This window comes from Nerophis lumbriciformis, linkage group LG19 (genome assembly GCF_033978685.3).
Source record: "Nerophis lumbriciformis linkage group LG19, RoL_Nlum_v2.1, whole genome shotgun sequence".
Classification (NCBI taxonomy): Eukaryota; Metazoa; Chordata; class Actinopteri; order Syngnathiformes; family Syngnathidae; genus Nerophis; species Nerophis lumbriciformis.
Window position 1 is genome coordinate 7,226,781 of NC_084566.2, and position 63,186 is coordinate 7,289,966.

The 63,186-nt window shown below is 40.0% G+C and overlaps 1 protein-coding gene across 1 annotated transcript; it reads left to right on the top strand.

Moving 5' to 3' along the window:
* Positions 1-14,827: 14,827 nt before the first annotated feature.
* On the top strand, positions 14,828-53,702 carry gfra3 (GDNF family receptor alpha 3). Its single transcript, XM_061979610.2, has 8 exons — positions 14,828-14,980; positions 24,187-24,483; positions 27,495-27,566; positions 30,257-30,611; positions 34,853-34,959; positions 36,815-36,949; positions 40,759-40,895; positions 53,138-53,702. The coding sequence occupies exons 1-8, from the start codon at positions 14,941-14,943 to the stop codon at positions 53,336-53,338; spliced, it is 1,344 nt and encodes a 447-aa protein (XP_061835594.2). The 5' UTR covers positions 14,828-14,940; the 3' UTR covers positions 53,339-53,702.
* The last annotated feature ends 9,484 nt before the right edge of the window (positions 53,703-63,186 follow it).

Sequence of the window (63,186 nt, forward strand, 5' to 3'; positions counted from 1 at the left end):
GAAAAGAAACGGCAGATCAACTGGTCTAAAAAAGGGGGGCTATTTAAAGGCTAGAGTATACAAATGAGTTTTAAGATGGGACTTAAATGCTTCTCCTGAGGTAGCATCTCTAACTGTTACCGGGAGGGCATTCCATAGTACTGGAGCCCGAATAGAAAACGCCCTATAGCCCACATACATTTTTTGGGCTCTGGGAATCACTAATAAGCTGGAGTTCTTTGAACGCAGATTTCTTGCCGGGACATATGATACAATACAATCGGCAAGATAGGCTGGAGCTAGACCGTGTAGTATTTTATACGTAAGTAGTAAAACCTTAAAGTCGCATCTTAAGTGCACAGGAAGCCAGTGCAGAAGAGCCAGTATAGGCGAAATAAGATCAAACTTTCTTGTTCTTGTCAAAAGTCTAGCAGCCGCATTTTGTACCAACTGTAATCTTTTAATGCTAGACATAGGGAGACCCGAAAATAATACGTTACAGTTACGAACGCATGAATAATGATCTCAGCGTCGCTAGTGGATAAAATAGAACGAATTGTAGCGATATTACGGAGATGAAAGAAGGTCGTTTTAGTAACACTCTTAATGTGTGACTCAAACAAGAGAGTTGGGTCGAAGATAATACCCAGATTTTTTACAGAGTCGCCTTGTGTAATTGTTTGGTTGTCAAATGTTAAGGTGGTCTTATTAAATGAGCGTTGCTTGCTCATTCAAAACGTGTATTCAACTTCTCCCAAAAAAAATCCTCGATTTAAGAAACCTTTTCATTTTGTCTCATGAGCTCTTTTATCTGTGGTATCATTCCTTTTATTTTGTTCACTAACCTTTTTGCCCCTTTTCAGAGCACAAAGTTGCATTTGTTTGGCTCACTTTAATTCAGTCTAACCAGAGAATTAGTTGCATCAACTATTCAACTCAATCCACATTGTGTGATGAAAATATTGTTTCACTTCAACAAAGCGATATCATCCCCTGCATTGAAACTCCAAAGCATTGCAGTCTCTTATACCACAATAGCAGCTTTCAAACGTATTAACGAGCCCACGTGTTGCGAACAGCTGATGTTAATCACCATGTGCACGCACCGAAACAGCTGTCAGCCAACACACAACGCTTCGACTTCCTCACACGACCAACGCTTGTCAGAAAGTTCCACAGAAAGACCGTCCAGGAATAAAGCACACCTCAAATTCCTCATCCACAAGCAAACATAAACAAGCGTCCAATCTGCTCTCTGGGGTGGTGTTTGAGTAGTGGCTTTCCTTCAACACCTTTTTTGTTGACAAAATGCAGCGACTCCGAATCGGCCTGTCGCTTGAAAGAGAAAAAAGCTGGGTTTAGTTCTTGTCTGACCCGCTTGCTGTTTTGCCAGTAAAGAACACACACAATTCAGGGACGCAATGTCGTGAATGATTTAATGAAGTAGCAGAATGCACAAAAGGAAACCTGCTTAGTTCGTCTTCAGACAGCATGTCCAAGTTTTCTATAAATCGTGCAATATAGCGTGTAGCAGCGGTCAACAAAAGTGATGGTCACTCAGCTCTACTTTCTCCTCTCGCCACGCCAAATGCAAGTAACGCCCCTTTTCTAGAGCCCGCCCCTAATATCATACTTGCCAACCCTCCCGAATTTTTCGGGAGACTCCCGAAATTCAGCGCCTCTCCCGAAAACCTCCCGGGACAAATATTCTCCCGAAAATCTCCCGATTTTCAGCCGGAGCTGGAGGCCACGCCCCCTCCAGCTCCATGCGGACCTGAGTGAGGACAGCCTTTTTTCAGACGGGAAGACAACAGGGTGACAAGAACTAAATCATCCATACTAGAGATAAATTGTTTTATTATGTTTATCTTACCTAAAAATAAATATATTTACTAATTTAAAAAAAACAACGAAATACATTTTTACTATATTTTGCTAAAAACATCAAAATTAATTGTATTTTTATTTGTATTTTTTCTGACTCCTTATTACATCCAGCCATAGAATTATACATTAAAATAAACATATTTGAAATAATTCATTTTAAATGATCATAATTCATTTAAAATGACCATATTTAATTATTAAAATAATTGCTTGTTTATCAACAACTTTAGCATTTTATTCATTACATTTTGAAGCTCTCAGAAGCCAAGTTATGTTATATTCCTTAAGATTTATTTATGCAAGTTTGAAGTATGAATGATCTAAACACAGTTTTGTTTGCATATTTTCAGGATATATAAATTGTTGCATTTGGACCAGTTGTTCCTCCCAGGGAATTCAAGCGGCTGGTCGCTCCCAAGCTCTTTATGACAGTACAGCTGAGAAGAAGAACCACCAGAGACAGAATAGGTATTTTGTAATTTTATCTCCAAAGCTTTGGAAATATAATGAGACCAGTCCAGCATAGAACATTCAATCGCGCAGCTAAGATGGTCTGATCTAAAATATGGAAACCTTCTCTTCTATAAAGTGTCTCTCCCTCCCACCCTCGTTGTCTTGTCTCTCTTTCTCGCCCAAACACATGCCCATTGTCCTCCTCAACTGGACACAGGAACAGATAAGGAAAAGGAGTCTCTCTCCTTCTTACATTCCAAAGTCAAGGTTAGCACACAGTATTTGCAGACAACCAAAAGACCACAATTGGAAGAAGAACACTAGCTGTTTTGTAATATGATTATGAAAATAAAGAAGTAACACTTAAATACGGATATATGTAATTATCTGCCTCCGACAATATATATATATATATATATATATATATATATATATATATATATATATATATATATATATATGTATATATATATATATGTATGTGTGGGAAAAAAAATCACAAGACTATTTCATCTCTACAGGCCTGTTTCATGAGGGGGGGTTCCCTCAATCATCAGGAGATTTTAATGGGAGCATTCACATACCATGGTTTATATAGGGCACAGAGTGGGTGGGTACAGGCTGGCGTAAGGGCGTGGTGATTGGCTCATGTGTTACCTAGGAGGTGTTTCCGTCTGTGGCGGCATGCTGTTACAATTTCGCTGCGCTTGTTGAGGGATGACAGGTCTGGACGGTAAATAATAAACAGTTTCTCTTTCAAGCATAGGTTGCATCTTTTATTACCACTATTGTAAGGTGTGCTGGATGCAAGAATTTGCCATGTTATTGAATATTCAACATTATTGTCTTTGAGGTCCCAAATGTGTTTGCTGAGTTCTGTGGTATTCCGCAGGTTTTGGTTCCTGAAAGAAGCCTTGTGATTGTTCCATCTGGTTTTGAACTCCCCCTCGGTTAATCCTACATATGTGTTGGATGTGTTAATGTCCTTGCGTGTTACCTTAGATTGGTAGACAACTGATGTTTGTAAGCACCCCCCGTTGAGAGGGCAATCAGGTTTATTTCGACAGTTGCAGTCTTTGTTGGTTTTGGAGTCGCTCTGTCTGGGGGCCGACGGCTCATTTGCAATTGTTTTGTTGTGGTTTGAGATAATTTGTCGTATATTGTTCATACAGCTGTAGCTCAATTTAATGTTGTTCTTGTTGAATACTTTTCTTAGGGTGTTGTCTTTGGGAAAGTGTTTGTCAATCAGATTGAGGAATTTGTGTCCAATGTTAGTTGAGACGTTTTTGCTGTATGGGGGGTTGTACCAGATGATGTCGTTTCGTTTTCTGTTCTTTTTTGGCTGGTTTCCTGGCGTGGGTTCATAGGTGAGGGTGAAATTGTATCCGCTTTCATCAAGGGCTTTTTGGTACGGGGGGGTTGCTTGGTCAAATTCAGCTTTGCTAGATGACAGCATCGATAGCCTTTTATTAATTCCGGTAGGTATTCTTTTCGTGGTGGTGGGTGGGTGGTTGCTGTCATGGTGCACGTATTGGAGTGTTGTGTTGGGTTTCGTGAATGATTGGTAGCTGTTATTTCTCAGGCTCGCTAGCCTCAATCTGAACCTTGGTATTTACCGTGATGACAGACTGGCAGTGTGTCGCGCCTCGCCAAGGAGCAGCGAGAATACCAAGAAGCGCATATGCCAAATTTTCAAAGAGAACGGCCTACGGATCACGATTGAAGCCAACAAGCAAACCGTCAACTTCCTTGACGTCACTTTCAACCTGAGAAATAACAGCTACCAACCATTCACGAAACCCAACACAACACTCCAATACATGCACCATGACAGCAACCACCCACCCACCACGAAAAGAATACCTACCGGAATTAATAAAAGGCTATCGATGCTGTCATCTAGCAAAGCTGAATTTGACCAAGCAACCCCCCCGTACCAAAAAGCCCTTGATGAAAGCGGATACAATTTCACCCTCACCTATGAACCCACGCCAGGAAACCAGCCAAAAAAGAACAGAAAACGAAACGACATCATCTGGTACAACCCCCCATACAGCAAAAACGTCTCAACTAACATTGGACACAAATTCCTCAATCTGATTGACAAACACTTTCCCAAAGACAACACCCTAAGAAAAGTATTCAACAAGAACAACATTAAATTGAGCTACAGCTGTATGAACAATATACGACAAATCATCTCAAACCACAACAAAACAATTGCAAATGAGCCGTCGGCCCCCGGACAGAGCGACTCCAAAACCAACAAAGGCTGTAACTGTCGAAAGAAACCTGATTGCCCTCTCAACGGGGGGTGCTTACAAACATCAGTTGTCTACCAATCTAAGGTAATACGCAAGGACATTAACACATCCGACACATATGTAGGATTAACCGAGGGAGAATTCAAAACCAGATGGAACAATCACAAGGCTTCTTTCAGGAACCAAAACCTGCGGAATACCACAGAACTCAGCAAACACATTTGGTACCTCAAAGACAATAATGTTGAATATTCAATAACATGGCAAATTCTTGCATCCAGCACACCTTACAATAGTGGTAATAAAAGATGCAACCTATGCTTGAAAGAGAAACTGTTTATTATTTACCGTCCAGACCTGTCATCCCTCAACAAGCGCAGCGAAATTGTAACAGCATGCCGCCACAGACGGAAACACCTCCTAGGTAACACATGAGCCAATTACCACGCCCCTACGCCAGCCTGTACCCACCCACTCTGTGCCCTATATAAACCATAGTATGTGAATGCTCCCATTAAAATCTCCTGATGATTAAGGGAACCCCCCCTCATGAAACAGGCCTGTAGAGATGAAATAGTCTTGTGATTTTTTTCCCCACACATACATATATTGCGCTCTACTACGGTATCGAGCACTATTTTTTGGATAACCTTATTAAGACATATACTCCGCTCCAAATTGACATTTGTTGAGCACTGTACGACGATCAGAAATGGAAAAATTCAACATCGACTACTCCACGAAGAACATTCCCATACCCGCGCAGAATGACTACAAGCTAAGGCTCATAGAAAAGACGGAACACTTCCTAAGAAGGATGCGGTGGAAAGCACATTTTTTCCTCCACCCTGAAACAAAAGGAACGCAAAAGAAAACTTACGGATTCAAATCTACCAAGAACCCACCCACAGTTCAGGAACTAAAGGATTTTGAGAACGACATGCTCAAAATGATACAATCAGTCAAATTCAAGCCAATCCGCAACCCACTCCTCACCAAGCTGAAAAATGACAAGGAGCGCATCAAGAAAGTAAACAACCTCATCATAGCTGCCGATAAAACCACAAACTTCTACAGAATGGACATACCAGAACATCACACCTTACTGGACAAAAGCATCACCAATCATACAAAAAAGCACAACCCAACACCTTACAGAACATCCACCTGGAAAATAAAAGGATCGCGGCTGAACTGGACATTGAGGACAGGGTGGACGCCACAGCCAACAAGGAAGCCTTCATCACATTGAAGGACCACAAACCCAACTTCGCAAATAACCCAACATGCCGACTAATAAACCCAACTAAATCTGAAATAGGAAAAATCAGCAAAATAATCCTGGACAGAGTCAAAAACAAAAATCAAGGACAAAACACCACTCAATCAATGGAGAAATACAGCAGCAGTAATCAAATGGTTCAACAACATCCAAGACAAACAACAGCACAACTTTATCTCCTTTGATATCGAAGAATTTTACCCTTCCATCACGCAAGACCTACTGACTCAAGCACTAGACTTCGCCTCAGACTACGACTCAATCACAGGCAACGAAAGAAACATCATCATCCACGCAAAAAACTCCATTCTCATCCACAACAGTACACCATGGCAAAAAAAGAACAATGCAACATTTGACGTCACTATGGGAAGTTTTGACGGAGCAGAAACGTGTGAACTCGTTGGGAGTTTCCTCCTCTCCCAGCTCGCTAGCCTCAATCTGAACCTTGGTATTTACCGTGATGACGGACTGGCAGTGTGTCGCGCCTCGCCAAGGAGCAGCGAGAATACCAAGAAGCGCATATGCCAAATTTTCAAAGAGAACGGCCTACGAATCACGATTGAAGCCAACAAGCAAACCGTCAACTTCCTTGACGTCACTTTCAACCTGAGAAATAACAGCTACCAACCATTCACGAAACCCAACACAACACTCCAATACGTGCACCATGACAGCAACCACCCACCCACCACCACAAAAAGAATACCTACCGGAATTAATAAAAGGCTATCGATGCTGTCATCTAGCAAAGCTGAATTTGACCAAGAAACCCCCCCGTACCAAAAAGCCCTTGATGAAAGCGGATACAATTTCACCCTCACCTATGAACCCACGCCAGGAAACCAGCCAAAAAAGAACAGAAAACGAAACGACATCATCTGGTACAACCCTACTCAGTGGCCTAGTGGACCTACTCAGTGGCCTAGTGGTTAGAGTGTCCGCCCTGAGATCGGTAGGTTGTGAGTTCAAACCCCGGCCGAGTCATACCAAAGACTATAAAAATGGGACCCATTACCTCCCTGCTTGGCACTCAGCATCAAGGGTTGGAATTGGGGGTTAAATCACCAAAATGATTCCCGGGCGCGGCCACCGCTGCTGCCCACTGCTCCCCTCACCTCCCAGGGGGTGATCAAGGGTGATGGGTCAAATGCAGAGAATAATCTCGCCACACCTAGTGTGTGTGTGACAATCATTGGTACTTTAACTTTAACTTTTTAACCCCCCATACAGCAAAAACGTCTCAACTAACATTGGACACAAATTCCTCAATCTGATTGACAAACACTTTCCCAAAGACAACACCCTAAGAAAAGTATTCAACAAGAACAACATTAAATTGAGCTACAGCTGTATGAACAATATACGACAAATTATCTCAAACCACAACAAAACAATTGCAAATGAGCCGTCGGCCCCCAGACAGAGCGACTCCAAAACCAACAAAGACTGCAACTGTCGAAATAAACCTGATTGCCCTCTCAACGGGGGGTGCTTACAAACATCAGTTGTCTACCAATCTAAGGTAACACGCAAGGACATTAACACATCCGACACATATGTAGGATTAACCGAGGGGGAGTTCAAAACCAGATGGAACAATCACAAGGCTTCTTTCAGGAACCAAAACCTGCGGAATACCACAGAACTCAGCAAACACATTTGGGACCTCAAAGACAATAATGTTGAATATTCAATAACATGGCAAATTCTTGCATCCAGCACACCTTACAATAGTGGTAATAAAAGATGCAACCTATGCTTGAAAGAGAAACTGTTTATTATTTACCGTCCAGACCTGTCATCCCTCAACAAGCGCAGCGAAATTGTAACAGCATGCCGCCACAGACGGAAACACCTCCTAGGTAACACATGAGCCAATCACCACGCCCCTACGCCAGCCTGTACCCACCCACTCTGTGCCCTATATAAACCATGGTATGTGAATGCTCCCATTAAAATCTCCTGATGATTGAGGGAACCCCCCCTCATGAAACAGGCCTGTAGAGATGAAATAGTCTTGTGATTTTTTTCCCACACATACATATATTGCGCTCTACTACGGTATCGAGCACTATTTTTTGGATAACCTTATTAAGACATATATATATATATATATATATATATATATGTATATATATATATATATATATATATATATATATATATATATATATATATATATATATATATATATATATATATTTATGTATGAAATACTTGACTTGGTGAATTCTCGCTGTCAATATACTCCTCCCCTCTTAACCACGCCCCCAACCACGCCCCGCCCACCCCTGACCACGCCCCCCACCCCCCACCTCCCGAAATCGGAGGTCTCAAGGTTGGCAAGTATGCCTAATGTCATACTTCCCAATCTGTGATTACACACCCACAAACACACCATGTGACCTTGTATACACATGGCTCCTACAGTGGTCATTTAGCAACTATGTAATGTAGTGGTTGATGGGTGGTACACAATACCAAATACTGTAGTAACTGATTTTTATAATATACTTGGTGTAGAGCAGGGTTTTTCAACCTTTTTTGAGCCAAGGCACATTTTTTGCGTAGAAAAAATGCGGAGGCACACCACCAGCAGAAATCATTAAAAAACGAAACTCAGTTGACAATAAAAAGTCGTTGTCACAATTGTTGGATATGACTTTAAACCATAACCAACCATGCACCAATATAGCTCTTGTCTCAAAGTAGGTGTACTGTCACCACCTGTCACATCACACCGTGACTTATTTTGAGTTTTTTGCTGTTTTCCTGTGTGTAGTGTCTTAGTCCGTGTCTTGCGCTCCTATTTTGGTGGCTTTTTCTCTTTTTTTGGTATTTTCCTGTAGCAGTTTCATGTCTCCCTTTGAGCGATATTTCCCGCATCTACTTTGTTTTAGCAATCAAGAATATTTCAGTTGTTTTCATCCTTCTTTGTGGGGACATTGTTGATTGTCAAGTCGTGTTCGGATGTACATTGTGGACGCCGTCTTTGCTCCACAGTAAGTCTTTGCTGTCGTCCAGCATTCTGTTTTTGTTTACTTTGTAGCCAGTTCAGTTTTAGTTTTGTTCTGCATAGCCATCCCTAAGCTTCAATGCCTTTTCTTAGGGGCACTCACCTTTTGTTTATTTTTGGTTAAAGCATTAGACACCTTTTTACCTGCACGCTGCCTCCCGCTGTTTCCAACATATACAAAGCAATTAGCACCGGCTGCCACCTACTGATATGGAAGAGTATTACACAATTACTCTGCCGATCTCTAGACAACACCGACACTCAACAACAACACATCATTTGCAGATTATAATTACTGGTTTGCAAAAAATATTTTTAACCCAAATAGGTGAAATTAGACAATCTCCCACGGCACACCAGACTGTATCTCACGGCACACTAGTGTGCCGCGGCACAGTGGTTGAAAAACACTGGTGTAGAGCACAGACAGTTTATAAAGTACACATCATGTACAGTGTAAAAAGTACACCAAGAGCCTCGGAGGCTCAATAAAGATGTCCTTTGTGCAGATGTGATTGCCCTGCTGCTTATCTACTGCTCCGATATATACCAGACAGTAATTGACTTCATTGCAGATACTTCAGATAGATTCTTCTTCTGGGAACAACAACAACCAGACGGACTGGCAGGAAGACTAAAAAGGTTGCTAACATGTTTCCAATGTCTAAAAACATGTTTTTATGATGTTATTTTATAAATCATATGTTAAGTATAGTATTATTTTTGACCTTTTGACCTGGCAGGCAATGTTGTGCTAAAAGCCTATAACTGCATCAAAACATCAACCCGTCGATACAGGTACAGCAGCAAAAACGGGACAAACAACGAGAGAAAACACATGCTAACAGGAAAATATGCTAATAAAAATAATAACAGGAAGATAGTCAAAATGCTATCAGGAACCTAATAAAAATGCTAACAGGATGCTGATAACCATGCTAACAGGAATATAATCAAAATGATAACAGGAATATATTAACAATGCTAACAGGAAGAAAAATAAAAATACTAACAGGAAGCTAATAAAGATGCTAACAAGAAAATAATAAAAAGGCTAACAGGAAGATAATACAATTGCTCGTGGGAAGAGAATAACAATTCTAATAAGAAATAGTAAAAAGGCTAACAGGAAGATGATGAAAATCCTAACAGGAAGATAATAAAAGTGCTAACAGGATGATAAAAAAAGTGATAACAGGAATGTATATTAAAAAATGCTAACAGGGAGGTAATAAAATGCTTGGTGCTAACTGGAAGATAAACATGGAGGATAGTAAACATGCTATCAGGAAGATAATAAACATCCTAACTGGAAGATAATAAACATGAAGCATAGTAAACATGCTATCAGGAACAGTGTTGGGACTAACGCGTTATTTTTTTATATTCAGTAACTCAGTTACCGTTACTACATGATGCGTAACTGCGTTATTTTACGTAATTTTTTATGTAGTATCGGCTAGAAACAGAAGATTTGAGTGTGTTTTATTGGAGAGTTGCAGTGTCGTCCTTCTGAATCTTCTTGTGTCAGAACGGGGAGAAGAGAAGAGGCACGCTCTGTGTGTGTCTGGGTGTGGGTGTGGGTGTGGGGAAGGGGGGAGGGGGGCGTGTCTGTGTTTACTAACAAAACATCATGGCGGAGCCGCAGTCGAGTTTCTTAACATGGAGATACCATACTATACCATATCAACTTTATTTATAAAGCCCTTTAAATATTCTCACTATTTTTCTTTTGTCGAGCACAAAGAAAATAACATTTTAGTTAAATGTAAGTTGTGTCTTGGATCAAAGATCCCATCCACTGCCCAAAACAGCAATTCAAATCTGCTGAAACAGCTACAAAAGCAACATGCTTCAACAAAGCTAGTAAAGAGAGACACAGACTCCGATGCCACTTCACCTCCATCACCACCTAAGGATTTTAATGGAGGAACTGCTAGCCAGGACAACATTGATAGAGCCATTGCAGCGTATGTGCTAGAAGACATGCAGGCTATTTCTACAGTGGAGTCACCCGCTTTCAGGCAGCTAATTAGCATGATAGCGGGCGTCAAACGGCAAATGGCACGAAAACATTTTCCAAGTTCCTGGACACAGTGGACAGTGAATACATAAAAATGGAAAGCAAGCTAAAGAAGACACTCCAAACTCTGCCTCTGCTCATCATTCAGCACTGTAGGTACACACTCTGTCAATTCTCTTATATACGCTCAGTGTTGGGTGAAAACCAGTAACTAGTTACAGTTACTTTATTTAAAAAGTAACTCAGTTACTTACACCAAAAAGTAATGCGTTACTGTGAAAAGTAACTATTTAGTTACTTTATTTTTATTTTTATTTTTTAAGGCTCCCATTAATGCTCTTTTAGCCTTCATTGCAGTACTGTTATTGCACTGGAGAATAATACAATCTGTTGATTAACTTGACATGCATTTGCACGACTGAACTCTGCTAAGCAATGTGGTCTACATACAACACACAAAGACAAAGATATGTTTCAAAGGGCCAATTTATTTTGGACCATAACAAATTGACAAAACTATTTTAAATAGCTGCAACATAACATAGCTTAGTTTTAAATAATGTTGATTAAATTGTTATCCATCCACTATGCTTCAAATGTCATATGAGACGTGTGAACATTTCTTGCACTTTTTTAACAATAAGTTTGCTACTGTCTGAGCCAACGTATCGCTTCCCCTTTTGATCTTGCTACATCAACAAAATGTTTTAATTTTTCAATAAGTTTTAACCTGTGTCACTGAATTAGTTAGCAAACTGAAATATATGTGTCCTCCCCATGACCCAGTCCCGCCTCTTTTTTTTAAAGAGGTATGGACGAGTATTGTGACGATTACAGTCAACAGCAGTCTAACTTTTGGTGTTGTGCCACCATCTACACATGAATGGAAAAAACAACTTTGCAAGTCATCATCGTGAAGCTCGCCAACAAGAAAACAAAAAGGGCACTGCTGAAACAGGGGAAGAAGTTGGAGGGTACAAATGTTTACATCAACAGCATAAACGCAATGCTGACATCGCCAAGAAAGCGCACAACTTGAGGAGGCAGAGAAAAATTCAGGGAGCTTGGAGCGCCAACTGCAAAATCTACTGTACAGCAAGCTGAATAGAAGTACAGAAGCACAAGGACTTGTCAAAGACATCAAAGATATGTCCAAATGTTAAAGGTCATCGCGCTCCAACAACAAGGCATTGTCTTTCTGCTTGTTTTTAAATAATTTTAGAAATGTGTTAGTTTTTACCTTGTTTTTAAAGCATCAAAGCTTCACGGCACTTGGCGCGGCACTTGCGGCGTGGAGCTGTGACTGGGGGCACTTGGCATCGTGGAGATGGTACTGGTACTTGTCGTGGTGCAGGTACTGGTACTTGTCGTGGTGCAGGTACTGCTACTTGTCATGGTGCAGGTACTGCTACTTGTCGTGGCGCAGGTACTGGAGCCTGCCGTGGTGCAGGTACTGGTGCTTGTCGTGGAACTTGGCGTGGTGGAGCTTGGCATTGTGGAGCTTGGCGTGGTGCTAGCCTTGGAGCTGGTGCTAGCCTTGGAGCAGGTGCTAGCCTTGGAGCAGGTGCTAGCCTTGGCTTTGGCGGCGGTGGCCTAACTGGGGGTTGTGGCTTGGCAAGACGAAAAACTGGTGGTGGTGGCCAGACCGGAAGTTGCTGCCTGGCTGGGTGTTGCGGCTTGGCATGCCGAAAAACTGGTGGTGGTGGCCGGGCCGGAGGTTGCTGCCTGGCTGGGTGTTGCGGCTTGGCATGCCGAAAAACTGGTGGTGGTGGCCGGGCCGGAGGTTGCTGCCTGGCTGGGTGTTGCGGCTTGGCATGCCAAAAAACTGGTGGTGGTGGCCGGGCCGGAGGTTGCTGCCTGGCTGGGTGTTGCGGCTTGGCATGCCGAAAAACTGGTGGTGGTGGCCGGGCCGGAGGTTGCTGCCTGGCTGGGTGTTGCGGCTTGGCATGCCGAAAAACTGGTGGTGGTGGCCGGCCCGGAGGTTGCTGCCTGGTTGGGTGCAGCTAAGTCACCCCCCCCCCCACCCCCCCCCACCCCCCCCCACACACACACGGTCCCTGCGGCCTGGAACTCTCTTTAGGGGTGGGTGGAGGGACGTCAGGAGGGGGGCAGAATCCTCCCCTCTAAATTGTCCAAACTGTCTTTCTTTATCCCCCACCTGGGGTTGTGTGGGCGGAAAAAAGAAACATTTTGTGATGTGGGCGGGGCTTGAGTCTTGGGGGGCGGAGCATGAAACTTAGGACGTGGCTGGGACTGACTAGACCTGATTTTTAGAAACATGTCTTGGTATTGTTTAATCATGGACATGGAGTCTTTTGTTGGGGGCGGCTGACAAAAAATAGAGTTCAGGAAAAAAAAAATCTTGGTCAGAGACGTCATCCACAGGCGGCGGCGTGACGTCATCCTGGAGCAGCCTGTTTTCCCCCGGAGGGGGAGGAGCTTGCGCGTCCTGTCCGCTCGGAGGAGCCCTTCCTGACTGCCTCTGTCTTCGCCGACGCTTCCGGCACTCGGGCGACGGGACATATACATATACATATACTGTCACTAAGTTTGAGCAATTCAATGGCATTTAAAAAACATTCCTGTATGACATTCTGACTACCAAATTGCATTTGTATCGAACCATTGGGGTATTTTCTTGAGCAAAATGAATTCATGCAAGGAAATAATAACCAAATATGCGTGAAAACACTCCTACAGACATTACACATGGGACGTTTTAAGTATGAATAGTTTTCGTTAAGCTGTAAAACTTTCAAACGTTGCCTGGACTGAAGAATGAAGAATCCATACGAGTAGAATGGACGACTAGAAAACTAAACGGCATGTCTACTTTTGGTTGAAAGCACTAAATCAGGGGTCCCCAAACTACGGCCCCCCAGCATCCAAAATCCGGCCCACAGGAAGTCCCAAGATTTTTTTTTATTTTATTTATTTATTTTTTGTTTTTTTTTTTGTTTATCTTTCCTTTCTAATCCATTTTCTACCGCTTGTTACTCTCAGTGTCTCCTAGCCGCTCAGGGAAATCATATTGTCTAAAAATTAATTCTCCCATCGATTACGTGACAATGTTAAATGTTGATGAACATCAATGTTAATTGATGTTAAATGACAAATCGGAGTAACTCGCTGGAATATAAAGACAATGTACATATATATATATATATATATATATATATATATATATATATATATATATATATATATATATATATATATATATATATTATATATACAGCCCGGCCCCCGGCCAAATTTTTTTAACCCAATGCGGCCCCCGAGTCAAAAAGTTTGGGGACCCCTGCAATAAATGGAAGAACACTGCAGCACCTGCAGTAAAACACCTTTTCAGTGTATTTGCTTTTTTTCTCTTTTTTTTTCTATTTGTATTATGGCCGTCAGCGGAGAAAAGTCCATACATTAGCACATAAGCCGCAGGGTTCAACGTGAGGAAAAAAGTAGCGACTTATAGTCTGGAATTTATGGTACCTCAAATGGCCCCTGTGCCGCATTTTGGACACACCCTGTAAATGTGATGGATTTGTATATTTGATGTATACTTTTAAAATATACTTTTAGATATTGTATATACTTTTGAATATTTTATGTACTTTTACAGTTATGTACTTTCAATGATTTGATGTACTTTTTTTAAACATGTGTTCTTATAAAGCAAGTATGGTTTAATTAATAGTAATAAGAATATAAATAATAAGAGTGATTCATGGTTTAAAGATAAACAGAAGGTGAGATGAAGATTGAGGACGATGACGATGATGATGATGAAGCTGAGAGGTGAAGATCATCTGCAGCATCAAGTCGTGTTTTTCTTAGCTGAATATTTTTCACTCTCAATATTTCAAATATTTCTGCGTCTTTTCTCGCGGATTCAGAAGACTTAACATTTTCAAAGAAGAACAAAGAGGAGATCGATCAAAAAGGTTGATTCAGTCCGCGGCGCACCAAGTCCTGCTCCAACTGATCCACTTGGTTCCGATCCCGAGCTGTCATCGGACTCCACATTTCAACAAATATGCTTTTATTTGTAGAAGTTCTGGTTCTTTTCTCCTCGGGTAAGTTCAACAATTATTGATCTTTTCTTAGTTTGGATGTATGTAATTTCGTAATTACCATACAGAATAAACAATCGTTATTATATCGATGATCTTTTTAATATAATGTCAACGAAGTACCATCCATCCATCCATTTTTCTACCGCTTGTCCCGTTCGGGGTCGCGGGGGTGCTGGAGCCTATCTCAGAATATTAAAATATATCTTTGTCAAATCTAAAATGATAAAAGTTAGTAACAATGATCCTTTATTAAAATACATTCATCATTTATCCACAGCTGGCTATAGTGAATTTAATACAAAATCAAATATAAAATATGTTTAATTAAGCGCTTCTGGCTGTAAACATTAAAAAAAATATGTATCTACCTCAGGTAACATTGCTGACAAATCATAATAAATAAATATGAACTTTTTTTTTTTTTTATCATTTAAAGCATGCAGTGACGTCATATATACATTGGCTCGAAAAAGAGCATCATAACAATAATCATATTAATAATAATAATGCCAATGATAGTGATAATAGTGATGATAATAATAATAATAACAAAAGCAGAAACATAGTGTATAATAATTATCATCATAGAATTGCATAATTGCAGAAACGTATTTCAATAATAATAATAATACATTTGACGCAGAAAAATAATAATTATAATTGTATTATTGTCATTATGATGATGATGACGATAATGATGATGATTATTTTGTTTATAAAGCAGTTCGCTGGAGATGCATGCATGGAAGTCAACACATTAAGTTTTCAGCATATTTAATGAGTGCTGACTAGATACATTTGACTGATTGGTAATGGCTGTGGTCAGACGCAAATCTGCTGACTAAGCATTCCATATATTTGGTGGTACATGACTTAGCAACACAACTTGATTTCATGTTCATACATTATACATTATACATATAGAATGGTACAAAGCATAATCGTGCTCATATAAGCTTCATTGTATGTCAGGATCATTAAGGTCAAAGTGCGACCTGAGGGTCATTTGTAGCCTCAAATAAAGTTTTTGTATTGAAATATAAAACTTCTTAGCATATTTTGCTTTTAATCTGATACAAAGTGCACATATCAAAAATGGACTCTACCTAAAAGTTGCACGGCCCCAATTACACAAATACTACATACATACTATGTTAGCTTTATGTTGAGGTCAGCAGTATTACATATTTGCAAGGAGAAGTAAAGGATGATGATAATTAGAGATGATAAATGCGTTAAAATGTAATATCGGAAATTATTGGTATCGTTTTTTTTATTATGGGTATCGTTTTCTTTTTTTTTTTTATTAAATCAACAAAAAAAAAAACACAAGATACACTTACAATTAGTGCACCAACCCAAAAAACCTCCCTTCCCTATTCACACTCATTCACACTCATTCACACAAAAGGGTTGTTTCTTTCTGTTTTTAATATTCTGGTTCCTACATTATATATCAATAAATATCAATACAGTCTGCAGGGATACAGTCCGTAAGCACACATGATTGTGCGTGCTGCTGGTCCACTAATAGTACTAACCTTTAACAGTTAATTTGACTAATTTTCATTAATTACTAGTTTCAATCTAACTGTTTTTATATTGTTTTACTTTCTTTTTTATTCAAAAAAATGTTTTTAATTTATTTATCTTATTAAATTTTTTTTAAAGTACCTTATGTTCACCATACATGGTTGTCCAAATTAGGCATAATAATGTGTTAATTCCACGACTGTATATATCGGTTGATATCGGTATTGGTTGATATCGGTATCGGTAATTAAAGAGTTGGACAATATCGGAATATCGGATATCGGCAAAAAGCCATTATCGGACATCCCTGATAATAATGATGATCCAGGCGTGGCGCAGTGGAAGAGTGGCCGTGCGCAACCCGAGGGTCCCTGGTTCAATCCCCACCTAGTACCAACCTCGTCATGTCCGTTGTGTCCTGAGCAAGACACTTCACCCTTTCTCCTGATGGGTGCTGGTTAGCGCCTTGCATGGCAGCTCCCTCCATCAGTGTGTGAATGGGTAAATGTAGAAGTAGTGTCAAAGCGCTTTGAGTACCTTGAAGGTAGAAAAGCGCTATACAAGTACAACCCATTTATTTATCATTTATCCATCCATCCATTTTCTACCGCTTATCCCCTTCGGGGTCGCGGGGATAATGATGATGTTGACGGATAATGATGATGATGACATCACATCCAAACACGGTGGGGAAAAAGCAAAGAACACAAAACATGATGAAATGTTCCTTGTCGAAGGCATGAGGGAGGCAGGAAACCATAAATAGTGCATGGAAACAAAAGAATCATCAGTATAAGTGAACAGGGGGGAATGGCATCGTGGGCCAAATGAGTGAATGATGAATAATCTGTCAACTGAGTCGAGCAGACATGCTAATTAGAGAACAGCTGCAGGTGTTGCTCATCAACACGCTGGAAGAAGCCATGTAGGAAGGAACAAGCTAAGGCAACAACCTGAAAAGCACAACAATAAAACTAGGTTGTGACAAAAATAACAGTTGCGTCAAAAAGACGTCTGAGATAAAAGAAGGAGACGGAAGGGTAAAACGTGCTAATCACAAAAAGTGTAGAAGCACTAAACATGAAGGAGAAAACTTTGATGATTTCCATGCACTAAATTTGTCTGATTTGATTGATTGATTTTTTTCTTCTGTTTTTACACCTACATGTGAAGTCCCAGTTTCCATGCTCTATCTCTAATATGACAGTGTGCCTCTCGCACACGATTGTGGTCATCAGCTTGTTTAGCTATGTGGAAATACAAGTAAAAGAAGATAATGCTCCATGCAATGAAATAGATTAAACAGACAACTACAACTCTCCACTGCTATTTAGTGTTGTTGGTCATGTTTAAATACGTTTAAACCACATCAATCAATCAATCAATCAATGTTTATTTATATAGCCCTAAATCACAAGTGTCTCAAAGGGCTGCACAAGCCACAACGACATCCTCGGTACAGAGCCCACATAAGGGCAAGGAAAAACTCACCCCAGTAGGACGTCAATGTGAATGACTATGAGAAACCTTGGAGAGGACCGCACATGTGGGTAACACCCCCCACATGGGGGAGGGGTGTTACTCTAGGGGGGTTGTTAAGGTTATTATAACCATAAGAGATAAAGGGGGAAAAAAACATTATTTTGGTGAACTGCTCTATTTACTGTAAACACAAACTACGCAGTGAAGTCTTTTAATTGCTGGTGTACATGTCGATGATGTAGTGTGAATTGTTGTGTGCAGACTTGGGTTGTACAGTATACCGGTATTAGTATAGTACCGCGATACTAATGAATCATATTTGGTACTATACCTAAAAAGTACCGGTTATGTTTATAAACTCAGGAAATATGTCCCTGGACACATAAGGACTTTGATTATGACCAATGTATTATCATGTAAAGACTTGGTATCGGGTTGATACCCAAGTTTGTGGTATCATCCAAAACTAATGTAAAGCAACAGAAGAATAAGTGATTATTACATTTTAACAGAAGTGTAGATAGAACATATTGAAAGAGAAAGTAAGCAGATATTAACAATAAATGAACAAGTAGATTAATAATTAATTGTCTACCACTTGTCCTTAATAATTTTTATAAAATAATAGAATGGAAAATGACAACAATATGTTACTGCATATGTCAGCAGACTAATTAGGAGCCTTTGTTTGCTTACTTACTACTAAAAGACAAGTTGTGTTGTATGTTCACTATTTTATTTAAGGGCAAACTTGCTATAAGAAACATGTGTTTAATGTACCGTCGGATTTTTTGTTAAAATAAAGCCAATAATGCAATTTTTTTTAGAAAAGTATCGAAAAGTACTGAAAAGTATCGAAAAGTATTGAAAAGTATCGAAATACATTTTGGTACCGGACTTTTTGCCATAAGAATATATTTTTGCGTACCACTATAACAGACACAGTAAGGAAGTGCTTTCTACAATACTGCCTAAAAGAAACATGTGAATATTAATCAGAAGTGGTCCAAGCATGGAACAATGTGGGGTGCCATGACGAATATTTCTGCACTGAATTTTTATTCAAAGAATGATAAAAACCTGTATTTTAACAAACTGAATTCGTAAATACATAATTGTCAGCATAATTTGATGTAAAAAATTTCAAATTTTCAAAATTCAAATACAAACATTTCCGTTGCATGAATTCAGTGTCTAAAAAAAGCTTTCGTAATACAGACACAAATTAACCCCCATACGTTCTAACCAATAATTATCAAATCAATACTGTGTATTATTACTTTTTTTATAAGCTTTTTCTATTTTTTATTTTAATATTTGTATTATATGATTTTCAGGCGTCAGGAACACAGGCAAGACCTGAAAAGACCCCAGCAGGCGTGCTCGTTAAATAAAACTAATAAGTTAAAAAGCTGCAGCTCACCACCTCCTGCTGTTCTTTCTCACTTTCCTTTACACCCTTTAACTCTCCATAGCAACCAACACACCCCCACTTTACGAGCTGCCCTGATGATGACCCCCAAGTCCCCCCATCAGTACTACAGCACCTCACATAACACTCATCACACACACACACACACACACACACACACACACACACACACACACACACACACACACACACACACACAAATCATTCTTGACTCTTTAAAGTTTGAATTTTTATATCAGACTGGAAATCAGATATACCTTTTTTTAATGATCCTTCAATCATCAGAGTGGTCTTTCTACGCACAGTGAGACCCTCATTCAGAATGAAATATAAAAGTATCTTGCATGCCTCACTGAATACAAGCAGTCTGAAAGCATCAACAAGCTTATCAACAACATGAAATAATTAACGCGGTTTGTCCCACTTCACCATTTGATAGTTAATAGGTTCACACATGTAATATTTAATAGGTTCAGAGTCAGACAAACTGATATTTATTAGGTGCACACATAATGATATTTGATATGTTCACACGTGTGATATTTGATAGGTTCACATATGTGATATTTGACAGGTTCACCTATGTGATATTTGATAGGTTCAGACATACTGATATTTATTAGGTGCACACATTATGACATTCGATAGGTTCGCACATATTTTATAGATGCATATATGATATTTGATAGACTCAAACATTTGATCTGTTCAAACAACGATATTTGATAGGTTCACACGTGATATTTAATAGACTCAAAACTTATGATTCTTGATCGGTTCAAACATTGTATTTGTTAGGTTCATACATAACTACATTTGATAAGAGCATGATGATTTGCAGTTAAAACAAGGATAATATCTGCATAGACATTAAAATGGACATAAGCTTTGACACAAAACAAACCATGACATGACAAAGTACTCACCTGCAACCTGGCATCAGGGTTAGGAAAATACAATAAAACAAAGTAAGAAAAATCTGTCCAATATACCGTATATATAACTTATTTAAAAGAATAGCTGCGGCTGGAACATATCTGTTTTGTTCCAGCTGCAGCTATTCTTTAAATGTTCTGCACTTTGGGACTGTAAGCCGCTGACCGGATGGGAGGAACAGGAACTTACCATAAAGTGGGTTGTTCTTATTGTAATGGAGTTGGCAATCTACTGTACCTGCCTGGTGTACAGGACTCCATACGCCAGTGGTGTGCCGTCAGGGCCAGCAAGGCCTTTCTTTGCTGGCCTAACATAACCAGAAATCATGATCATAATTAAAGACAAAAGTCATTTTTAATTTACTTTCCCTAAATATCTAAAATTATTCATATTCTCTTCATGTCATATTATGCTCTTTCCAGTGCTGTTGTTTTTAGGTTACAGTTTGTATCCAATCAGAATTCCGCTAGCTTATGTTGCCATGCTGTACCAAATCTGCCCGGGGCCTTCAGAATCAACGAAGCAGGCGTCTGTGCACTGTAAGTGAACGGACACATACAGGTGATAGCCAATCAGATCACGAGTTGTTGTCAGTAAGGCCTTCTCGCTAGCCTTGCGCTGTGATTGGATACTCACTTGGGAGTCCCAAGTGAGTATCCAATCACAAGTTGCGAAAACAGAAAGTGGCACAGGAGCCATATGAGCCATAGAAAGCCACAAAGAAGGAGAGCAACATGTTGATTAGGTGGCAGATATATATTTGCAAGGCCATTTTCAAGAAGGAAACTACGTCTCGTGAGATGAAGAAATGGTGAAATGCCCGCCATTTCCACTCAAGTCAACCGACTATGAGGGGCTATACGGCGTCGAATGGGTGCTACAAATTGTGAGTTCAAATATTCTATTTATGGGTGGTATAGCTCGGTTGGTAGAGTGGCCGTGCCAGCAACTTGAGGGTTGCAGGTTTGATCCCCGCTTCCGCCATCCTGGTCACTGCCGTTGTGTCCTTGGGCAAGACAATTTACCCACCTGCTCCCAGTGCCACCCACACTGGTTTAAATGTAACTTATATATTGGGTTTCACTAGTGGTTAGAGTGTCCGCCCTGTGATCGGTAGGTTGTGAGTTCAAACCCCGGCCGAGTCATACCAAAGACTATAAAAATGGGAGCCATTACCTCCCTGCTTGGCACTCAGCATCAAGGGTTGGAATTGGGGGTTAAATCACCAAAAATGATTCCCGGGCGCGGCCACCGCTGCTGCCCACTGCTCCCCTCACCTCCCACGGGGTGATCAAGGGTGATGGGTCAAATGCAGAGAATAATTTCGTCACACCTAGTGTGTGTGTGACAATCATTGGTACTTTAACTTTTTAACTTTAACAAAAGCTCACACTAATGTCTGTTAGAATGCTAAAAACATTATGACAGACCATCTCAAAAAAACGTAATTGAATTAAAAACTATTTTTTACTGAATGAATTACCCATGCTGGCTGCTCTGTAAACAAACCTAGCCCACGCTGCTGTGACGTAGATTACCGTAATAACCTTTACTGGATATTACTCAAAAGCACGGATTCCAACCATTGAAATACTTTCTATAGTTCAAGACCTGCGGTAATTTGAAAACAGCATTGCACATCATAATTACAACTACAGTTTCGATGTTAAAGATCTAAAATTGGATTGGAAGTCTAACGGGCCCCATGAAGCCCACGGGCCGTACTTTACCCATGTCTAGTCTATGTAGAGTTTCCAGGGGAAGATATTTAATACAGTAGATGATCTCTTTTGACATTTTTCACTGTTGTAGTGACACCAACAGTCCTTTTAGTCCTTTTGTAACAACACTTGTATTTTCTCCCTGCTTCCATTTCCGTTCTGCTTTTCGTCCATGGCGTCTCTCAGATTTGTGTCCTTCAACCAGGACTCAGATTAAGCTTTAGGCTGCTTGGTTTTAATGGAGGTGCCAGATCTAGTGCAGTCTGGTGGGTGGAATGAAAGCAGAAGCCGTGCTGTTCAATGTTAGAACATACAGAGTCCGGAACGACACACATCTGCTCAAAAGCAGGCGTGGACCTGAGCAGCAGTGGAAGAGTCAATAACAGGGTGGCTTGGAGGGAGCAGGAGCCGAGATTTAATGTTACACAACACCATACTTGCCAACCCTCCCGGATTTTCTGGGAGACTCCTGAAATTCAGCGCCTCTCCCGAAAACCTCCTGGGACAAATTTTCTCCCGAAAATCTCCCGAAATTCAGGCGGAGCTGGAGGCCACGCCCCCTCCAGCTCCATGCGGACCTGAGTCCGCTTTCCCACGATATAAACAGTGTGCCTGCCCAATCACATTATAACTGTAGAATGATCAAGGGCGAGTTCTTGGTTTCTTATGTGGGTTTATTGTTAGGCAGTTTCATTAACGTCCTCCCAGCGCGGTAACAACACACAAATCGTAAAGCAGTTCGTCTTCCGCAAACAGCAATGTTGTGACACTCTTAAACAGGACAATACTGCCATCTATAACATCAATAACATATACGGCTTTTAGAGAGTGCAGTGCACAACTGCGCACACAACAAGGAGAGGAAGCAAAAGAACAAGGAAGATACAGCCATGGCGACGCCGACGACGAGTAAGATGAAGAAATACGCTTTGTTGCACCTTTCCTGCCTGAGTCTGGCAATTAGTTGCAAATCTTGCTTTATTGATTGCTTGCACACAGCCAATCCAACACAAAACAAACTAGTCCCCGCCCGCACTGCTACCGCTCCCTCTCTTCTCTCGCCCACATACTCACTGACGTCACTCCCCTCACATGTTCACCTATTAAAGGGCCACACACACACATACGCTACTCTCATAACAGCTTGTAAGTTCCAAGCCGCAGCTGCGATTGACCTGGATAGCCTCCGGGAAGAAGTAGTGGACTACCAAGTGCTTGGCACTGAAGATCTTCCTCAGGAAGCAAAGATTGACCGGTTTTGGGCCATGCTAGGGAGAGATGGAAGATTCCAGACTCTAATGCATTTGATGAAAGCACTTTTGTGTGTGCCACACATCAATGCATCATCAGAGAGGGTGTTCAGCATGGTTAGAAAAATAGTGACAGAGAATAGAACAAGGATGGACAATTCAACCCTTAACTCAACAATGAGTAGATGAGTGTTATGTGTGTGTATATGTGTAAATAAATGAACACTGAAATTCAAGTATTTATTTTATTTATATATACATATATATATACAATCAAATAAATATATATATATATATATATAGCTAGAATTCACTGAAAGTCAAGTATTTCTTATATATATATATATATATATATATATATATATATATATATGAAATACTTGACTTGGTGAATTCTAGCTGTAAATATACTCCTCCCCTCTTAACCACGCCCCCAACCACGCCCCCCGCCCCACCCCGACCAAGCCCACCCCACCCCCCTCCCCCCACCTCCCGAAATCAGAGGTCTCAAGGTTGGCAAGTATGCACAACACGAACAGTCAAGTTTCAAATTGACAAATCAAAAGGTCTAATAATGTGTGTCCATGTTCTTGTGGGTGTACAGAAACAAAACACAATGTCTGAAACTAAATAGTACAGTATTGCAGTACAGACAGTTAGTATTTTTGGGACACACTTTAATTGTCAGCCAATGATCTGAGTTCTATTTGGTAACGTAATGAGCAAGATGTTGAATTTAAAAGTTTTGTAAAAGTTTGTAAAGTATCATAAAAAGTATGATAAAGCTGCATGTGGCCTCGAAAATGAAACTTTGAGCATATGGTCATCCCTCTCTTCTTTGTTTCCTTGTAGGTGTTTTACCATTATCAGTTCCCAACGTCACTTCGTCGGCTTTCCTTCCTGACTGTGTGAACGCTCATCTGGAATGTTCTACTGACCCCCAATGTAAAGACTTGTACCGGGACTGGGAGCTGTGCACCGCTGTTACTTCTGTGGGACCGACGGGGGAGCAGGCAATGACTGAGTGCCTACACAAACAAGATGCTCTGCTGGAGAAACAGCCATCTTTGTTGGCGTGCAAGTGCCACCGTGGCTTTCGTAAGGAGGAGCAGTGCTTGCAAATATACTGGAGAGTCCGTCTGCTGTCAGGTCAGTCAGGAGCTGCGCGAGATGTCAATCTAGATGTCAATATATCTTTGTATTGCAGACAGACAATACACCAACCCCTGAACCCTAAACAAAAAAACAACCCCTAAATCCTAATCCGAACATGAATGTTAACCCTTAAATGAATTCGAGTGAGTGTCCCTTCAAGCAGACTCCAGATAATTCCGTACAGAAATATACAGAAATGGACTTACATTGAATGCATCAGTAAGTGAACAAAGCCAAGTTACACAAGACTTCCCCTGTGGGCTATTAGCCATCACAGCATTAGTGTACTTACACACGCTTTAGCCTTTAATGCTTTTACAGCAGTAAATATACAACATAGAATAAGATATTATACCCATGATGGACTTTGTGCTTTGCTCTGCTGTTTAATGTTCTTCTTGTTGAGTTAAAGGCGCCATAGTATGATTTTTTCCCCTACATTTTAAACACTTCCTTGTAGTCTACATAACATGTAATTGTAGTTCTTTGGTCAACATTTTGCACATATATTTTACAGAACATCTCCAAGCCGCTTTCCAATTCTCTTTAGGATGTCTTCTCCCCGCCATCTTTCATTGTCTTTTGACAGATATCAATTCAAAATATACACTGCTTTGTATTAGAAATAGCAACAGCTGAACACAGAAACCTCGAAATGTATATATATATATATATATATATATATATATATATATATATATATATATATATATATATATATATATATATGTATATATATATATAGCCGTAAGACTCTTGAACGCATCATAATAATCGCCTCAATTCCCCCCAAAAATGGATTAACTCGCTGGAATATTTAAAGACAATATAACATACATCCATAAACGTGGGCACATATGCAAAACTGCAATATATTTTATCTGTACAGTAATCTATTTATTTATATCTGCACCTTATTGATTTTTTATCCTGCACTACCATGAGCTAATGCAACGAAATTTCGTTCTTATCTGTACTGTAAAGTTCAAATTTGAATGACAATAAAAAGTCTAAGTCTATCCATCCATCCATCCATTTTCTACCGCTTGTTCCCTTCGGGGTCACGGGGGGCGCTGGAGCCTATCTCAGCTACAATCGGGCGGAAGGCGGGGTACACCCTGGACAAGTCATATATATATATATATATATATATATATATATATATATATATACTGTATAGTCAAGGTTTCTGTGGTTTATCCGTTATACAGTGCTCAATACCGGGGTAGAGTGGAATATACGTTAGGTCAGGAAAAAACACAGAGGCTATATCATCCCTACAAGCCAGGGGATTTGCAGGTTTGTAGGGGTGATATAGTTTCTGTATTTTTTCCTGACCTAACATATATATATATATATATATATATATATATATGTATATATATATATATATATATATATATATAAAAGAAACAGAAGATAGGGTGATGTGATGGGAGAACAAAAATTATACTGTAAATTGAATTTTAAAGTATTACTAAAAATAAGATTTATCATCATTTATAACATTAATCCCACAGATAGTCTGTAGACTTTGACAAATTAAAAAAATGTCAAAAAAGTACTTTGACATGCACTAAAAACAGAACTACTGCAAGGAACTTCCATCCATCAACTTTTTACCGCTTGTCCCTCTCGGGGTCGCGGGGGGTGCTGGAGCCTATCCCAGCTTCACACACAACTGAAATGACCAAAACCGCCCCCGTAGTGTTCAGGAGGGACACGGCATGTACCGTACTTCACATAGAAAACAAACAGACAGCCATGGGAGAATTCGGCTTTTTCTGTGACGTTGTTTATACACATACCTTAGAAATATTTACTGTACATATCTCTCCCTTTAAACACATTGTTGAAAAAATTGCTTAACGGTCAACAAAGCATCAACACAATTCAAACAAAAATGCATCACCAATACAATACATTTACCAACAATAAATAATAGTGGTATTACAAGAAAATTAAATAGAAACCAAGGAACATGGTGTGTGTGTGTGTGTGTGTGTGTGTGTGTGTGTGTGTGTGTGTGTGTGTGTGTGTGTGTGTGTGTGTGTGTGTGTGTGTGTGTGTGTGTCAACATTGTGATATTGTACTGATATACATGTAAATAGATAGATATTGTACTAGTGAGGCAATGTAGTGCAGTATAATATACTGCAGTATCTTGTAGTAAAGTGTAGTGCAGTGTAGTGTAGTGTAATGTAACATCCGTCCATCCATCCATTTTCTACCGCTTGTCACTTTCGGGGTCGCGGGGGATGCTGGAGCCTATCTCAACTGCATTCGGGCGGAAGGCGGGGTACACCCAGGACAAGTCGCCATCTCATCACAGGGCCAACACAGATAGACAGACAACATTCACACTCACATTCACACACTAGGGCCAATTTAGTGTTGCCAATCAACCTATCCCCAGGTGCATGTCTTTGGAGGTGGGAGGAAGCCGGAGTACCCGGAGGGAACCCACGCAGTCACAGGGAGAACATGCAAACTCCACACAGAAAGATCCCAAGCCCGGGATTGAACTCAGGGCTACTCAGGACCTTTGTATTGTGAGGCACATGCACTAACCCCTGTTCCACCGTGCTGCCCGTAATGTAACATAATGTAGTAAAACTGTAGTGTGTTATTAAGTAGTGTAGTATAGTGTATTATTAAGTAGTGTAGTATAGTGTAGTATTGTATAAAGTAGTGCAGTGCAGTGTTATGTATTGTTGTATAAGGTAGTGTAATTATAGTGTAGTGTTGTGTATTGTAGTATAGACTAGTGTAGTATGTATAGTGTAGTGTAGCACAGTGTAGTTTAGTACACAGTAGTGTAGTGTAGTGCAATGTAGTATAAAGTAGTGCAGTATGGTGTAGTGTAGCATAAAGTAGTGTAGTGTAATGCAGTGCAGTATTGTGTACTGTAGTATAATGTATTGCAGTAAGCACCAAATGATGTGGTGGATCAGTGGTTGCTCTACGATAAAATTTACATTTAAAACCCTGACATATTTCTGCAGGTGAGGATGACCTGGAAACGTCTCCATACGACAACACACAAATTGATCTTGGTATGGCGTCCATTGTTGCAGGTAAAACACACCTAAACAGACGTCAATCAAGTAATAAAACTTCGGAAAAGTTATTGTCCAACATTAACATAAAGATATGTCGTCATTGATGGCACTTGCACTCGAAACAGTAAGTAAAAAACGCTTTTGTACATTTAATTGTTGATAAAAACAATACGTGAAAATCTACTAAAGTTACCAGTAAAAAAAGAATACAGTACCTTTGTATATACAATATTTCTACATACACACACATATATATATATATACATATATATATATATATATATATATATATATATATATATATATATATATATATATATATAAATACATATATATATATATACAGAATATATATATATATATATATATATATATATATATATATATATATATATATATACAGAGACGTGCACATGATTATAGAGGGGCAGGGGCTCAAAGTCAGAAAAGGGCAGGACATTTTTTTTTGGTCCTTTACACAATATGGAAATGAATGTAAAATTAAATTTGCTAATAGGAGTCTAACTACTTAGCTGTGTGTCCTTTGTAGGTAAAAGTGATTGCCATTTCTTTTGTGTCAACAAATTATTGTCATAATGAGTTAATTGACATTATCATAGGCTTGGAAGACATGAAAAGCAACAAAACACTGGTTTATTATTAGGCTATTTATTGTTAAAGATAAGCACTTTAATATTGAACATTGAACAGTGCAACATGAACTTTGAAAAAAAATACAAAAATAAATACCCAAATGGAAAAAACTTCAATGTGAAAATCTGTCCTTCTTCCCTTAACTTGATGAAAACACCATCAAGTTGTAACTTATGGTCTTTCTCACTTAATGCTCAGACTAAACAACTGAAACGCAATACAGGGCCAAAAATATGGACCAGGGGCCAGTAGAGGGCTGTAGGATGGAGGCCACCCATACCCAAATATGCTCCTCAATGTAAATTCAGGGCTTCCATGAAATGCTGTGAAATCAGTGCACAATCAGTAGCCAAACCTTCTGGGGGCCTAAAAGCAGCAACCTTCTGGGGGCCATGTCCCTGTAGATGTTGATCACATCATTGTGGTTTATGACTACGTCTTTTTCAATGGAGAGGAGAAGGAGATCAGACAGCCTCTCTTCTGTGCATAGGCCTCTGAGTGACTTTTTGACCAGCTTCAGTTTAGAAAAAGACCTCTCTACTGTGGCAGTGGACACTGGAATCGTGGCATATGTTTTCATCATTTCTTCCAGTGCTGGAATGATGTCATGTTCACTGTTGTCTCTTAGTGTTCTTAAGATCCCCTTCAGTGTGAGAGTGTCATGGAATGATGCATAGAAAACTCTGAGCTCTGTCTTCAACTACTCTTCTTCTCCTCCATAGAATTCGGTGCAATATTTGTTAAGACCTCTTCTCCTACATCACTTGTAGCTCCTTCAACTTCCCCCTCATCTATGGCTTCCTCTGCAGTAGTATCATCAGCCTCCCTTCCTGTGGATTCTTCCTCCCCAACATTTACCGGGATTTCTATGGCTTCCTCTGTGTCAGGAGTTGCATCTAAAGCCTCTTTTCTCTCAGGTGTTGCTTCTACACTCTCCTTCTCCTCTCTCAGGTGTTGCTTCTAAGGTCTCTGCCTCTCTCTCAGGTGTGACACTTTCTGAGGTCTGTGGTCTTTCTTGAATTCTGGTGCTAGTACTTGGTTTTAGCCATGCATTAAGAGGTCTGCTACCCTTAGCTGCTTCCTGGCGCTCCTTCTCCTTCCTTTTCTGTATCCTTTCTTTTTTGGCATTGTGCTGCAGGCATAATCAACATGAATCAAGTTTAAATACAGATGGTAATATTCCTAACTGACAACCTACATCTTATATCCCCAGAATGCTGAAATTATTATTATTATTAATAATAATAATTATTATTATTATTATCATTATCGTTATTCTTCTTATTATTGTCTTTATTATCATTATTATTATTATTATTATTATTATTTTGTTAACCCACACAGTAATAGCAAAGTCACAATAAACTTTATATCTAAACCTCTGCTGTGAGAGAAATGTGATCCGCCGTAAACACAGTGCATTATATTTTGAAAATTAACCCGGTGTTTTATTTTGTATTTTGTACACTACTTCCTGTCCCGCACGATCCGCTCTGCGCGGAATTGATTTGCCGTGCTCAATTGATGCGCCGTGCTCCGACGTCCGGCAAAAACAGAAGCTGACACATTGAATAATAGAATAATACAGCGTTTTTCTGAAATATTACCCATATTAGATGCTGAATAAGTGGACGGCGACTAGACCATAACTCACACGTCTCCTCAGGGGCGCAGTTGGCTCTCTCTCCTCTCACTTACTCACTCACTCGCCCTCTCTCTCTCTCTCTGGCGGAAGCGGCAGGCTCAAACAACCCGGTATTACAAGAAACGTGGAGTTTTTGTACCGCTGTTTTTTTTGTTTTTTACATCCCTGACAGGAATTTATTAATGTTGTTTAGAGAAAAAAGAAAAAAAACACACACACACACACAGGCAGAGGGCACTTTTTAAGACGAGGCAAAAAAGGGCAGGGGCTCAAGCACCCATAGGGCCCTATGTGTGCACGTGCCTGTATATATATATATATATATATATATATATATATATATATATATATATAGTTTAATTGTAGATGTATTGATGAAAAAGCATTGTGTTTTCATTGTGCTCAGCTTCAACATTCTTACAAGTGGACGTGGAAAATCAATGTCTGAAAGCAGCTCAGGATTGTGGCTTGTTTGAGAAGTGCGGCTCTTTAAGATCCGAGTATGTTCTGGCGTGCACCAAGAAGGTGACAGGAAGCCAGCGATGCAACCAGCACAAGTGTCATCGGGCGCTTCGACGATTCCTGGAGAAAGTACCAGAAGAATACAGCTTTGGTGTCCTCTTCTGTCCCTGCACCAACACCCTGTGTGGCGAGAGGAGGAGGAAAACTATTGTTCCTTCTTGTGCTTACGAGGAGATGGAAGACCTGCAACCTAACTGTCTTCACCAACAAAGCTTCTGTCGCAAGGATGCTCTTTGCAGGTCAGACATGATATATCATGAACATCATACGTTCATAAACATCATATATTCATAAACATTATATCAACATATGTTCATAAAGATATGTTAAAAAAAAGGGCATGTTCATAAACATATCTGCATAAATATGATATGTTTATAAACGTCATATGTTCATTAAGAGATGTTCATAAACATATCTCCATAAACATATGTTTATAAAGATATGTTCATAAACATATGTTCATAAACATTAAATGTTTATAAAGATATGTTATTAAACATATGTTCATAAACATACAGTATTTCCATCTGAGGTCGGGTCGCGGGCAGCCTAAGTAGGGAAGCCCAGACTTTCCTCTCCCCAGCCACTTCGTCCAGCTCTTCCCGGGAGATCCCGAGGAGTTCCTGGGTCTTCCCCGTGGCCTCCTACTGGTCGGACGTGCCCTAAACACCTCCCTAGGGAGGCGTTCGGGTGGCATCCTGACCAGATGCCCGAACCACCTCATCTGGCTTCTCTCGATGCGGCGGAGCAGCGGCTTTATTTTTGAGTTCCCCCCGGATGGCAGAGCTTCTCACCCTATCTCTAAGAGAGAGCCCCGCCACCCGGCGGAGGAAACTCATTTCGGCCGCTTGTACCCGTGATCTTGTTCTTTCGGTGAGGGTGGGTAGGTGAGGATGGGAACGTAGATCAACCGGTAAATTGTGAGCTTTGCCTTCCGGCTCAGCTCCTTCTTCACCACAACGGATCGATACAGCGTCCACATTACAGAAGACGCCGCACCGATCCGCCCGTCGATCTCACGATCCACTCTTCCCTCACTCGTGAACAAGACTCCGAGGTACTTGAACTCCTCCACTTGGGGCAGGGTCTCCTCCCCAACCCGGAGATGGCACTCCACCCTTTTCCGGGCGAGAACCATGGACTCGGACTTGGAGGTGCTGATTCTCATCCCAGTCGCTTCACACTTGGCTGCGAACCGATCCAGTGAGAGCTGAAGATCCTGGCCGGATGAAGTATTATGTATTACAAGTATTATGTTTATTGAAATACATACAGTATTTCAATAAACATAATATGTTCATAAAGATGTGTTCGTAAACATATTTTGATCATAAAGATACGTTCATAGAAATATGATGATTAACATCATATGCTCATAAAGATATGTTGATAAACATGATATTTTCACAAACAAATCTCCATAGACATATGTTCATAAAGATATGTTCATAAACATCATATGTTCATAAAGATATGTTCATAAACATAATGTGTTCATAAACATATGTTCATAAACATATTTTCATAAAAAAGATGATCATAAACATCATGGGTTCGTGAAGATATGTTGATAAACATGATATGTTCATAAACTTATCTGCATAAACATATTATGTTCATAAAGCTGATTTGTTCATAAATGTTTATAAACATGATGTGATCATAAACGTCATGTGTTCATACAAATATGTTGCTAAATATGATGGGTTCATAAACTTATCTGCATAAACATATTATGTTCATAAAGATGACTTGTTCATAAAGATATGTTGATGAACATATGTTCATAAACATATCTCCATAAACATAATATGTTCGTAAAGATATGTTCATAAACATGATATGATCATAAACATATGTTTATAAAGATATGTTAATAAACATAAAATGTTTAATAATTGTTATTGTTATATTATTAATACATTAAAATTATGAAGTTATTGTTTTATGAATACATTATTTTATTTATTGGTTTATTTAACAGGTATAGTGTACAATAATCAACATTTCTGTAAATGTACCAGAATTAGCCAAAAGACTATTATTCATCAGTTGTCGCTGGACAGATTTTAAAATTATTATGAAGTTATTGCAGTGGTAGGTCGTGCTTTACCCACCTAGACCTTCAGTGATGTCCGACTTCAAATATTACCTCTCAAAATACCATCATTTATGTCACCACATGACCATTGCTGGAGAAATACTATACAGAAACACATTTACGCACTACTGGCATTGAAACACCTCAACAGTCTACAAAACGGGTTATTTCCTGGGACATTTAAAAATCAATTAACCCGCATCAGCAATTAAAACATATCTTATGTGGTACTGTCAAAATAAAAATAGCAAAAAACATTTTAAAAGCAAACAAATAAAATATTTGAACTCACAATTTGTAGCACCCATTCGACGCCGTATAAGCCAGTGGTACCCCTCATCATCGGCTCATTCGAGTGGAAATGGCGGGCATTTCCACATTTCATCGCCAGAACAGCTGAGCTAGCTTCCGGGGTTGGCCGATGTCATCTCACAAAATGTAGTTTCTCTTTAAATATCCTTCTTGAAAATGGCCTTGCAAATATATATCTGCCACCTAATCAATGTTTTGTTCTCCTTCTCTGCTATCTCGGTCTGGCTATGGCGCAACATTTCCTGCTTCATGCTAAATTGAAACTTGTTAAAGTTAAAGTTAAAGTACCAATGATTGTCACACACACACTAGGTGTGGTGAAATTTGTCCTCTGCATTTGACCCATCCCCTTGTTCACCCCCTGGGAGGTGAGGGGAGCAGTAGGCAGCAGCGGGAATAATTTTTGGTGATTTAACCCCCAATTCCAACCCTTGATGCTGAGTGCCAAGCAGGGAGTTAATGGGTCCTAATTTTATAGTCTTTGGTATGACTCGGCCGGGATTTGAACTCACAACCTACCGATCTCAGGGCGGACACTCTAACCACTAGGGTTGTGAATGGATACTCACTTTGGAATCACAGTCTCGTTAACATCAGGCAACCTAGATAGGCTACTGTCAACAACTTGTGATCTGCTTGGCTATTGCAACTGTCTATCAACTCTATGTAATCTCAAATACATCTGCTAACGGTCCCGATGAGTATCCAATCACAGGACACGTAAATGTCACGTTCAACGTGAGGCCATCTAGAAGGCCTTACTGACAACAACTCGTGATCTGATTGGCTATCGCAACTGTCCATCAACTCTGTGTCCCCGTTCATTTACAGTGCACAGACGCCCGCATTGTTGATTCTGAAGGCCCCGGGCAGATTTGGTACAGCATGGCAACATAAGCAAGTTGAATTCTGATTGGATACAAACTAAAACTAAAAACAACAGCGCTGGAAGGAGCAAATTATGACATGAAGAGAATATGAATACTTTTAGATATTTAGGGAAAGTAAAAAAAAAAAAGACATTCATTTTTATTATGATCATGATTTGTGGTTATGTTAGGCCAGCAGAGAAGGCCTTGCTGGCCCTGACGGCACACCACTGAGTTATTGTTATATCAATCCACTATTATTATGAAGTAATTGTTATATAATCTGTTATGATTATTATGAAATTATTGAATTATGTGAGTTGATATTATTTCTGCATTGGTGTAATTTATAACAAACTATGATTAAAATTAGAGATGTCCGATATATCGGCCGATAAATGCGTTAAAATGTAAGATCGGAAATTATCGGTATCGTTTTTTTTTAATTATCGGTATCGTTTATTTTATTTTTTTATTTTATTTTTATTTTTATTAAATCAACATAAAAAACACAAGATACACTTACAATTAGTGCACCAACCCAAAACACCTCCCTCCCCCATTTACACTCATTCACACAAATGGGTTGTTTTTTTGTTATATTAATATTCTGGTTCCTACATTATATATCAATATATATCAATACGGTCTGCAAGGGATACAGTCCGTAAGCACACATGATTGTGCGTGCTGCTGGTCCACTAATAGTACTAACTTTTAACAGTTAATTTGACTAATTTTCATTAATTACTAGTTTCTATGTAACTGTTTTTATATTGTTTTACTTTCTTTTTTATTCAAGAAAATGTTTTTAATTAATTAATTTTATTTTATTTTATCAATTTTTTTTAAAAGTACCTTATCTTCACCATACCTGGTTGTCCAAATTAGGCATAATGTGTTAATTCCACGATTGTATATATCGGTTGATATCGGTATCGGTAATTAAAGAGTTGGACAATATCGGAATATCGGATATCGGCAAAAAGCCATTATCAGACATCCCTAATTCAAATTATATGTATGTCACTTTGATAACATTCAGACATGTTTTGATATATATTATAACAAGACTTAATGAGAAAGATATCATGATGTTATGAATCTATAAATAGAAAGATGATCTGAAATATTAATGCTCACAAACAAACACAACAACTTTAATTTTTTTATATATATTGTTTTATGTTTACAGGTCAAGATTAGCTGATTTCCTTCAGAACTGCCAGCCGTCAGCCTCAAGCGCTTCTTGTCTCAGAGACTCAGCAGGCATTTGCCTCCGAGCTTATGCAGGACTCATCGGTATGACAATCATTTATAATAATTCATTTTTACAAACTGCTGCACCGCCCCCTTTGGTCTTTTAGCGCCCCCTATGGAGACTCGTCTCACACTCGTGAAAGCCAAGCCGTCAAACTCGCATCATGAACACAAAAAATCACATCATAACACACAAATCACATCATGAGCACAAGCTCACATAATAAACACAAAAACTGACATTATAAACACAAAAATTCAGATCATAAAGACTTATACGCAATTCATAAACAAAAAAAATTATCAAAAAGACAAACTCAGATCATAAACACAAAAACTCAAATCATGAACACACAAAGTCATTAGGGGCGCCGGAAGTTGCCGGAAATTTCCCCTCAGAGATTAATAAAGTATTTCTGATTCTGATTCTGATAACAGTCACTTCATAAAGACAAACTCAAATCATAAACAAACTCCTATCATAAACAGATGACCTCACATCATATATATTTTCACATCTTAACCAAATAAAGTCACCATAAACACAAAAACTTACATCATAAACACAAAAACTCACATCATATACACAAGCTCACATTATAAACAAAAAACTTAACTCATAAACACACAAACTTACTTCATAAACACAAACTCATATCAAAGACAAACTCAGATCAGAAAACACAAAAACTCAAATCATAAACACACAAACTCACATATAAACAGATAAAATCACATCATGAACAGATACACTTACATCATAAACACAAACTAACATCTGAACACAAACTCAAATTATAAAGTCTTAAACTCACATCATAAGTCAGACCTGGGCAAATTAAGGCCCGGGGGCCGCATGCGGCCCATTGAGCTTTTCAATATGGCCCGCCGGACATTCCTAAATAATTGTTTTAGATGTTTAAGATGGAAAGTGTAGCTGCCATTATGATGTGCAGTGATGTTTTCTAATGACCGTAAGTCTTCAACTATACTAAGTCTTTCAATACTTGGAATCTGCATGATATACTAGTTACTATGGTCATCTAATTAGTTACTATGGTCATCTAATTAGTTACTTTGGTCACTATAAGATATCTCAGATTGTAGGTGGGGGTTTCTTTTACCCTTTGCGTTCATATTTCACTATGTTTGTTGCATTTTGGTTGTGTTTCGGTTGATTGTAAAATATGTTGTCAATATTCAGTGTTTTATCCTTCATAGTTAATATTGTAAATCCCACATTCTTTATTTTCATGTACATTCTGGGTGTCTCATTCAGTTAAAAAAAATTTCAAATTCCATTCCGTTTTTTAAGGCGGTCTGTCATAAAGTTTTTAGCTTTCAATCATTATTGTGAGGTTTTGCATTAGTGTTCCTAAAATTAGATATACCGGCCCCCAGACACACTTTTTTAAATCTAAATCTGGCCCCCCGCGTCAAATAATTGCCCAGGCCTGTCATAAGTATAGCTACGTCATAAACACCAAAAACTCACTCAAAGACACAAATTCACATTATAAACAAACTCACATCATAAACAGATACACACATATCATAAACACAAAAACTCAAATCATGAACACAAAAACTAACATCATAATCAAACTCACATAATGAAGAAAAAAAGCTTACTTAAAAGACAAAAACACACAACATAAACACAACTTAAATCATAAACAAACTGATCACATCATAAACACAAACTCACAATAGGCAAAAACTCACATCATAAAGAAAAAAACAAACAAACTCACATCATGAAGTCACATCATAAACACACATGTACATCATTTACACAAACTTATTTCATAAACACATAAACTCACATCATAAACATAAGACGTCACATCATGCCTTTTTGAAGAAATGACTCCTTCACCGTGAATCTCACTTGCAGGGACCATCATGACTCCAAACTACGTCGGCAACGACTCTGCGGATGTTTCTCTGGCATGCACCTGTCATGGCAGCGGCAACCGATGGCAGGAATGTTTGCAATTGCAACGAATGTTCACACACAACAACTGTCTGCGTGAGTGTGCAAACACCCCCCCCCACAAATCCCCACAACAAAGTGTGCTTCATACATCCCACATATTACATCTTTTTCTATCGTGGTGTTGAAACCGAAGTGAACTGAAGTGTTGACTTTATCAAAGAGAAGACAGAGTCCCCACATTAGAAAACCAGTAACCAATTTTCCATCCATGGGAAACATAAATGATAAGGAAAAGGTCAAATGTCCTGGAAAAGGTTCAAGTTGTTTTGAAAAATGATTTATTTTACTCACATTCCTTGTAATTGAAGGCAAACAGGTAAAGGTCATGCACATTTAGTTTGTTTTCAACTAGTTTTCTTGGCAACATTAAAGCACAGCACTTCTATGCTTCAAGCCGGTGCAGAGCCCCACGTGACACTACCAACCAAACATGTTTGCTATTTTGCATTTCCACTGACAGCAGATCTGTGACTTTGACAGTTGACTTTGTTGCCAAATTTCGAATTTCCCCATTTTGTTGCCAGAACAGCTGAGCTAGCTTCCGGGGTTGGCCGACGTCGTCTCACAAGATGTAGTTTCTCTTTAGATATCCTTCTTGAAAATGGCCTTGCAAATATATATCTGCCACCTAATCAGCGTTTTGTTCTCCTTCTCTGCTATCCTGGTCTGGCTACCGCCCAACACTTCCCGCTTCCTGCTAAATTGAGTCTTGTGAATTGATACTCACTTTGAAATGACAACTGTGTATCCAATCAGTCTCGTTAACATCAGGCTACTAGATAGGCTACTGTCAACAACTTGTGATCTGATTGGCTATCGCAACTGTCTCTCAACTCTATTTGTTCTCAAACTCATCCGCTAACGGTCCTGATGAGTATCCAATCACAGGACGCGTAAATGTGAAGTTAAACCTTAGGCCATCTAGAAGGCCTTACTGACAACAACTCGTGATCTGATTGGCTATCGCAACTGTCTATCACTGTATGTGCCCGTTCACTTACAGTGCACGGACGCCCGCATTGTTGATTCTGAAGGTGTCTGGCAGATTTGGTACAGCATGGCAACATAAGCTAGCTGAATTCTGATTGGATTAAAAACTCATAACCTAAAAACAGCAGCCCTGGAACGAGCATAATATGACATGAAGAGAATATGAATACTTAGATATTTAGGGAAAGTAAATTAGAAAATAATTTTATTTTTAATAATGATTATGATTTCTGGTTATGTTACGCCAGCAGAGAAGGCCCTGCTGGCCCCTGACGGCACACCACTGATAAATGTATATTAAATATATCTCCTAAATATAATGTCATTAAAATCATCTTAAGTCATTTGCCAGATCAAAGGTGGTATTGATGCAGATGCTATTTCTATTGTTTTTTTTAAATTTCTGACAGAAATGTGTTGATTTTCGAAGATTCTCTCTCTCCATAGTCAGTGATATTGCAGCTATTGCCATCCTCTCCCAGAGTCATTTGTGTGTAACTGTGACAATTTGCACATATATTTCAAACGTGCTAAATATAGACAAAAAACACTTTCAGGTTTCACGTTGCATGTGCTAAATTATTACATTTGCATCTCTGCCTCCCAGTATTGTGTGTTCTGGTAATGCATATATTGTCAGGAGTTGTAGGTGACGGACCCCAAGATGCAGAGAAGGCGGAAGGCATTGTGCGGGAAGACATGATTTAATGTCCATGAAATAAAGACAAAAAAACACAAACCAGGAACTAGAAGGACAAACTGGAAACAGGGATCCAGCAAACAGGGACTATGAACAAAAAGACAGTAAGCTACAAACAGCTACAGAATATAGCTTACCGCTACCGCATACAGCTACCAATGACAGCATACAGCAAACAACGACACGACAGGTAGGAACGACAATAATCCAGCACTGACTAGAGAGGAAGGCAGGTTCAAATAGCAGCTGGCTGATTGACACCAGGTGTGGCCAGGTGCCAATCAGCCACAGCTGAGGGGACAAAGCACTCAGGGAGATAATCAGGAAATAACCAAAATAAGAGCGCTGACAGGAAACAAAGACAGGAAAAACCAAAACCTAACTGAACTGTCAGTGACAAACCTGACATATATTCTGCATATGTAGGAAGACAAACACACTAAATTGATTATGTGAATTATTTTGATCATTTAACACAGTGGTCCCCAACCTTTTTGTAACTGCGGACCGGTCAACGCTTGAAAATTTGTCCCACATAAAAAAATACAATCGTGTGTGCTTACGGACTGTATCCCTGCAGACTGTATTGATCTATATTGATATATAATGTAGGAACCAGAAATATTAATAACAGAAAGAAGCAACCCTTTTGTGCGAATGAGTGTGAATGAGTGTAAATGGGGGAGGGAGGTTTTTTGGGTTGGTGCACTAATTGTAAGTGTATCTTGTGTTTTTTATGTTGATTTAATAAAAAAAATAAAAAAAATAAAAAAAAATAAAAACATTTTTTAATTTCTTGTGCGGCCCGGTACCAATCGATCCACGGACCGGTACCGGGCCACAGCCCGGTGGTTGGGGACCACTGATTTAACAGACAAAATCCTCAGTGCCCGATTTAGTAGTTTAGCTTTGTGTGCTATCAAGTTTTTTTTTTTTAATGCATGCACACCTTTAGTAAACCAGTGTAAATATAAGGCATTTGTGAAGTTGTAAAGTGTTCTTGAAGCACATTTATACATACTTAAAAAGTTTTAAAATAGGTAAATTAATCTCAAAAAGTAGACTAACATTAGTGTTGTATTATTTAACCTTTGTTTTTTTATTTATTTGTTACCGTATTTTTCGGAGTATAAGTCGCTCCGGAGTATAAGTCGCACCTGCCGAAAATGCATAATAAAGAAGGAAAAAAACATATATACGTCGCACTGGAGTAGAAGTCGCATTTTTTGTGGAAATTTATTTGATAAAACCCAACACCAAGACTAAACATTTGAAAGGCAATTTAAAATAAATAAAGAATAGTGAACAACAGGCTGAATAAGTGTACGTTATATGACGCATAAATAACCAACTGGGAACGTGCCTGGTATGTTAACGTAACATATTATGGTAAGAGTCATTCAAATAACTATAACATATAGAACATGCTATACGTTTACCAAACAATCTGTCACTCCTAATCGCTAAATCCCATGAAATCTTATACGTCTAGTCTCTTACGTGAATGAGCTAAATAATATTATTTGATATTTTACGGTAATGTGTTAATAATTTCACACATAAGTCGCTCCTGAGTATAAGTCGCACCCCCAGCCAAACTATGAAAAAAACTGCGACTTATAGTCCGAAAAATACGGTAGATATTTTCTTGTTTTTAGTCAGGAAAAAAATGTTGACAAAAGCTATGAGAAAAAGGATTTGTTGACACAAAACTGCAATTGTGTTGGTAAAAACCTTAAAAAGCAAGGGAAATATTTTTTATGCGTATGCATTCTGCATCTTGGGGGCTAACACTAACCTATCTTTCATGTGTCGGAGAAAAACCCGTCTGCCATCACTCAAACCCAGCACCTACAGTATCAATCAAAGTGTCAATACACACTGAATCTTCGTGTACAACAACGTGCACTTCTCATAAAACTCACTCATTTATCAAGCTGCCAACACATGTAACAATAAAGCTGCCAAAGAGATATGCAGCTTTATGCCTACTCAGCACATTGGCCAGTGACACACACACACACACACACACACACACACGCACACACACACACACACACACACACGCACACACACACACACACACACACACACACACACACACACACACACACACACACACACTAAAGTGATGATTTTTGTGCCCATGCAGGTAACGCCATCAATTGGATGGGGAACCCTGGCTCTCTGCCTATTGATATAACCCCTCCTCTTGCTCCGAGACCTTCCCCACTGGTTCAGGAAGATGTGATGCTGAAAAAAAATCATCTTGCATCTGATCAACACGTTGTGAGTACATTCATCACATTTTCCCCAAGTATACTGTATATTATACGGCATACTATACTGCAGGGATATTCTACACAATTTTTGGGAGGGCACATTTCCACAAAGCTCAGGACCAGGGGACCGGACCTCTCACTACTCGTCTTATTTTCTATATTATATGTACAGTAGGAAATTGATTTTAATCTATTTATTTTGTCACGAGTTACAGGAGTGCTCTGCAAAAAAAGCTAGTCAAAGATAATTTCTATGAGAGTGTTTGTAAGAATCTGCTGCAAATATGTGAGTCTCTCACAAGTTTTTTGAACTGAACTCGCAGACCCCCTTCTGTTTATACCTTGAACTGAATAATTAACGAGTCAGTTTTTATACTGGTGTAGAATTTCGGATTGCAGAGTCTGTAAAGGCTCAAAACAACTTAAACAATTAGGAGTGTCTTTTTACATCCCAATCAATGTGGAATTGAGCACACACAGTAGAGTTTTAACTTGACTTACAGATGTAGCAACGAACTGTAGTTACTGACAGTGGTTTTCTGAAGTGTTCCTGAGCCCATGTGGTGATATCCTTTACACACTGATCTCGGTTTTCGATGCAGTACCGCCTGAGGGATCAAAGGTCACTGGCATTCAATGTTACGTGCAGTGATTTCTCCAGATTCTCTGAACCTTTTGATGATACTACAGACTGTAGATGGTGAAATCCCTAAATTCCTTGCAATAGCTCGTTGAGAAATGTTGTTCTTAAACTGTGCGACAATTTGCTCACGCATTTGTTGACAAAGTGGTGACCCTCGCCCCATCCTTGTTTGTGAATGACTGAACATTTCATGGAAGCTGCTTTTATACCCAATAATGGCACCCACCTGTTCCCAAATAGACTGTTCACCTGTGGGATGTTCCAAATAAGTGTTTGATGAGCATTCCTCAACTTTCTCAGTCTTTTTTGCCACTTGTGCCAGCTTTTTTGAAACATGTTGCAGGCATCAAATTCCAAATGAGCTAATATTTGCAAAAAATAACAACGTTTTCCAGTTCGAACATTAACTATCTTGTCTTTGCAGTCTATTCAATTGAATATAGGTTGAAAAGGATTTGCAAATCACTGTATTCTGTTTTTATTTGCCAACTTCACTGCACTGCAAAAAGTCAGTGTTCAAAAACAAGAAAAAAAAAAAAAATTAGGGGTATTTTATTTGAACTAAGCAAAATTATCTGCCAATAGAACAAGAAAACTCGGCTTGTCAAGACTTTCCAAAACAAGTAAAATTAGCTAACCTCAATGAACCCAAAAATACCTTAAAATAAGTATATTCTCACTAATAACAAGTGCACTTTTCTTTTTTTTTTGCTCAATATGTTGAAAAATATTCTTAAATTAAGTAAATGCTAGTGCCATTATCTTGACATAATGATATTAAAGTTAAAGTTAAAGTACCAATGATTGTCACACACACACTAGGTGTGGTGAAATGTGTCCTCTGCATTTGACCCATCCCCTTGTTCACCCCCTGGGAGGTGAGGGGAGCAGTAGGCAGCAGCGGTGCCGCGCCCGGGAATCATTTTTGGTGCGCTCGGCATCATGATTTTTTTTTTCATGCTTGAAGTAAGAAATTATTACTTTAAAAAAGTAGTTTTATACTTGTGAGTGTTAATGACACAGCTTTGCATCAGTTGATATTCTAGTTTCAAGCATGTTTTACTCAATATAGGTCATAAAATCTCAGCAACAAGCTGTAATATCTTACTGATATCATTTAGAACCAAAACCCTTAAAACAAGTAAAACACTCTAACATAAAATCTGCTTAGTGAGAAGAATTATCTTATCAGACAGAAAATAAGCAAATATCCCCCTTATTTGAGATATTTAATCTTACTTAGATTTCAGTTTTTGCAGTCTGGTTTTGGGTTTTGTAAACATGGCAACAGCAGAGGATGTATGTGCATGTACGAGCCGGTCCGCCACATATCAAGAGCATAAAGAAAATTAAGAATCTTATATACTACAGTGTTGGACTACAATGGCGTACTTGCGCAAAGCACTTCAGGTAAATCTCTACCATATATAGATAACTTGCTGACTTCAACAATGGGAAAAACATCCGAAATTGGGCAAATTCCAAATGGTTCCTTTGGAGGAAGTATGAAGGAAGGCAAGATTGTTTTATGAATATCTTCGTTATGCCTCCATGGTTTGATTTCACATTTTCGGGATTCATGGGGATCACGAATACACAAAAGCAGGTACAATCCTCTACGTCATGTCTCAACTACCTCCCGCAGCTTATACTGTACCACTCAGACCACTTGTCAGTACAGGGCGGGGGGCCCACATTTGCGGTCCCCTCCAAGGTTTCTCATTGTATCCCATTGGGTTGAGTTTTTTCTTGCCCTGATGTGGGATCTGAGCTGAGGATGTCGTTGTGGCTTGTGCAGCCCTTTGAGACATTTCTGATTAAGGGCTATATAAATACACTTTGATTGATTGATTGATTGATTGATTGATTGATTGATTGAGTGTTTCACTGAAGTTGGATCCGTTTAGCACACAACTTTTGAAACTTGTAGCTCATTCTTCTTATATTCAGGCTAAATAATATAATATAATTCCACACTCCATCCAGCTGTATAATCACTCGCCATACAGCAATAGATGACATCTGCCTATTACCTGACACCTGACATGTTAGCTACTTCTCTTTGTTTATAATGTTTATAATGTCTATTTTCTATTTCCTGCTGGATCTACTCTCTATTTTATGCTGCTGCTGTCACATATACTGTATATACTGTAATATTGTACATGGTCATTGGTATATATTGTATATATGTTATAGACATAATATAATATATCTGTATATATATTATTCTGTACACATATTATGTATATATTCGTATATATGTTAGATTTGTTATCGCTATATTAGTCTATTTATACCTGCATTGTCCTTTCCATCCTTACACTTTCCATCATTGTAACTGAGCTACTGTGTTGAACAATTTCCCTTGTGGATCATTAAAGTTTGTCTAAGTCAAAGTCTAAGTCTATAAGGTTATGGATCATCATTTGTCCCAAGGTAGTCGGGTTGTCTCTCATGAAGTCTGCCATGATTGTTGTTGTTGAAGGAAATAGCAAACGTTGTGATGCGTCTGTGAAACTAGTGTGCCAGTGTATGCTAAACATGACCAAAACAAGTAAATATTATATGTTGTTATTATTATGATTGTGCCTGTTACTACATTTATGTATATACTTAAAAACCTTCTTTCTAGGCAGCAGTTAGAGACAGTAATCCATGCCTTTATCACATCTCGGCTGGATTACTGTAACTCTTTGTATTTTGGAATTAGTCAGTCCTCCCTCACACGTCTGCAGCTGGTCCAAAATGCAGCTGCCCGACTTTTAACAAACACAAGAAAAAGAGAGCACATTACTCCTGTTTTAGCCTCCCTTCACTGGCTGCCTGTGTCCTTTAGAGTCCATTTTAAAATGATCTTACTCGTTTTTAAATCCTTACGTGGTCTTGCCCCACCGTACCTCTCTGAGCTGCTCCTCCTCTATGCCTCCACCCGGTCCCTCAGGTCAGCTGATCAGCTGATCCTGGAGGTACCCAAAACAAAGCGCAAGCTCAGAGGGGACAGAGCCTTCTCTGTTGCGGGTCCCAAACTTTGGAACGATCTCTCTCTCCATGTGAGACAGGCCCCTTCTTTGGCTATTTTTAAGACCCTTCTTAAAACACATTTTTATTCACTGGCTTTTAACCCAGCATGAGACTTTGAACTGTTTTTAGCTTTTAACTTTTTGAACTGTTTTTAACTTTTAAACTGTTTTTTATCTAACAAACTGTTCTTAGGGTAATTTATATTTGCTTTTTAAATGTGTATTTTTATTTCTGTTTTAAATGTTATTTTTTAGTCTGTCCTTTGCCTCTATTTCTTTGTGGTGTACAGCCCTTTGTTTTTCAACTGTGCTTGTTTTTAAAAGGCTTTATCAATAAAGTTGGTATGGTATGGTATGGTATATACTTACAGTGTGTACATACAACTTTTATGGAAGCTTTTGGATGTTTTTAGAGTGCTTCTTAGGCAGAATATGGTCAGGTTTTCATGTCCAACTGAAAGAGACTCCTGGGTGACCTAGGACATGCTGGTGGGACACAGATGGCCTGGGAATGCTTGAGGTTAGATTAGATTAGATTAAATAGAACGTTATTGATCCCCTGGGTGTGTGCCCATAGGGAAATTCAAGTTGCTAATTAAGATTGAAGATTGCTGGGGGGTGGTGACATTGGAAAGTCTGGATTTAAATAATTTGTTCAAACCAAGCTCTTTGTGTTGTGTAGTTGTTTAGAATATTGTTCTGGTACATGTAATGGCGGCTAGAAAGGTGTTGCAGTAAAGTCCCACATCTTTGATAAAGTTAACATTATTTCTAAATAATTCACCTTTGAAGTTTTTCCAGTTTTACTTCAAAGATAACACATTTATTTATACATTTTGACTACTTCAGTAAGTTTAAATATAATTACAATCATTAGCATGAATTTCATATGAATTAACCTTATTGATTAATTTGAGTCACTCTTCTGGGATAAAACATCAAAGAAAACATGTTTGAATGATTTTACAGCTTTAAAAGTACACAAAGACCCTAAACCAGTGGTTCTTAACCTGGGTTCGATCGAACCCGAGGGGTTCGGTGAGTTGGCCTCAGGGGTTCGGCGGAGCCTCCGCCGCGGAGGTCAAGACACACCCGACTCATCGTGTAAATAAAAACTTCTCCCTATCGACGTATTATGGATACCCCCAAACAATATTCCCTCTAATTTTACATATGCGTGAGCAAACGTAAAAACTCCTTGAGCATTCAGTGGAGCACATGCGAGCGACGTCAGACGTGCACATGCACTGTGGCCACACCAGCAGCACACCTGTCCCAAACCTGACTAAATAACAAGTTAAATGTTTTATTATTATAATCAAATGACAGCAGTCATTTCCATTAGATTATTTTCTAATATAAGTGTTTTGGCCCACTTACAATAACAATAACAAAAAATATTGTTTTTCATGAGCTGTGCACTAGTATTGTATGTCTGGGTGGGGTTCCTGCTTCGGAAATAATTTGTACCCCTTTCGGATATCGCATTTAGTTCCCACTAAAACATTCACATGTTGCACAATGAGATGTAAACATGGGATCATGTGTACATTCCTGTAACTTTATGTTTGTAAAATATATATGTATTAGTATTTCTTTAATATAATAACAATTTCATGATTAATATTTATAAATTAAGATAAAAAAAAAAAAAAAAACATTTTATTTTTCACCAAAGAAGGGTTTGGTGAATGCGCATATAAAACTGGTGGGGTTCGGTACCTCCAACAAGGTTAAGAACCACTGCACTAAACTAATAATGAACATGTTGATATAAAGCACATGTCAGGTGGCTGCATTATTTTGTGCTAACTAACACATTTATCACTATGAAAAATAGAACTGTTTGGTTGAGTGTACATACAACATTTCTAATTATGTTATTATTACTACATTCATTGTTTCATGGTGTCGTCTTTATGGGTTATACTTGTATATTAAGGGTGTGGGAAAAAATGGATTCGAATTCAAATCGCTATTCTCACGTTGTACAATTCAGTATCGATTCTCATTCTCATTTTTCAAAAATCGATTTTATATTTTATTTTTTTTAATTTTTTTTTTAATTTTTTTTTAATCAATCCAACAAAACATTACACAGCATTACCATAACAATGCAATCCAATTCCAAAACCAAACCCGACCCAGCAACACTCAGAACAGCAATAAACAGAGCAATTGAGAGGAGACACAAACACGACACAGAACAATCCAAAAGTAATGAAACACAAATGAATATTATTAACAACAGTATCAATATTAGTTACAATTTCAACATAGCAGTGATTAAAAATCCCTCATTGACATTATCATTAGACATTTATAAAAAAATTTAAAAAATAAAAATAAAAATGAACAATAGTGTCACAGTGGCTTACACTTGCATTGCATCTCATAAGCTTGACAACACACTGTGTTCAATATTTTCACAAAGATAAAATAAGTCATATTTTTGGTTCATTTAATAGTTAAAACAAATGTACATTATTGCAATCAGATGATAAAACATTGTCCTTTACAATTATAAAAGCTTTTTACAAAAATCTACTACTCTTGTTACGGCTCAGGCTCCTGCCAACGCCACTCATCCGTCTGTGCGCACCTCGGGACACGCCCACGGGTGCGCACATCCAGGGACGCGCCGCGCGCGTCTCCGCCCTGCTGCAGCCACCAGCTGCAATCACTCGCTGGCAATCTGCACACCTGCGACTGATCAGAGCGAGATCAATAAAGGACCAGTGGACCCAAGGATCGTCGCGGGAACTTAGTTTTTCTCATGGTGTACCTACCCTCCGTCGCCTGCGTCTCAATTTCCCCTGGATCTCCCTCTGGACTCCGACTGCTTCCTTCGTTCCTCGACCTCTTGCTCGCCCCTGGATTCTGACGCCTCGCTCTCGCCCCGGATCAGCTGTCTGCCCCCTGGACTTCCGCGTATCTCGTTCAACACGTTGGTAACACTCACTTCAGTTAAATTCTACACATAGTCTTACACCATTCCCTTTTGTATTCTAGTTCACACTCCATTTCCTTAGTTTAGTAATATTGTTTATTATTATTTATATATATATATATGTTGACTATATATATATAATAAATAATTGTATATACCGCCCCCTGGTGTCTGTTTGCCGTCACCCCCTCTCAGTAAACACAACAGTAAGTTCCCGCCAAAATTATTAAAGGACCTGACGGCACAGTTCCTTAGCCCCGCCCCCAGTGACTTTAGTTCCGCCCCCTGTGATTTTTTTTTTTTTTTTCTTTTTTCTGCCTCTTGTCCCATTCACCATGTCTTTTTCTTTTTTTCGCTCCACACCGGAGGAGTTTTCTTGTCCTGCCAAACTGTCATGGAAAGGCATGTTTAGCAGTGATGTGAGCAAGGAGGAATTTACCCGTCGCCTGGACACCCTCCTCCCACCCATAGTGACTGTTCCTCAGCCAGAGAGAAGCGTCTGGCATCCGCTTTCGGAGAGGGGGGGTAGTACTGGTGGCTGTGCTGATGGGGTGGCGCAGCTGCACCAAGACAGGCTACCCTCTGCCAGACTAATTCCACCTGTCTTCCGCTTTTCCCAGCCGCAACCACCAGCCCCCTGGCTAGCGTCTGAGCTAGCACCTGTCCCCTGGCTAGCGTCTGAGCTAGCACCTGTCCCCTGGCTAGCGTCTGAGCTAGCACCTGTCCCCGAGCTAGCGTCTGAGCTAGCACCTGTCCCCGAGCTAGCACTTGTCCCCGAGCTAGCGTCCGAGCTAGCACTTGTCCCCGAGCTAGCGTCAGAGCTAACACCAGTTCCTCGGCTAGCGTCAGAGCTAGCACCTGTCCCTCGGCTAGCGTCAGAGCTAGCACCTGTCCCCGAGCTAGCGTCCGAGCTAGCACCTGTCCCTCGGCTAGCGTCCGAGCTAGCACCTGTCCCTCGGCTAGCGTCCGAGCTAGCACCTGTCCCTCGGCTAGCGTCCGAGCTAGCACCTGTCCCTCGGCTAGCGTCCAAGCTAGCACCTGTCCCTCGGCTAGCGTCCGAGCTAGCACCTGTCCCTCGGCTAGCGTCCGAGCTAGCACCTGTCCCTCGGCTAGCGTCCGAGCTAGCACCAGCCCCTCGGCTAGCGTCCGAGCTAGCACCAGCCCCTCGGCTAGCGTCCGAGCTAGCACCAGCCCCTCGGCTAGCCTCCGAACTAACACCAGCCCCTCGGCTAGCCTCCGAGCTAGCACCAGCCCCTCGGCTAGCGTCCGAGCTAGCACCAGCCCCTCGGCTAGCCTCCGAGCTAGCACCAACCCCTCGGCTAGTCTCCGAGCTAGCACCAGTCTCCAGGCTGGCCCCCACGTCTCCACCAGCTCCCAGGCTGGCCCCCACGTCTCCACCAGCTCCCAGGCTGGCCCCCACGTCTCCACCAGCTCCCAGGCTGGCCCCCACGTCTCCACCAGCTTCCAGGCTGGCCCCCACGTCTCCACCAGCTCCCAGGCTGGCCTCGACTCCAGCACCTCGGCCTGCTCCGCCGACTCCAGCACCTCGGCCTGCTCCGCCGACTCCAGCACCTCGGCCTGCTCCGCCGACTCCAGCACCTCGGCCTGCTCCGCCGACTCCAGCACCTCGGCCTGCTCCGCCGACTCCAGCACCTCCGGCCTGCTCCGCCGACTCCAGCACCTCGGCCTGCTCCGCCGACTTCAGCACCTCGGCCAGCTCCTCAGCTGCCCTCCTCGTCTCCGGCTTTGACGTCTGCCGCTTCCACGGCGCCGATGACGTCTGCCGCTTCCACGCCGCCGATGACGTCTGCCGCTTCCACGCCGCCGATGACGTCTGCCGCTTCCACGCCGCCGATGACGTCTGCCGCTTCCACGCCTGCCTCGCCGATGACGTCTTCCTCCACGCCTGCCTCGCCGATGACGTCTTCCTCCACACCGCCGCCGATGTCATATCCTCGTTTCCGGCGAGACACACCATGGCGCCAATCACGTCCGCCTTCCCGACGGCCAAGATGGTGGCCGTCCCTTGGTCGCCCGCCTCGCCGGCTTCAGCGGCGTTCTTCTCGCCGCCGCCATCAGACTCGTCCTCGGTGGATTCGGGGACACTGGGGCCGGCGACCCACCACCAGTTCTCCCCTCCACCCTCCCTTGTTTCGTGAGTATGTTGGACATCTGGAATCTGTCCATAGGGGGGGGATACTGTTACGGCTCAGGCTCCTGCCAACGCCACTCATCCGTCTGTGCGCACCTCGGGACACGCCCACGGGTGCGCACATCCAGGGACGCGCCGCGCGCGTCTCCGCCCTGCTGCAGCCACCAGCTGCAATCACTCGCTGGCAATCTGCACACCTGCGACTGATCAGAGCGAGATCAATAAAGGACCAGTGGACCCAAGGATCGTCGCGGGAACTTAGTTTTTCTCATGGTGTACCTACCCTCCGTCGCCTGCGTCTCAATTTCCCCTGGATCTCCCTCTGGACTCCGACTGCTTCCTTCGTTCCTCGACCTCTTGCTCGCCCCTGGATTCTGACGCCTCGCTCTCGCCCCGGATCAGCTGTCTGCCCCCTGGACTTCCGCGTATCTCGTTCAACACGTTGGTAACACTCACTTCAGTTAAATTCTACACATAGTCTTACACCATTCCCTTTTGTATTCTAGTTCACACTCCATTTCCTTAGTTTAGTAATATTGTTTATTATTATTTATATATATATATATGTTGACTATATATATATAATAAATAATTGTATATACCGCCCCCTGGTGTCTGTTTGCCGTCACCCCCTCTCAGTAAACACAACAACTCTGCTTGCATGTCAGCAGACTGGGGTAGATCCTGCTGAAATCCTATGTATTGAATGAATAGAGAATCGTTTTTAATCGGGAAAATATCGTTTTTGAATCGAGAATCGCGTTGAATCGAAAAAAAAAAACGATTTAGAATCGAATCGTGACCCCAAAAATCGATATTGAATCAAATCGTGGGACACCCAAAGATTCGCAGCCCTATTGTATCGCGCATTTCTATCTTCAAGGTACTCAAAGCGCGTTGACACATTCACACACTGATGGCGGGAGCTGCCATGCAAGGCCCTAACCACAACCCATCAGGAGCAAGAGTGAAAGTTTTGGTCAAGGACGAGGACGGCGGAAGCTGGGGATTGAACCAGGAACCCTCAAGTTGCTGGCACGGACGCTCTACCAACCGAGGCACGCCGTCCCATTAGCAAGTTTCATGTTCCACACCTTGTTGGTGAAGTATGTGGAAATGTGAATATGCGGAAGAATATATATTCATATATATATTTCAATAATTTTATATATAGTAGATACAATAATAAATATATTGAATAATTGAATATTATGTCATACATTATGTATAATAATACATATACTTAAATAATATTTGATATAAAATAAATACAATTATAAATATATTTAAATTCTTCAAAATTATGTGATATATTTCATATAATAATCCATCCATCCATTTTCTACCGCTTATTCCCTTCGGGGTCGCGGGGGGCGCTGGAGCCTATCTCAGCTACAATCGGGCGGAAGGCGGGGTACACCCTGGACAAGTCGCCAGCTCATCGCAACATTGAAATTATTCAGTATTGTGTAATGATAAATAATAATGATACATAAATAAATAATAAATAATGGTGGTGTGAGGAGTTATTCCAGGATAGATTTTTCTATTTCAATTATAAGTTTGCCAGGAGGTCACAAGGAAGGTGCTTCCTTTTTACGGTCTCCAGAAAGAAAAGTTGCTGTTGGACCTCCTGTTGAGAGTTTTGGTGTTTATGTTTAGGTTCCTCTTACATGTGAACACTAAAAACTTCAAGTTGGTAACTGTTTGGTAAGATTTATGTCAGAATAATTGTATCTAAGTTATCACAAAACTTTGTGTTGCCATGAGTTCCCGGCGAGAGGACAAAAGCTGTCTTTCATCTTACCAATTCCCCTAAAATTCTCCTTGTGTTGTCCCTCAGCAGCTTTGATATTTGTCTGGGGGCCGGTATATCTATTTCTATGAACACTAATACAAAACCTCACAATAATGTTTGATTGAATGCTAAAAACGTTATGACAGACTGCCTTAAAAAACTTAATGGAATTTTAAATTTTTCTATGAATGATAAAACACTAAATATTGACCAAATATGAACGTCACACCCTCTTTCGATCGACACATTTTACAATCAGGTGAAACGCAACAAAAATGCAACAAACAGTGAAATATGAACGCGAAGGGTACAAAATAAACCCACCTACAATCTGATATATCTGATACATCACTAAGCTTTAGAACTTTGTTGTGAAAATCTCCTTCCGCGTCTGTGGAAACACTTCCCACCCACACTGCTTGGTGCCTCATCTGAGCTGCTGTGACGTAGATGACCATAGTAACTAATTAGATGACCATAGTAACTTATTAGATGACCATATTAACTAATTATATGACCATATTAACTAATTAGATTACCATAGTAACTAGTATATCATGCAAAAGCGCAGGTTCTAACCATTGAAAGACTTAGTATAGTTCAAGACTCACGGTCATTAGAAAACATGACTGCACATCATAATGGCAGCTACACTTTCCATCTTAAACATCTAAAAAACTTTAATTTTCCAAATTAGTGATTGTATTGCAAAAAAAAAAGAAAAAAAGAAAAAAAAAGGGATTACTCTCTATATGTGTATATGTATGTATGTATATATATATGTATGTATATATTTATATATATGTATGTGTGGGTATATATATATATATATATATATATATGTATCTGTTTATATTTATTTTATTTCTGATTACTATTATTATTAATGTATTATTTATTTTTCTTTTTTTTTTTTTTTGCTTTTTTTTCTTTGTTTATTTAATTGATGTATTTCTTTCTTTTTTGGGGGGGTGGGGGTATGGGTGGGATATAAACAAAAATATCTTGACATTTAGGGCAGACAATAGATATATGATTTATGTGAATATGATGTAATGGATAGGAATGTCTGAGGCTGGATGTCAATAAAAAAAAAAAAAAAAAAAAAAACATCTAAAAAAAAATATTTGGGAATGTCCGACGGGCTAGATTAAAAAGCTTAACGGACCACATGTGGCCCCCGGGCCTTAATTTGCCCACATCTGCCATAGACCATCAGTCCAGGCAGTAGCTTCTGATCCACAGATTAATCTAAAAGTCTAAACGTGGTTAGAGTGTCCGTCCTGAGATCGGTAGGTCGTGAGTTCAAACCCCGCCCGAGTCATACCAAAGACTATAAAAATGGGACCCATACCTCCCTTTCCTCCCTCCCTACCTCCAGCATCAAGGGTTGGAATTGGGGGTTGAATCACCAAAAGGATTACCGAGCGGGGCCACCGCTGATACTTACTGCTCCCCTCACCTCCCAGGGTAAAATGCAGAGGGTAATTTCACCACACCTAGTGTGTGTGTGACTATCAGTGGTACTTTAACTTAACTTTAATTTGAGCTGCTAGTTGAGTGAGTTGCTTGTGTATGCAAATAAGTCTTGTCTTACACAACAAACAACAATAGCATGAATTGTTTTAACTGAATAAAAATGTCATTTATTTGGAAACTAAATTGTTTGTTCCTGCTTGTCAGGTGGAGGAAAACGAGCAAGGGGATGAATCCACACAAAGAAAGGAGGAAGATGAATTTAGTGTCATCCCGCAGTACTCGGGGAAGTCCACCGTGGCCAACCTGAGACCTCCTGTACACGGCGGTGTTGTTTCCATCGCTGTTGTCTCCTTTGAACTCCTTCTACTTATGCTGCCTTTTTCTGCTGCGCTGAGTTGGCAATAAAGCGAAGACTGAACACACGCTGAGAGGACAAAAGAAAAGAAAAGTCGGTACGGGAACCTTTCTGGGTCAGGACCGTTTTTGTATTATTTTCGACTTTTGTCTCCCTGGCAACAACAGTCGAGGTGCCCTGAAACTATATTTTTATGAGAACGAAATCTGACAACTTCACCTCGTTGTTGTCATGTGCACTGCAAATTATTTGCCACTTCTAGAAATGTCCCTAGTTTTAAGACCTATTTACCTATTTTTAGTCACTGACTTTACATCATAATCCTAATTTTAGCATGAATAATATTTTTTTCTATTCTATCTTAAATATGTTAAAATTTATAAAATAAATAACTATTCCAATAATATATTTTGTTTTTCCCACATAAAAAAAATGTAGTTTAAAGATGCAAGTGGAATAATGCTTGTTTTCAGAATAAAATACTTATTTATATCTTAAAAGTTCTGCTAATTTCTAGATATACAAATCTTAATTTAAGGTATTTTATGAAGTAAAATTAACTAGCTGCTTTGACAGATTATTTGACGCTATTTTTAAAGCATTTTTTTGCCCTAAATTCGTGTTGTTGTTTTTTTATCTTATATTTTGTCAGTTCTTTCTTGCAGTGCGGACAAGTTAACCTCTATTTTTACACAGACGTCACCATCTGTCACTTATAACACGTTCTAGTGACTTCTGTGACCACTAGGGATGATGTTTGATAAGAAATTATCGAGTTCGAGCCCATTATCGAATCCTCTTATCGAACCGATTCCTTATCGATTCTCTTATCGAATCCAGATAGGTTGTTGTATATGGAAAAAACCACAATATTTGGTTTAACAAAAGCTTACTTTTATTTTATGATAAAAATAAAAATAAAAAAAATTAAAAAATATTGACTGTTTCCCCACTAAAAAAGGGGGGCGTTTTTTCCGGTCCATTATTTTTGCTGCTTGTGTGACATCACAGGAAATGACGTAGCTCAGTCTAATGACTGAGCTACGTCATTTCCTGTGATGTCCCACAGGGCATTTCTTGTGGGACGGGATTCGTTCCCAGGGATTCGAATAAAGAAGCAACTCTTTTTCTTTACTATAGTGGCCTCGATAACGGGAACCGGTTCTCAAAAAGGGATTCGAGTCCACGGAATCGGTTCTTTTCTTATCGAACGGTTCTTTTCTTATCGAACAACCGGGAGAAACGGTTTCGAACATCATCCCTAGTGACCACGCCCCCAAACACACGTGCTTCATTATGTAACATGTGCAGATTATTGACAATAGCGAGCATGTTGAAATGATTCTTAACGCGTGAGTGACATAAAACATGAAATAGTTGAAAACAAGTTCATCAAAGCTTCTCGTCAGACAAAACGATGTAGTTGATGAAAATAACATTCCTGACATACTTTGTTTATTACATCAGGTCATGAAACATAATTTTATTCATGCATGATTTATTGTAAAGTCACATATAACATGAAGGATTGCGATCATATTAAGTTGCACGAAATGTTCCAAACTTAAAGTACCCCCATCAGCGCGAACGAGACCTTTCCGATGGTATAACATATGCGGGGGTTTGTTGGCCGGTTTGTCTCGCATTGCTCTCAGCAGAATAAGATAGAAGTACTAAAATAAAGTTTGAAGTATGAGGAATAATAATATGGGCTGCTTAGCAGCATATGAATGGGCGCTTGCACTGCAGCAGGCCCATAATTAAATATTTAAAATATTTACTACTATTGGCTTTGGTTTAAATCATTTGGTTGTTGCCCTTAAAGCTCTCCTGTGTCTACAAAAGAATTTGCTGAGTTTGAAAACAATAACAAAAACAACTACCGTATTTTTCGGACTATAAGTCGCAGTTTTTTTCATAGTTTGGCCGGGGGTGCGACTTATACTCAGGAGCGACTTATGTGTGAACCTATTAACACATTACCATAAAATATCTAATAATATTATTTAGCTCATTCACATAAGAGACTAGGCGTATAAGATTTCATGGGATTTAGCGATTAAGAGTGACAGATTGTTTGGTAAACGTATAGCATGTTCTATATGTTATAGTTATTTGAATGACTCTTATCATAATATGTTACGTTAACATACCAGGCACGTTCTCAGTTGGTTATTTATGCCTCATATAACGTACACTTATTCAGCCTGTTGTTCACTATTCTTTATTTATTTTAAATTGCCTTTCAAATGTCTATTCTTGGTGTTGGGTTTTATCAAATACATTTTCCCAAAAAATGCGACTTATATATGTTTTTTTCCTTCTTTATTATGCATTTTGGCCGGTGCGACTTATACTCTGGAGCGACTTATACTCCGAAAAATACGGTAAATATATTTTGATAATTAAAAATACTGGTCTACAATAAATAAAAAAACACTGATCTAACCATTGTAGCATTGTCCAAATAATGATATTATACTTGGTGTCGTTACTGTCACTATATGTATCGATCCGTCCACCTCTGTTTACTTTCAAGAGTTCTAGCTTGTGGTTAGCATGTCCTCCTACGGTGTGTAGTGAAGCATATTTAGATATTCCTCGTCCTCCAGTGATGATAACTGCAAGAAACATAGTGTGTTTGCCGCCATGGAGGTGAAGATTGCGGACTTAGAAGTGGCTTTACACTGTGGAGGGACATTAGCCGCTAGCAAGAATGCTACATTGCGTTGAAGACATGCTCAGTCCCTTGTCACCATCGAATTTGGGGCAAGCAGCTAGAATGTGTCATCAACATGCATTGTCACAATATAACAATGGTATTAAAGATACAAGTTGCTTTATTTGTCATTGCACTTAAAAAGTACAACACAACTTGTTTACAGTTAACCCGTCCAAAAAAACAGAAAAACAATATGACAGGGGGTCGGCAGACAGGAGGCTGATGAGGCGCCACATGGGCGGCGCCCTATACAAAATTGGAAAAAGAATAAAGAAAAAAAAGCCACTACCTAACTGCTGTTGTAGGGGTTGCAATGTGGGACTTGGGGGAAAAAACAATCACACATTACGATATACAACTCAAGACTTGCAACGGGGAGATGGAGGCGGGATTACAACACAGGCAGCCAGAAGCAGCGAAGGCTTGGAATGGGGGGAGGGTGTGTGTGTGTGTGTGTGTGTGTGTGTGTGTGTGTGTGTGTGTGTGTGTTATAGTGTCCATAAGCCTGAGAAGTCGCTTCGTCTGACATCACCATCTTGGTGCCTCAGTCCGCAGAGTGTTGACGTTGCGATAACACAGCGGGTTGCTATGGAGACGACCGTGATCTTCATCCAAAATAGAAGTCAACAATAGGCAGGTGTCCATGAGGGACGTGGGTGAGGAACGTCAGCGCGGCGCTATCGTCTGCCAAAAATTTATATCACTTATATCGCATATTGTCTATATTGTGCGACCCTAGTTGCTACTCAGTTACACACGGTTGTTTCTGGAAATATTTGTTATAAACCTTGCAGTCTATTGGTTAACATCATGGAGGAAACTTTATTACTTGGGTCCCAGTACGGCTGATGCTGACCTTCATATGTTAATTTTTCATTTTCTTTTCTTGCAGGTTTTGCAATCTTGTATCTATATTTTCTGTGTTTATTGACTACTTACACTGTACACAAAGGAAATGACGAATCAGCAGACAAGAACACGAAGCTGAGAGACAGAAAACACCGATTTATGGGCGATAGTTGATCGCTTCAGTTTTGTCGTAATCTTCGGTGATGTTGTGTGTGTTTACAATTCCACATGTAGGTGTGGCTTATGTATAACATCGTTTTCACCCAGTGATGTGTTCCCGTGTGGACGTGAGTATTGTCGACCTGACGCGCGACATATTAGAGATAAAACCCCACAAAGGTTCCCGTGTGGACGGGCCTGGTATTCGCTTGACAAAATGTTCAATGATTCCAGTCAAGTGCAAAGAAGCTACATGATAATATGTGACTGTATCATCACATGACTGACTGTGTGTGTCTTCTTATCTCCAGCACTTTGTTCTGCATGATCTATTAAACCTAACTTTCTGTCCCACTGTCCTCTCTGCTTGACAAATACACACATTACAACGACAACAAAGTTATCCAGTTTATGTGACTTGTGTGGGATTTTTTTTCACGTCGTTCAGTCCCGTTTATTTATTTATATCGCACATTTAAAAACAACCCCAGTTGGCCAAAGTGCTTTACAGACATAAGAAACAATTAATTGGAAACAAAAAAAGGACACTTTGTGTCATATTTACATGGTAACACAGAAGGATGAATAAAATACAATAGTAAAATATACCTTGAAATAAATGCAGAATATATCACCTAAAGTACTCAAATGTAATACCGTATTTTTCGGACTATAAATCGCAGTTTTCTTCATAGTTTGGCCGGGGGTGCAACTTATACTCAGGAGCGACTTATGTGTGAAATTATTAACACGTTACCGTAAAATATCAAATAATATTATTTAGCTCATTCACGTAAGAGACTAGACGTATAAGATTTCATGGGATTTAGCGATTAGGAGTGACAGATTGTTTGGTAAACGTATAGCATGTTCTATATGTTATAGTTATTTGAATGACTCTTACCATAATATGTTACGTTAACATACCAGGCACGTTCTCAGTTGGTTATTTATGCGTCATATAACGCAGTGATTTTCAACCACTGTGTCGTGATATATTGCCTGGTGTGCCGTGGGAAATTATGCAACTTCACCTAATTGGTCCAAAAAATATTTTTTGCAAATCAATAATCATAATAATGTGACATTGTCTAGTGCCTGTGCTGTGTAGAGCTTGGCAGGGTAACCATGTAATACTCCATGTCAGTAGGTGGCAACAGGTAGTTAATTGCTTTGTAGAAGTCGGAACGCGTCGAGGATGGTTTGTCGTGATCCCAATAGGCAGAGCACAGCGGGAGACAGCGTGCAGGTAAAAAGGTATGTAATGCTTAAACCAAAAATCAACAAAAGGCAAGTCCCGCTAGGAAAAGGCACTGAAGCATATGGATGGCTATGTAAAACAAAAGTAAAACTGAACTGGCTACAATGTCAACAAAAACAGAATGCTGGACGACAGCAAAAACTTACAGCGTGTGGAGCAAAGACGGCGTCCACAAAGCACATCCCGTTCATGACATGACAATCAACAATGTCCCCTCAAAGAAGGATAGCGTACGCACAACTTAAATAGTCTTGATTGCGAAAACAAAGCAGGGGCGGGCAATAGCGCTCAAAGGAAGGCGTGAAGCTGCTACAGGAGAACACCAACAAAACAGGAAGGGTCACCAAAATAACAGCGCAAGACAGGAACTAAAGCAATACACACAGGAAACAACAACAAACTCAAAATAAGGCACGACAACCTGGTGGGGTTTAAGTTTTTAACCTTTTCTGCTGGTGGTGTGCCTCTGTATTTTTTTTATGAAAGAAATGTGCCTTGGCTCAAAAAAGGTTGAAAAACACTGATATAACGTACACTTATTCAGCCTGTTGTTCACTATTCTTTATTTATTTTAAATTGCCTTTCAAATGTATATTCTTGGTGTTGGGTTTTATCAAATATATTTCCCCCAAAAATGCGACTTCTACTCCAGTGCGACTTATATATATGTTTTTTTCCTTCTTTATTATGCATTTTCGGCAGGTGCGACTTATACTCCGGTGCGGCTTATACTCCGAAAAATACGGTACATAATTAAAAAAGGATGGAACAAGAAATAAAAACAAGCAAGATATTCTGCCTAACTGGATTTGAACGCCAGGGAGTTATGAAACAGACAAAGCCACGTGGACATAAATTCAAGGAACTTTATTGTCCAATGATATTGTCAGATATGACTGCAGTCTGAACGTTCAGGTCACGTTCAGCCGACACATACGTCATTAAATGTGAATGATGGACGAAGGATCAGAAAAACAGTCTGTGGTGAAAAGATGCTTTAGAAGTGATAAAGTATAAGAGAACTTATGTCAATGTCCCACCGTCCTGCTTTCTCAGTACATACATCACCAGTGTCCCATAAACTATCATGGCGAATATTCTCACACTGTTCAATCATCCTCAATCTCCTACGTGAAATAATAAATGTTGACTGCAGTTGCACAATGTTTACTTCTGTGAACACAGGGCTCATGTACGTCACTTCACGCCTTCATATTACAGTAGGAGGGGCATTAATATGGCCCCACTTGTCGATGGTACCTGAAGCATGAAACATGGCAAATTGGGGGTTTGCACTATCTACTTTAGCCAACAGATGGCAGTAGAGTGTTGGATACCTTTAAAATGTGTTTTGTGGCGATTCCAACTTTGACGTCAGTTGTTATATAGAGTGGCATTTTCATCATTTTCAGCAGACTGCATTGCAAAATGATTAACCCCCCTTTGCTCCTCTGACGGGAGGTCTACCCAGGAATACACAAATACACTGACAGGATGAGGAGCAAAGCTCAGAGGATTCTGGCAGACGACTCACATCCTCTGTGCTCATGAAGTCAGGGAGGCGCTATAGAGCTCCACTGGCCAAAGGCCTTTTTAAAAAGTTTTTCAGCCCAAACGCCATTCCTTTTCTTTATGTGACAAAGTGAACATATCCACATGTTTGACCTGAACTGCATTACTTTTATGTTTTACTGATACTCTTTTGTATCAGCTTATCTTAACTTTCATTCCTGTTTGAACCTAACCTCTGTTCTTATTGTCTGTTCATCATCATCTCGTTCCATCTTCTCACTGAAGGTTGGAGGTCATGGTTCGCCAGTAGCACCGGTTTCGAGCTGTTATTTTACAGTCCTGTTAGCATTCATTATTCCATGTTGTTATCAACCCATTTGCGTCTTGGTCTTCCCATTTTCCTTTTCCCTTCTACTTTCCCCTCTAGAAGTTGAGTTTGAAACAGATTATGTCTGATTGTGTGCCCAAAGAACATGTTTTTCCTTTCCATAATGTTGATTAAGAGTGTTCTATGTTGGTTTGCCATTGTTAGTACTTCTTCATTGGTTTTTCATTCTTTCCAGGATACTTTTAACATTCTATGTGTACATGTACATCACATCTCAAATGATTCCAGTCTTTTTGCAATTGATTTAGTTATTGTCCAGGTTTCAGATCCATATAATAAAGTAGATGTTACATAGCACTTAAGTATTTTGAGTCTTCACTGTAAGGCTATTTTCCTTAATGTTGAAACTGAGCACATATTACTGAATGCCCTTTTAGCTATTGGCTATTCTATTCTATTTAATGTATTTCTCACATTAACCCTCTATTGATATGGTCTGTCCTAAATACTTAAATTCTTCAACTTGTTACCGGTACATATTTTTACCATCTATTTGAATATGAATTGAGGGCATGTTCATAACTTTTATGGACAGAATTTCTAGGCGCAGTCAAGGCGTTGAGGGGATCTGGTTTGGTGGCTGCAGGATTAGGTCTCTGCTTTTTGCAGATGATGTGGTCCTGATGGCTTCATCTGGCCAGGATCTTCAGCTCTCACTGGATCGGTTCGCAGCCGAGTGTGAAGCGACTGGGATGAGAATCAGCACCTCCAAGTCCGAGTCCATGGTTCTCGCCCGGAAAAGGGTGGAGTGCCGTCTCCGGGTTGGGGAGGAGATCTTGCCCCAAGTGGAGGAGTTCAAGTACCTCGGAGTCTTGTTCACGAGTGAGGGAAGAGTGGATCGTGAGATCGACAGGCGGATCGGTGTGGCGTCTTCAGTAATGCGGACGCTGTATAGATCCGTTGTGGTGAAGAGGGAGCTGAGCCGGAAGGCAAAGCACTCAATTTACCGGTCGATCTACGTTCCCATCCTCACCTATGGTCATGAGCTTTGGGTTATGACCGAAAGGACAAGATCACGGGTACAAGCGGCCGAAATGAGTTTCCTCCGCCGGGTGGCGGGGCTCTCCCTTAGAGATAGGGTGAGAAGCTCTGCCATCCGGGAGGAGCTCAAAGTAAAGCCGCTGCTCCTCCACATCGAGAGGAGCCAGATGAGGTGGTTCGGGCATCTGGTCAGGATGCCACCCGAACGCCTCCCTAGGGAGGTGTTTAGGGCACGTCCGACCGGTAGGAGGCCGCGGGGAAGACCCAGGACACGTTGAGAAGACTATGTCTCCCGGCTGGCCTGGGAACGCCTCGGGGTCCCACAGGAAGAGCTGGACGAAGTGGCTGGGGAGAGGGAAGTCTGGGCTTCCCTGCTTAGGCTGCTTCCCCCGCGACCCGACCTCGGATAAGCGGAAGAAGTTGGATGGATGGATTGAGGGCATGTTGATGTTCTTCCTTGTAATATGTGTGGTCTTGGTCTTTTTTGTATTCATTTTCATTCCATATATTTATCCTGCATTGTTGATGGTATGCGATAGTTTCTGCAGATCGTTTTCATTTTCGGCAAGTAGTGCAGTGTCATCTGCGTATTGTTGCCGTTTTGGCCGCTTATAGAAACTCCTCTCAGATGTTCAATGCTTTTAAAGATTTGTTCAGTGTAGATATTAAACAGGGATGGGGATAGAAAGCATCCTTGTCACCAGGGCCGGCCCGTGGCATAGGCCGTATAGGCAAATGCTAAGGGCGCCGTCCATCAGGGGGCGCCACGCAAGTGCCACAAATGTTGGAGAGAAAAAAAAAAAAAGAGAGAAAAAAAGGTGGTACTATTATTTCTAAATACAAAAAATAATCCCACGTTAATTAAAATGCAAAGTAAAGCCTATTTAATAGAAATATTATTTGTTACAACATTCCCCCCCCCCCCCCCCCCCCCCCCACGGTGCGCCCCCTCCCTTCCCGTATCATGACTCTTTTTGGACGTCACCACATCAAAAAATCAACACAAGATGTCAAAACGGCCAAAACTGTCAGGTGCCCAGGGAAGAAAAATAAATAAAATCTTGCCTAGGGCGCCAGATTGGTTAGGGCCTGCTTGTCACACACCTCTCTTTAAATTTATTGCACTAGAAAAGCCACTTTCAGATCTAATCTATGCATTTTGTGTCCAGTATAAATGTATGATGAGTTTGATTATGTATTTATCTCTGGTGGTAGTCTGTAATACTTCTATAATTTTTTCATGATTGACTCGATCAAAAGCCTTCTCATAATCGATGAAACAGATGTATATGTCTTTGTCCAAATCAAGATATAATCCCATAATGATATCCTGGTATCTTCAATTATTGAATCTTCAATAATTGAAGATACTGTACCTTCTCTTGTTCCTTTTCCAAATCCGCTTTGTGTATCTGATATTTAGTTAGTTTTATTCAGTTCATCATATGCAATAGTAGCTTCAATGTGTGGTTTATCAAACTTAATGTTCTATATTCATTGCATTTGGTTGTCCTTGGTTTATTTGGAAGTCTTTCAAAGATGGATTTATTCATGTTCTCAGGTATATAACCTGTTTTGTATATTAAGTTCATTAAATTTAAAATACGATCAGTTCCTGAATTGCTTAGAGCATTCAGCCTTTCTGCTGAAACCCCGTCAATTCCTTTTGCCCTTCCATTTTTTCATTCTCCTGACTGCCCATTCAAGTTCTTCCTTTAAGAATTGAAGATAGTCCTCACCATTTTCTCTTTCTACTCTTGGTGGCAATCCTCTTTGATCATTGTGCGGTTCCTGAATGTATTCCCTCCATCTTTCTACAATGTCTCCATTTTCAAAGAGCATTCTTCCACTTTTGTCTTCAATACACTTGCTGCCAATTTTCTTTTTGAATTTACCCGTCATAGTTCTTTTCTTGTGCAATTCTTTTCTACGATGTTTTGGTATCCAGTTTCTCAATCTCTTCACATTTCTTGGCCCACCATCTTTATTTGGTTTCTTTAAAAGATTGTTTATTTCATTGTTTAGT

What these genes read in the sequence shown, in the direction of transcription:
- gfra3 (XM_061979610.2), top strand. Translation starts at nt 14,941, where the DNA reads ATGCTTTTATTTGTAGAAGTTCTGGTTCTTTTCTCCTCGG. An exon ending in TCTGGTTCTTTTCTCCTCGG is followed by an intron (nt 14,981 to 24,186) that starts GTAAGTTCAACA and finishes GTTTCCTTGTAG; the next exon opens with GTGTTTTACCATTATCAGTT. An exon ending in TTGCATCTGATCAACACGTT is followed by an intron (nt 40,896 to 53,137) that starts GTGAGTACATTC and finishes CCTGCTTGTCAG; the next exon opens with GTGGAGGAAAACGAGCAAGG.